This window comes from Oryza brachyantha, chromosome 10 (genome assembly GCF_000231095.2).
Source record: "Oryza brachyantha chromosome 10, ObraRS2, whole genome shotgun sequence".
In the NCBI taxonomy this organism is placed as follows: Eukaryota; Viridiplantae; Streptophyta; class Magnoliopsida; order Poales; family Poaceae; genus Oryza; species Oryza brachyantha.
In genome coordinates, this window is record NC_023172.2 from 7,449,674 (window position 1) to 7,521,762 (window position 72,089).

Below are 72,089 nucleotides of genomic sequence, written 5' to 3' on the forward strand. Positions count from 1 at the left end.
GTGGGGCCCACCTGTCAGCGGCCAAGCTTCGCTCGCTCGCCCGCGCCCGTGCCGCGCCGCGCCGGCCGAGTCCGCCTCCGCCCTGACTCCTCCGGACGCCGCGCCGCCACCGCAACCGCCGCCGCCGAGTTCGCCGCGTCGCCGACTCGGTCTCCACCGGCCGCTCCGCCCTAGCCGGCGCCGCCCCCTTTAAAATCCCCGTGCCTCTGCCCAGCCGCCACTTTCCCCCTCCGCCCGAAGCTTCCCTCCGTCGCCGTCAGCCGCCGATCTCCTCGTCGGCCGACGGACGTCGCCGCCCACCCGCGTCACCACCGCCGCCTCTACCTCGCTGACCTCCCGCCGGCCTCCGTCGCTGCCGGTGTGCACCCAAGCATCATCGCCGCCCCTTCGTCCCTCCCGCCGCCGTGCCCCGTCGTCTCGACGCCGTAGGCCGATCTCACCACCAAACGTCGCAAGCCGCCGCTCGTCCGCGTCCCTACCTCCGCCTCGCCCTCGCCGACGCGCCACCGTCTCCGTCGCCGCTGGTGAGCTCTCCTCTCCTCTCTCCCTCTTTCTTTCCCCTCTTCGCCGCCGCTGCCGACCTCCCCGTGCCATCGGTAAGTGCCGGTCGCCATCCGCCGCGCCGCCGCCGCCGGGTCGCCGCCCGACGTCGTCGCCGTCACGCCGTCGTTGCCGTGCCGTTCGCCGTCACCGCCATGCGCCACTGCTCCGGTTGCGCCGTCGTCGTGCGCCGCCGCTCCGAGCGCGTCCGCCGCTCGGCCGCCAAGCTGCGTCGCTGCTTGGCCGACGCCACTCACTCCTCCCTCGTGCTCCCGTCTAGCTCCTCTGGCCGCTCCCGCTCGCGCCGCCGCTCCACCGTCGCCCGACGCCGATCGATCTCGTCGCATCGGCCGTCGTCGCCACGCCACCCCGATGAGCCCGCTCTCCTCCCTTCCTCTGTTTCTTCGTGCCACCGCGAGTGTGCCCCGCCACTCGCCGTCGGCCGACGTCCTCCGCCGCCACCCGTTCCAGCGCGCCGTCGCTGGGTGTCGTGCGCTGCCGGCACTCGCCGTCGCATCTCCGCCCTTCGTCACCGTCGTCGCACGGTCGCCAAGCCCTCGTTGCCGGCGTCCGTCATCGTCTCTCCCTCCCGCCGCTCGTCGCCGCTCCGAGCTGCGCCACCCGTCGCTGTCTCCGCCTCCTCCACGCCGACTCGTCGTCGCCGTTCTCGTCGCCGTCCCTTCGCCGTCGCCATCTTCCCCTTCGCCTCGATCTCGCCGACTCGTCCGCACGGTCGCCGCCGCCGGTGAGCGTCTCCCTTCACCTCCCCACACTCTCTCCCTTTCCGGCCGACCGCCGCCGAGCCGCACGCCGTCGCCGGATAGGTGCGGAGCTCCTCCTCGCCGTCACCTGCTGCGGTCGTCGTCGCCCTCGCGAGGCTGTCGTCAAGCCGCCGCCATCCGCGCCCGTCCGCGTCCACTCTCACGCTCGGCCGTCGTCGTCGCGCCAGTCCGCTACCGCCGCCTTGCTCGGCTGCGCCGTGTGCGCCGCCGTCTCGGTTGTCCGCCGCGCGTCGCCGCAGGTCGCCGGTCGTCGCCGTCGCGCCATCGTCGCCGTGCCGTGCGCCGCCGTCGTGCGATGCCGCTCCCGCCGCCGCCCGCTCCCGCCGCCGGCCGCGCTCTCCCCTCCCTCTCTGTTTCCCTCTCACTGGCCAGCGGGTCCCACCCGCCAGCCCCTCCCTCTCGGTCGGGCCCGCGTGTCAGTCTCTCCCTCCCTCTCTCTCTCACCGACAGGTGGTCCCCACCTGTCAGCCGTCAGCCTCCTCTCTCCTCGCTGACGTCAGCAGCCCCATTAATTGCGCAATAAATCAATAAGGTTTTTCTGTTTAGTTTAAAAACCCAGAAAACTTCTAAAATTCATAAGTAATTCATCTAGTCTCCGTTTAGGTCCATTCAAATTTCATTAAATCCAGAAAATTGCCAAGAATCCATTAAAAATAGTTTCTTTCTCTGTTTCAGTAGTTTTTTAGCCTGCTTTTCTTGTTTTGCCTTGTTTGTCGTAGGTTTTGACCCCTGTCGCAGCGCCGTTCGTTCTCGAAGTCGTCGCCGAAGTTCCTCGTGGGTCTAAGCAAGGCAAGTGGCACCCTTCTTTGATCATATTGAACCTATGATTATAAAATCCCCCGCTTTTACATTCAAACATGCATTGCTTTATGCAAATCTATTTACTTTATTTATCTATTGGGCAATTACCTTTATACCCGTTGATCCCCATTTATTATTGTCAGCCCAGGGTTAATTTGACTAGATTTAGGGTTAGTCAATGCTTAGCCATGCTTAGTTCAACTAGCTCACCTATTCTTATTTGATTATTGATTAAACTTTGATAGACCTTTAATGGTTGTAATCATTATCCGATGTGGATTAATACAACTAAAATATTGCTTATGGTGGGCTGTGGATGCATGGTTTTGAGAGTCGCACCCATGGCAATTAAGGACCGGTTCTCAGGAAACCCTGAAGGTGTTACACGTACTAACCACAAGCCAGAATGGGCAACGGTGAGACTCGTAATCTAGCTTGTCCCAATTCGACGTACCGAGGAAAGGGTAGGCGTGATGGAGTATGGACGGGCAATCGTGGTGTAACGAAAGCCTCTGCTGCTTCCGGATCTACCAAGGCACAAGAGGGGACTGCCCGACTTGGTGTAAAGAAGGGGCGAAACCTGAAGTGTGGTGCGATTGTCTAGGGAGGGTTAGGTGAAAGGTCTTATCATGGTTTCCGTACTGAGGTATCGTGGTGATACGTTGGGGCATGGTAACATGCTTGGCAGCCATGTCTTGTGGGTAAAGTTGTACACCTCTGCAGAGTAAAACTATTCGAATAGCCGTGCCTGCGGTTATTGGGCGAACTGACAGACTCACTGGGATTAGTTGAACCCCTTTAATAATTTTATTAATCTTGGAACTCGTTTGACCCTGCGCAATGTGGTGTATAACGTTGGCAGACGTTTGGGTCTGTCGCAACGTGGTTTAACGTTGGGCAGAGGGTTGACCCTGTCGCTACGTGGTGTAACGTTCGACGGTGGTTTGGGCCTGTTGCAACGTGGGGTAACGTTGGACAGTGGATGATTATTTTAATTGTTACTTTACTTTTATTTCAGTCTATTTTATCTACTGTTTTGCTAAATTACTGCAGCTTTGTGCAATTTAACCTTAGACTATCCTTGTTACCCTATTGCATTCATTATTCTCCTCCCTTGGGTGTTACTTGTTGAGTACGGTGGTTTGTACTCAGCCTTGCTTAATTTTTCCCCCACCAGAGCAAGTGCCAGAGCCTGTGTCAGAAGAAGGTTGTTCCGAAGGTTGAAGGTTCAGTCCGCCGTCAAGAATGCCTGTGGTGTGGAGCCGTCTTCGCTAGCTGAAGCTAAAGATTAGATGGTCTAGTCTTGCTTTCCTTTTCCGCTGCATTTCGATAGATAATTGTTTTTATTTGTTTTTAAGTCGTGGAACTGTGTATTAATTTGTCATAGTGTGTACTTGGGCTGATTCCTAGACCGAGATTTAATGCATGCTATTGTTTAGAAATTTGGTGTAAATTTCTGGGCAGGACAAGTTGGTATCAGAGCCAATCTTGACCGTAGGATGAGACAAATGGAAACCCTAGGAGCCTTCTTTCATATGCATTGGGTTTTGCAAAATTTGAGTCGTTTCAAAAAAAAAGGTTTCGAGTCTTTTGTTTTGAAAATTTAGTGAGCATACTTGCTTCTCAAGCCTTGATCTCTCTATAGATGTGTATAGATGTGTGTCATCCCATTGACGAGCCCGTGCCTTCGTCGCAGCAGTCGTCAGCAACTTGAGCCGATCAAGTGTCAAGACCGAAGATTCAAGTGAGGAGTCAGGTCTGCGCTACCCCAAGCGTCGCTCTCAAGTTGAAGATGGAGTCGTTCATGAGTCAAGCGTTGCTTCTTCAGTCGTCGCAGCCGTTTCGAGCCGTAGACGTTACCCTAGCATCGTCTTTTAGTCGTTGCTTGGTAGTTTGTGTGTGTAGGTTTGTTTTGGGTTAGCGGTTCACCATGACAAGTGGGGGTGTTATGGTTGTACCACCAGGAGTTGAGTGTTCTTTTAAGTGTTTTAATCAAGATCAGAAAATTTCACTCGAATAATTCAACAAAAGCCATTTGCTTAGTTTTCTCCTCTGCCTTTGTTTTCTCCTTCTGCTCTGAAGATGGTGAACACAAGGAACGGTAACCGCAACAACATTGGAGCAACTGGAAGTCAAGAAAACCGTGAAGGTTCACGCAATGGATCACCACCGCCGCAACAAGGGGACCCGACGATTGCCCAAGTTCTAGCCAACCAGGCTCAGATGATGACCATGATGATGCAACAGATGCAACAACAACACCAACAGATGATGCAGCTTTTGATGAATCAGCAGCAGAATCAACACCAAGGACCACCGCCAGCACAGTCAAGGTTATCAAAGTTTCTTCGAGTTCGACCGCCGACGTTTGCAAGCACAACCAACCCGATGGAAGCAAATGACTGGCTACATGCAATCGAAAAGAAGCTGAATCTTTTGGAGTGCAGTGATCAAGAGAAGGTCGCTTTCGCGACTCACCAACTGATGGGACCCGCCTCCGTTTGGTGGGATAACCTTTTGGCTACTCGCACTGGCACTACAGATATCACTTGGGTCGAGTTCTGCAACAGTTTTCGGAAAGCCCATGTGCCGGATGGAATAGTGGCACAGAAGAAGCGTGAGTTTCATGATCTACAACAAGGGGACATGACAGTTACAGAGTATGTCCATGAGTTCAACCGCCTTGCACGTTATGCCTCGGAAGATGTGCGCACCGATGCTAAAAGACAAGAGAAGTTTCTTGAAGGATTGGATGATGACCTGACCAAGTAGCTGATCTCAAGGGATTTTGCGGACTTTGAGAAGTTAGTAGACAAATCAATCTGCCAGGAGGACCAGTGCAACCAGATGGATCGCAAGAGAAAAGCGGAACAAGTCAACACAGGAAAGAACCAGAAGCCACGTTTGCACTTTGGACAACAACAGGGGTCTTCGACACTGATTGTTCGTCTACACCGACCTTTCAACCCAAGCAACTACAACCCCCATGACAACGACAACAATGGAGGACAACTGCAGCCCTTATCAGCACTACCACCGCCGAGCCAGACAACACCAGCTCAGAAGCCAGGGGTTTGTTTCAACTGCAACAAACCGGGTCACTTCGCCAAGGAGTGTCCACAGCTAAGACGCAACAAACCAGGATTCATGCAAGCCCAAGTCAACAAAGTCTCAGCCAAGGAAATTCAAGCCGCACCCGAGTTTGTTCCACGTAAGTTCTGCCAACTCTAGGCTGCTTATCTGCACCTCTTTAACAGCTCCTCCGAATCTCGGGGACGAGATTCTGTTAAGGGGGGTGGATTTGTCACGCCCGGAGTTTTATCCCAAGCCTAAAATCGTAAAAAGAAATTCGTAAATAACAATTGGTTTAATTAACTCAGGAAAAATCCCTCTAAAAGGAATTAATTTAATTAAATCGAGGTTCCAAATCGACTAACTGGATTTAAATTCAAATTGCAGAAGTATAAAATTTGATCAAAAAAATTAATTTAAAACTCGACAAAAGTGGGGTTTTCCTTTTTCCCTCCTTTTTCCTCTCTTTTTCCCTTCCTTCTCAAATTGGGCCGAAGTCCAATTTTCCTCCCTCTTCCTTTTTCCTTTTTCTTTTTCTTCTTTTTTTTCCTTCCCGGGCCGGCCCACTCGAGCCGGCCCACCTTCCCTCGGCCGGCCCAGCCGACCGGCCGCTCCCTCCTCCCCGCGCGCGCCTCCGTCTGGGCCGCTGCTCCGGCCCAGCTCGCCGCGTCGCTCGCGCCCGCGAGTTTGCGCCGCCTCCCTCCTCCCTCGCGCCACTAACAGGTGGGGCCCACCTGTCAGCGGCCAAGCTTCGCCTGCTCGCCCGTGCCCGCGCCGCGCCGGCCGAGTCCGCCTCCGCCCCGACTCCTCCGGACGCTGCGCCGCCACCGCAACCGCCGCCGTCGTGTTCGCCGCGTCGCCGACTCGGTCTCCACCGGCCGCACCGCCCTAGCCGGCGCCGCCCCCTTTAAAATCCCCGTGCCTCTGCCCCGCCGCCACTTTCCCCCTCCGCCCGAAGCTTCCCTCCGTCGCCGTCAGCCGCCGATCTCCTCGTCGGCCGTCGGACGTCGCCGCCCACCCGCGTCACCAACGCCGCCTCTACCTCGCTGACCTCCCGCCGGCCTCCGTCGCTGCAGGTGTGCACCCGAGCATCGTCGCCGCCCCTTCGTCCCTCCCGCCGCCGTGCCCCGTCGTCTCGACGCCGTCGGCCGATCTCGCCACCAAACGTCGCAAGCCGCCGCTCGTCCGCATCCCCACCTCCGCCTCGCCCTCGCCGACGTGCCGCCATCTCCATCGCCGCTGGTGAGCTCTCCTCTCCTCTCTCCCTCTTTCTTTCCCCTCTTCGCCGCCGCTGCCGACCTTCCCGTGCCATCGGTAAGTGCCGGTCGCCGTTTGCCGCGCCGCCGCCGCCGGGTCGCCGCCCGACATCGTCGCCGTCGCGCCGTCGGTACCGTGCCGTTCGCCGTCACCGCCATGCGCCACTGCTCCGGTTGCGCCGTCGTCGTGCGCCGCCGTTCCGGTCGCGTCCGCCGCTCGGCCGCCAAGCTGCGTCGCTGGTTGGCCGACGCCACCTCACTCCTCCCTCGTGCTCCCGTCTAGCTCCTCTGGCCGCTCCCGCTCACGCCGCCGCTCCCGTTCGCGCCGCCGCTCCGTAGCGCCGCCGCGCCACAGTCGCCCGGCGCCGATCGATCTCGTCGCATCGGCCGTCGTCGCCGCGCCACCCCGATGAGCCCACTCTCCTCCCTTCCTCTGTTTCTTCGTACCACCGCGAGTGCGGCCCGCCGCTCGTCGTCGGCCGACGTCCTCCGCCTGCACCCGTTCCAGCGCGCCGTCGCTGGGTGTCGTGCGCTGCCGGCACTCGCCGTCGCATCTCTGCCCTTCGTCACAGTCGTCGCACGGTCGCCAAGCCCCCCTGCCGGCGTCCGTCATCGTCTCTCCCTCCCGCCGCTCCGAGCCATGCCACCCGTCGCTGTCTCCGCCTCCTCCACGCCGACTCGTCGTCGCCGTTCTCGTCGCCGTCCCTTCGCCGTCGCCATCTTCCCCTTCGCCTCGATCTCGCCGACTCGTCCGCACGGTCGCCGCCGCCGGTGAGCGTCTCCCTTCACCTCCCCTCACTCTCTCCCTTTCCGGCCGACCGCCGCCGAGCCGCACGCCGTCGCCGGATAGGTGCGGAGCTCCTCCTCGCCGTCACCTGCTGCGGTCGTCGTCGCCCTCGCGAGGCTGTCGTCAAGCCGCCGCCATCCGCGCCCGTCCGCGTCCACTCTCACGCTCGGCCGTCGTCGTCGCGCCAGTCCGCTACCGCCGCCTTGCTCGGCTGCGCCGTGTGCGCCGCCGTCTCGGTTGTCCGCCGCGCGTCGTCGCTGGTCGCCGGTCGTCGCCGTCGCGCCATCGTCACCGTGCCGTGCGCCGCCGTCGTGCGATGCCGCTCCCGCCGCCGCCCGCTCCCGCCGTCGGCCGCGCTCTCCCCTCCCTCTCTGTTTCCCTCTCACTGGCCAGCGGGTCCCACCCGCCAGCCCCTCCCTCTCGGTCGGGCCCGCGTGTCAGTCTCTCCCTCCCTCTCTCTCTCACCGACAGGTGGTCCCCACCTGTCAGCCGTCAGCCTCCTCTCTCCTCGCTGACGTCAGCAGCCCCATTAATTGCGCAATAAATCAATAAGGTTTTTCTGTTTAGTTTAAAAACCCAGAAAACTTCTAAAATTCATAAGTAATTCATCTAGTCTCCGTTTAGGTCCATTCAAATTTCATTAAATCCAGAAAATTGCCAAGAATCCATTAAAAATAGTTTCTTTCTCTGTTTCAGTAGTTTTTTAGCCTGCTTTTCTTGTTTTGCCTTGTTTGTCGTAGGTTTTGACCCCTGTCGCAGCGCCGTTCGTTCTCGAAGTCGTCGCCGAAGTTCCTCGTGGGTCTAAGCAAGGCAAGTGGCACCCTTCTTTGATCATATTGAACCTATGATTATAAAATCCCCCGCTTTTACATTCAAACATGCATTGCTTTATGCAAATCTATTTACTTTATTTATCTATTGGGCAATTACCTTTATACCCGTTGATCCCCATTTATTATTGTCAGCCCAGGGTTAATTTGACTAGATTTAGGGTTAGTCAATGCTTAGCCATGCTTAGTTCAACTAGCTCACCTATTCTAATTTGATTATTGATTAAACTTTGATAGACCTTTAATGGTTGTAATCATTATCCGATGTGGATTAATACAACTAAAATATTGCTTATGGTGGGCTGTGGATGCATGGTTTTGAGAGTCGCACCCATGGCAATTAAGGACCGGTTCTCAGGAAACCCTGAAGGTCTTACACGTACTAACCACAAGCCAGAATGGGTAACGGTGAGACTCGTAATCTAGTTTGTCCCTATTCGACGTATCGAGGCAAGGGTAGGCGTGATGGAGTATGGACGGGCAATCGTGGTGTAACGAAAGCCTCTGCTGCTTCTGGATCTACCAAGACACAAGAGGGGACTGCCCGACTTGGTGTAAAGGAGGGGGTGAAACCTGAAGTGTGGTACGATTGTCTAGGGAGGGTTAGGTGAATGGTCTTATCATGGTTTCCGTACTGAGGTATCGTGGTGATACGTTGGGGCATGGTAACATGCTTGGCAGCCATGTCTTGTGGGTAAAGTTGTACACCTCTGCAGAGTAAAACTATTCGAATAGCCGTGCCCGCGGTTATTAGGCGAACTGACAGACTCACTGGGATTAGTTGAACCCCTTTAATAATTTTATTAATCTTGGAACTGGTTTGACCCTGCGCAATGTGGTGTAACGTTGGCAGAGGTTTGGGTCTGTCGCAACGTGGTTTAACGTTGGGCAGAGGGTTGACCCTGTCGCTACGTGGTGTAACGTTCGACGGTGGTTTGGGCCTGTTGCAACGTGGGGTAACGTTGGACAGTGGATGATTATTTTAATTGTTACTTTACTTTTATTTCAGTCTATTTTATCTACTGTTTTGCTAAATTACTGCAGCTTTGTGCAATTTAACCTTAGCCCATCCTTGTTACCCTATTGCATTCATTATTCTCCTCCCACCAAGCAAGTGCCAGAGCCTGTGTCAGAAGAAGGTTGTTCCGAAGGTTGAAGTAAGGTTCAGTCCGCCGTCAAGAATGCCTGTGGTGTGGAGCCGTCTTCGCTAGCTGAAGCTGAAGTTTAGATGGTTTAGTCTTGCTTTCCTTTTCCGCTGCATTTCGATAGATAATTGTTTTTATTTGTTTTTAAGTCGTGGAACTGTGTATTAATTTGTCATAGTGTGTACTCGGGCTGATTCCTGGACCGAGATTTAATGCATGCTATTGTTCAAAAATTTGGTGTAAATTTCTGGACATGACAGTAGTGGTCTATGGGGTCAAATTAATTAAATAATTTCTTTTTCTTGATTAACTCTTGACTAAACAACATGATTTCTTTAGTTCCCTTTTGAATTTTTATTTCTTGGCTTAGAAAAAAGTCAGGATGTCACAGAGGTTGGCCATAACAAATTTGATTGGTGGTCAAAACATAAATTGGATGGGCCTCCATTGAGCTCTTGGATGGGCTCAAAAGGAAGCCCACGATATTAAATATATGTAACGTTCAGCAATTTGACTTACAATCTACTTAATTGATAGCTAGATAGAGAAGCCACCAGGTATATCTCAATACTATTTGACTTCGGCCGCGTTCGGCTGGCATGCCATGTTAACTTACCTTTCTCGTTTTTTCGCGCGCACGCTACCCGAGCTGTTAAACGATGTATTTTTTGCAAAAATTTTCTATAGAAAAGTTATTTTAAAAAATCATATTAATCTACTTTACATTTTTTAATAATTAATAATTAATTAATCATATAATAATGTATTATTATGTTTTCCGTACCAGGACATAAGTCACCAGCCCAACGCGGGCACGGGGCCTTCATGGATTGACCCTAAAAAGGCAAGGTATAGGCCTCGTACTACAAAACATGATAGCAACGCATGTTCACCTCTCACGTAGGTTTACAGCACAAGTTATTGAAGTTGAAAGAATGTGCCTGCCTTTAAATTTTAACCAAGGTTGTTAGCTCCATTTCCCCTAAAGTTAATCATCTATGATTTTTGATGGAAAGCCTTGATTCCGGATGCCGCACGTTCCTATGTAATTTTGCATTGTGGAGCTAATACTTTTGTTTAATGAAAGGAGTAGTGTTTGCATGCATACTATAGGTCACTTCAAAATACAAATGATCTTTGGTGACTCTCCCCCTCAGTATCTCTATAGGTGTCGAAGTAATATATATATATGATCAAAGGGTGATATTGTACATATATGTACATATATATATATGAAAATATATATGGTGCGCATATTATTACGTGTACATGAACATATATTCTAAAAATCTAGTGAGGGGGAAGCATATATACTACTACAAGTATATAAATATCCTCTCCACTTTTAAAGCGCAGAAACAACTGTATTTATGTTTCTGCTCTCATATAACAGACAACATAGAGATCATACACAATTGTATTATTCGTATGGAATTTAACTATATCTGTGTTTTCTGTTAGGTAAGATTAGGTAAGAAAAGAAATAAGTATGGAGGTATTTTTCCACCTTAGATATGAAGTGAGTAACTACACCTAGCTGTAGATCTAATTTTTCTATATATACACACAATAGTTAGTAATAAAACATAGTGGTGGTTGGGATAATAATTTTCTATTGAGTAGTCTCATATCGGTTATAGAAATGCAAAGGACCTAGTCTATGAATGTCCGAAACTCTCTCCTTTGTTGGTTTAAGCTTTTGGGGTGGAAAATATATTTTATGATCCTCCTTTTGAGGGTCTCTTTACGATCGTTTACTATGCACAGCGAGATATATTATTCTAACAAAAGCATGGAATGCTACTAAAATCATACAAATATAATTATATACAATCAAAAGCAATAACTCTTTGCAATATATCAAAAAAAACAGAAGTTGGAGATGACAAGGTACACTACAACAATTTTAATCGTAATATTAACCAAAGGTAAATAGGAAAGGGCATAGACATAGATCAAGTGGATATCACTGTAGTACAACTATGCATTTGTGACTAGAAATAATGGTTCGAAAATTCTAATCCCATTCGTGACGCATGTCGTCCTCATAAAAATACCTGAAACATCAAAACAATCTATTGACATGCTTATAAGGACGTTTCCTTCTCCTAAAATGAGCAAGGTGATACTAAACTTCCACACATGCCATCACAAGAGGTGGACTTTTATAATTTTTCAAAGTATTAATCTTCATATGTGTTGACGCTGAAAATAATAACGGTAACACACGTAGGCCTAGGAGTCAATCTTAGACGGCTCCAGTGCAGGACCTAAATTTTTAGAAGGTGCGCGGGCATGTCAGTCAGTTTGATCCTACAACTGACAAGATGAAGAATAAAAAACAAGCCGATCGGCTATCGAGCCAATAGGTAACTAACAAACCAGCCGCTCCGATATTGATGCTGCAACGGTTAGCCAATAGTATAAATGATCGGCTGTTAAAAACCCGGACTGACTAGAAACTCAATAGAAATAGACTGGAATTAAATATCAGACCAACGCAATCGGCCAAGTTACTTATTAATCTTTATCGATCGGACGTGCCTCTATAACCAAATCAAACCAGACATACATAGATCCTACATAACCAAGACAATATGCAGTCGAGCACGATATAATTATAGAAACATGAAGATCGATAAGGCTAAGAAATAAACCGATGAATTTTTTGAAATAAACAATGAATCATGTGTTACGATCGGCTAAACCCAACATGCATGTAATTCTCATAGGCCGATGCAACATAAATAACTGCCGATCTAAATAAATCAAGTCAATTGGTATAAAAGTAACATAGTAAGGCAATCAGCTAATCTATTGATGTAAACGACTGACAAACGACCAAGATCTATAAAATATTTAGCCTAGATTGCTAAGAATAATCATAGAAGATCGGAACCAACCGAGACAGTTCAAGATTACGCCTAGCAATGTCAAGCTATATACTAAACAGATCTAGATTGCTATCAAGCCAATGAGCCGATGACTGACAACTTATCGGCTGGTACTCCGGTAAAACAATGAATCAGATACATCAATCAAATATAAACTATCAGATAAACGCAAATTTACTAGATCGGACCAAACGAGACAATACTAGATTGAATATGTCAAACAGATCAACTCAAGATCTAAAAGTAACTCAAGCTGAAATTGATACGATAACTGGCAATCGCATAAACAAATTAGAAGATTGGACCGAACCGAGACAGTCCTAATGCGTTTACCATGCCCGACGGAATGTAGGACTTACCCTTCCGCCGGAGATCCAAGTTCCGTCTGAGTTAAAACCTCGGTGAAGAGGGTGGCGATGCGCCGAAGATAATTGATCTAATTAATGTGTAGATGATTTACAGTGACCCCGGGCATACATGTTTGTACCCTTGGGTGGAGGCTAGGCTGTGTTGGACATGACATACAACTCCTAATAGGTAAAAGAAATAACAAACTCCTATATAGATTCTATTCTATAACATACAAGTCTCGATCAGACTCTAACGCTCTTAGACATAAAAGAAAAATCGAAACTAACTCTAATTAACAGATAAGATAAAATTACACGAACTCTGATTATTCCCGAATCTATCTGCAACATTCTAGGCCCAATCGGACTCTATTTCTTATCCGATATAGACTCCATCGGCTGAATCCGAGTCGTATTTCATCTGGTTCTCTATCCGATTGTCCTATTTCCTATCCGATTCGATGTTTAATCATAGCTTAATCTATAACGGCAATTATCTAAATTCTGGCGTTAAGAATATGGGCCTAAGCTCATATATTAATTCTGCTCCAAAGTAGGCATTTGTTCATGAAAGATGGGCCTCCTTTCGTGACATTGATTCAGATAATACAAATGCATTTAACAATAAACATATAAAAACTATAGTTTTCGGTGAGGTAGTACGGATGGATGTCACGTTTCTCCTCGTAACCATGTACTGTTATACTATCCATCTACGTTTATTTTTTATACTGTTCGTGGATTAGCTCGTGCGTGAAGCCTTTCAGGCTCCGGTCATTGGTCATTGTAGAACCAACTTTTATGCCACGTGAAATGATAGGTACTACTTCACTGTAAAATCTTTTTTTGAACATGGTTCCCACAAGGAGAAAAAACATGATTTTTTTGGATAAAAATAGAACGTGGATTTTTTTTGGAGGATTAGATTTTTTTAATGTGGATTGGACAAGGAGAAAAAAACTTAAAAAACATGATTTTTTATTAAAAAAGAACATGATTTTTTGGATAAATGGATTTTTTTGGAAGGATTGAATTTTTTTTAATCTGGATCGGACAAGGAGAAAAAACTTGAAAAACGTGATTTTTTATTAAAAAAGTACGTGATCTTTTGGATAAAAAAGAACATGGATTTTTTTGGAAGGATTGGATTTTCTTTAACTAGAAAAAAATGCATGTGCGTTGTACCGGGTGAAGTTAATTTTAATTATACAAATTAAAATAATTTGAGAACAAATTGCGCGTCGGGAATAATAGTGTGGTCAAATATATAATTGTGCTATCACTTTACGGATTATAGATTTGCACCGGATAAAAAAGGCAAGAAAGAGAGTTGTGTTGACGCTGAAAATAACAACCAACGGTCACACACCTAGGCCTGGGAATCAATCTTAGACCAGTCCAGTGCATGACCTAATTCTTAGAAATACTGGGCGTGCCAGTCAGTTTGATCTTGTAACTGACAAGATATAACATGGAAAATAATTAAACCCGAAACCGCTATCGGCCGGATAACCGATATCGCTCCAGGACCCTAGCTGATAGACTAGACGATCGGCTTTACAGAAATTTTATGATAACAATTATAAAACATGCCCAATCAGCAGAATCAGAAGCAGGATAAACACTAAATAGGCCAAGCAACCGATTAATCTTAAAAGATCGGACCTAACCGAGACAATCTTAAGATTAATTGGCCGATCGGACCGCTTCGGCATTTATGGCACATGAATTCACCAGCCGATACGGAACTAAATGTGAAAATATACGTATACTTCAATGTTATACTAATAATCAACATAAAACAATAACAACCAATAACACGTATGCCTATACCAGATCTAGAAGATTGAACCTAATCGAGACAGTACAGATCTAAGCATAACCACGCATAGCATCAAGTGAATATTGTAGCATGCGAGTAACGAGATAGAAAAACAGCGTAACCCATCAACCGACCCGTTAAACCCAACCGATCGGATAGATTTCTATGGACAGATCACACCAGACATACATAGATCAGACCTAACCAAGACAGTATGTAGTCTAGCACGATATAACCATAGGAATATGAAGATCAATGAGGCTAACAAATCACTCAATAGACTTGAGAATGCCGGCTAGAACTCTCGCAGTAAGCCCTCGCAAGCCCCCAATCTAATCCCATAACCTGAACCTGGCAAACCCAATTGATCGGACCAAACCAAGACAGAATCGGGTCAGCAAGACTCATATAAGCAGATCAGACAGAAGAACTCGCGAGGACCTGATCGAGAACTACCACTACCTTAAGCTAAAACAAACCAAAGTAATAGTAGAACTCCGCCCGCCGATCACCCAGGCAGAAGATTGGTTTTAACCAAGACAATTCTATGTGAGTTGATCGACGGGTTTGACAAACTAGAACTTACATTGCGAAGCTGACAAACCCCGCGCCGAAAGCTCAAGCAAGTCGAAGATTTGTGTCGATGCGCCAAGTTGAATTGATCTAGAGATATTTTCCAAGGACCCCAAGCACCTATATTTATAGCCCCGAGAAGTAACTAACCGGATAAGAATCCATTACTACCTAACTTTACATTATTCGGACTCTAATTACATAACAGAATCCTAAACAAACTTAAAGATAAATCCTAATTAATTTACACAGACTCACAGTTAAACACCGAACATACTCCAAGTTTTGGGCTCAATCGGACACCCATCCTTGTCCGATTTTGACTATCGTCTACAATCCTTTTGCGTCCAGCTTCTTGTTTCTAGCCGATTCGGGTCTTCTTATCCAATTTGGCCTTGAACCGTGTTTCAAACAATAACGATTATTTGCTAATATCTGGCGTTAACAGATTTGAACCTAGCTCATGTAGGTCACCTTAACCATTGGGCTATAAAGCTCATCCAACAAAATGCAAAGCCTGTGCAGCATGCATGACATGGGCGATGCGGCCCGACCGGCCAGTTGGGTGAGGCGGGTGGGCAGGCGGACAAAGAACGACAGAAACGCTGTCAATTTATATAATAGTAGGGATTTTGACTATAAAACATATAGGAACAAATTAAATATTAATCGTCATGCTTTCCACCGGATTTAGTTAATTTAGTTACAAATTAAAATAAATTTTGAAATAAATTATTCGTGAGGTTGGAAATAGTAAATTATGGTCAACACACCGTTGAGGTGAGAAGCGTACACTGTTTCGAGAAGTTTATATTTGAGAGCACTGAATTCAATATCATAAACAAATTTAGGTAGGTATTATATAAATAAAATATGTATGCACAGGTTTCATAAAATTTAAACATAAATAAATATTTTCGTCCAGAAACTATATACATAAACAAAATATTTATATGCAGAAATATTTTTTGCTCGTCGACTTTGTACAACAATCAAAATAGTATACCCTAAAATCACAGTAATAATGATTTAATTTGAGAATGTATTTAGGTGACAAAACTTTGATATTAAATTTAAAATCTATTGTGTCAATATATTTGATAGTAGAAAATAATAACAAATAGCACTATATAAATTTAGGACTAAACAAATCTTTAATCGACAAAAGAGTACACCGGACGTGATGCGTTGAAAGTTAAAAAGAAAATTGTGACGCGATTCGTTCAAAGGGGAAAAAATTCTGCGACGGCGCTCCCGGCGTGATTCGTTGAAAGGAAAAAAACCGTGACGCGATCCGTTGAAAAGGAAAAGTAAATCTACAACAGCAGTCGCGGGGGATCTAACCCACAACCTTATGTCAATAGCATCGCCTGATATCCAACTTTCTTTGCCAGTGGCTTGCAAAAGGTTTTTAAAACAGCGTTCACAAGGCGGGTGACGGAACGGCTGGACTATTTACTGTTCGTCGGTTGTTGCTGACACGGGGCCCATGCCAGAGGAAAATTTGGCAGAATCCTTATAGTAGTATATTTTATAATAGTACGGATGTGGATCGGACAAAAAATACTTGAAGAACATGGTTTTTTTTAATCCGGATAGGATTAGTTTTTTTGTAATTTGGATTAGACAAGGAGTTTTTTTACGAGAGAAAAACATGATTTCTTTCGATAAAAAATGTGGATTTTTTAAATCTAGATTGGACAAGGATAAAAAAAATGATTTTTTCGATAAAAAACATGTTTATTGGATAAAAGAACATATATTTTTTTGGAATCTCGATGGGATTGAATTTTTTTGAATTTGAATCGGACAAGGAGTTTATTTAGGGAAAAACATGTTTTTTTGGATTTTTTAGAATAAAAAAATAAGATAATGGTTTTTTGATCGGACCAGGAAAGTAAAAATATCTGGGTTTTTTTATCAAGTCCTCGAAGCTATGTCAGCCTTTGGTTCAAGGATGTACTTGGTACAATCTACTATATATATAAACTAATAGATTCGCTCAAACGGGTTAGAAAATCCCACATTAATCGAGAGAAAATAAAAAAAAGAGAAGGATCAATTCCTTGCCACTATCCTGACACTGTTGCACTGTTCTTTTTTTTTTTCAGTTTAATAAGCCTGCACCTATTTTGGCCATACAGGGGAAGGAGACGCTACCTTCGTTTTATTCCGAAATCCGCTTCCCATAACTGGTCTCGAAGTCAATTGACTTCTCATTAGCCCTTAGTACCAAAACTAGTGAAAAAATTATAACTACTCAGTCCGGGGAGTTATGCTGAGACAAACTAATATCTATACAAAGAACTACAGAACAATGTATTATTTTTCAGCATTGCCTAAATTTATATGGATGCTAACAATTTAATCATATATAGAGACAATATACACTAATCAATAAATAGATCTAGATATAGCCAGAAAAATTTACAATACAAAACTAACGGAGTAATAGTAAAAAATAATGTAGGAAGGTTGGTAGTTTTTTCGCTGGGCAGAAGGTTGGTAGTTAATGTTTCTCTTTTTTTTAAGCCCCATAGTTAATGTTTCTTACCAAATGTTGCCTAAGTAATCGGTATTGTATTCGCATAAACACAAGGGCTACATATACCTTGGAATATGTAGCATATTCTAAGGTATATGTAGCAAATATGTAGCATATTCCAAGGTATATGTAGCTCTTGTGTTTATGCGAATACAATAACGATTGCTTGGGCAACATTTGGGCACATAATACATACCATATTTTTATTCCTTCAAATATCACACAGATTACTTGTATGCCCATGAAATTAAACACAATTAAAACATCCTATTAATGATTAAAAATAATTTCTAGGTAAAATTTTTATATAGATATTGTTAGCCATCTTAAATCAAATTCTGAAAAAAAAATTACTATGAAAAACTTCTAACATTAACATTAAATTTAAGTTTCAAAATTTTAATTTTAACTTATAAATATAAGAAAAACCCAAGAATTGAGAGCCGTGTGACAATTGACAAGAGATAAAAAAAATTACTATCTCCTTCTCAATATAACTATATATCTAGATTTCTATATGTAATGTTTGAGTGTTCATTTTATTTAAAAAAATTATGATTTTTTAAAATAGTCACATATAAAGTAATATTTATGTTTTATTATTTAATAACATTAAAAATACTAATCATTATTTTTAAAAAATAAGACAGATGATCAACGGTGAATATAAACAGTATGAAAATACAATTGTTACTAGAAAGACCATGCGGCTTTGCCGCGTTGCAACGTAGATGAACCAGTCCATTATATATACCATTGTAATAATTGAAATATTATATTTCTAACAAAACACTTATGCTTCTTTATCGAACTTACGTCTTAACTGATCATTCTTTATTTGTTACAATAATATATCTCCTATAGTTTTCTAAATTTTAATTATCCAACTATTAAAATTGCTCAGTAATCTATATGCGACATTTCATATGGTATTGTTCCATTTATAATTGATTGTCATTTTTTACTTTCATAATAAAATTTAATGCATCCAGCGTGAATAAAATTTAATTCTGATAGATACGGTCCATTTATAATGGATTATATTTTTAGTTTCCTAATTAAATTTAATGCATATATAACTAGATAATATTGTTTATATCAATAGTGGCAACTAAAAAACATCGACTTTCTAAAAGAGAAAAAAATTAGGGGTGTTGGCTTTCATGCAAGAACTAACTTTATACATGATTAAGAATTCATGCGTCAAATACATACGTGAGAGAAAAAGATATAAGAAAAGTAGTGTAGCCAAGTTAATGGTTAATATTATACCTGTTAGCTATAAGTAAGCTATGGCTAGGGGTTGGTTGTACTATTAGATTGCTTAAGTTGATTCCATCTTGTTTTGAAGTGAATTAATAAAGGTACCCGAACATCTGACATCTATACAAACATGCCACGAATCCATTATTAATATAATTATTGTGCTCTCTTTAGTACGTGTATTTCTTATTTATTTATATTTATATATATACACGCATACTGGATAGTCCTTGTGTTCACCTCAACTTTTTTTTAACTATTTATGGATTATTTTTTTCTATTTCTGTTTTAGCTTATTTTGTGTTGTATAATGAGTATTAATTTAAGACATAGACGTTAAACAGTTATCATGGTAAGTTGGTAATAATTTTAGAGCGAAATATGTAACTATCAAACATCGAATAAAATAAATTACTGGCATACACATGCTTTCCGACTTAATCAAAGCAGTAAGAAATAATACTTTAGGGTGCGTTTGGATATTGGTCAAGATGGGATAAGATATAACCATCTATATTCAAGGATATGTTAATTCAGTTTTACGTTAGACTTGATGGATGTGATAATCTAATCTTTTTTATTTGGTGAGATGATAAGATGAGCCTATTGAATTACTAATAAATAATAATATAAATTAATCATCATAGATATTTTCATAATTAGTACAAGTTAACAACAAAATAATCTATGATCACTAATTAGCACTAATTTAAACTTAATAATGGCTAATTAATGACAAAATATGCTAATTAAGACTAAGCAATCACTAATGTTCGTAGATTGTTAACGTGATGTTTTAAAAGTACTGTTTGTTCAAAACTTTCTGCATTACTGTTGCTTAGACCATTTATTTGAAGCTATTTGTTACATTTATAATGTAAATGGTATGTTTCTTTTACGTGAAACTCAACCATAACAAATTAATTAGCAGTAAAAAAAATTGGCAGCCGTGGGGTTTGGACTTTGGAGCCATGAAAACTGACACTGCCAAAATACTTGACATAGATGAGAAGCTGCACCTTTTTTTTTTGAGAAAATTCGATCATAGCACACAAAAGAAAGCAGTACCAAAAATACCACACAACTTTTCTGATTTCGGCCAAAAGCACAGACCACCATTTTCCCTTCATCTCATAGCACTTCCATCGCATTCATCCATCTAGTGAAGTGTTTTTTGTTAGTCAAGAGATACAAAGACCAAATTGCCCTTATTCTATTTGTATAGCACTGGTTGGGCTCAACCCACTCATTTTCTCTTGTGTTGATTTTGCTGCATGAGCCAAACAGAAAGGGGGAACGGCGACGGCGGCGGCGGCGGTGGGGGTGGCAATGACGGCGACGGCGGCGGCGACAACGACAGCGGCGGCAACGGCGCAGCGGCGACGGCAGCGGCGACGGCAGCGGCGGCGGCGACGAGCAGAGGGAAGACGACGATTGTTGGCATAAGATGGTTGCTCCAGATGATATCCCTATTTGGTAAGATTGTTGTATAGCAAATCACATTGTTCTTTGAAATATGGGCTAGGAATGTGTGCTAACTATAGGAATCAATCTTGCTGTGGCAGGGTTGATCCCTTTTCGGCATATCGGCTATGCATTTCTATGCAATCCTATACTCGAAAGGGTGATGTCGAAGTGGTTTGCGATGGGAAGGAATGGGACATAGTTGTTGATGGAGATAAATTCAATTTGATTGCGCTTATTGATGAGATTAAAGAACATAATGTATGGGGAACCAATCAGAAAGCTAGCATGTTATATCTTGATAGTACAGGACAATACGTTCAACTAACTAGTGATGATGCATTGAGAAGTCTAATAGATTCAAATTATCTATTACGCGAAATTAGTGTTTTTGTTAGGGTGGAGGATATTGTTGAGGTTGCTGATGCCGATGGCAATGTCAATGGCAATGGTGGTGATGGCCCTGGTGCTGATGGCAATGGTGCTAATGGGGATGGCAATGTAGTTGCAGGTGAGAAGGGGATGCAACAAAAAGGATGTAGTAAATGGCAAGCTATGTTTTGGGATGATACTCCTATGAGTAATCCTGAAGGTCCTGAAGATGAATCAATTGGGGTGAATGAAGAACACTTGTATGGAGTCGTAGATCTTGAATCTCAAAAGGAGGGGACTGGTGGAAAAAAGAGAGATAAAGAGGGGTCAATTGGGAATGAGATAGCTACTCAGGATGTTCCAAATAATTTTAACCCACAGCATGTCCCTGAAGAGGAAGTACCTATTGATGAGGTTGGCAATGTTGTGCCCTTATTTGTGCACAATAGGGAGAATCCTACATTTGTTGTAGGTGCAACATTTCCAAATGGAGAGGCTTTTAAACTTGCAATGAGACAATATGCAATAAAAGAAGAATTTGAGGTTGATGTTAGCCATAGTAATAGGTCTAGGTATATTGCAAAGTGTGCTAAAATAAAAGACTGCAAATGGAGAATATATGCAAGAAAAGAGACCAAATCTAGTGTTTGGAAGGTTATTTAACTCTTTTTCTTTGTTACTGCATATCAATTTTTGATCTTTTTATTATAATATTAGAATCTCATCCTACTTTTGTTATTCACTGCAGATTAGTTGCTTAAGTGGGGTTCATACTTGTGCTACTACAAGCAAGCTGAGTGGAAAGATGGCATCCTCAGGATGGATTGCAGATAGGGCTAAGGATATAATGCTCACAGAGCCTAATATTGGCCCCAAGGCACTTCAAGATAGGTTGGAGAAGAAGTATAACGTAACTCTCAGGTATGGCAGAACTTGGGAAGGCCTCCAAAAGGCAAAGGATGACATTCATGGATCATGGGAGGCTAGCTTTCAGCTTCTGTGGAGTTTTAAGGCTGAGGTAAAAAGATCAATGCCAGGTAGCATTGTTGACATTGATGTCAATGCAATGGGAGAAAAAAATTTTTTAGGAGATTATTTGTTGCTTTAAAATCCTACATCGATGGATTTCTACTAGGATGTAGACCATATCTAGGTTGTGGTTCTAGTTTTCTGACTGGAAAATATACTGGGCAAATAGCAGCAGCGGTTGGAGTTGATGGTCACAATTGGCTTTTCCCAGTTGCATATGCAATTTTTGACAAGGAAAACTATGATAATTGGGAATGGTTCATGCAAAGGTTGAAACAAGCAGTTGGTACTCCAAATGGATTGGTCATACATACTGATGCATGCAAGGGATTGCAAACAACAATTAGTGATGTTTTTGGACAAACAGTGGAATATAGGGAATGTTTTCGACATCTCATGTTGAACTTCAGTAAAAAATTCAGAGGTGAAGTATTTGATTCCAACATGTGGCCTGCCGCATGGACCTTTTCACTGTACAAATACCAAGAGTACATGGATCAGATTAAAGAAGCATGCCCTGCTGCTTATGAGTACCTAGAAGTCCACCACCACATGCATGGACAAGAAGTAAATTCTCAGAAGCATGCAAGATTGAGTATGTGTGTAATAATCTTGCAGAATCATTCAATGCATGGATAAGTGATATAAAAGGTTTACCTATTATTGACCTAGTAAATAAGCTCAAACAAATGATAATGAAGCAGATGTCAAGGAGAAAAAGAGTTGCAGAAGGCTTAACAGGTAAAATTCTTCCTAGTGTTGTTAGAGCTCTCAATGCCAGGAGTAGAGGACTGAACTATGATATTGCAAGAAGTGGTCTCACTGATGCAGAGGTGATAGTTTTTGATATGAAAACCGAAAAACACAACACTTATGGTGTTTTTTTAGAAAAGTGGGAATGCACTTGTCGACGGTGGCAAATTTCTGGCAAACCATGCACACATGCAATTGCTTTCATTTGTTCCATTAGAGGAGCTAGCTTGGAAGATTATGTTGGGGAATTCTTTTCTGTTGATAGGTTCAAGTTAGCATATGCAAGTTCCATTGTACGAGCCAATGGCCAAGAGTTGACATAGGGTTCAAAATGTTGCCACCAAAGCTTGGAAGATCAGCAGGAAGACCTCAGAAAAATCGTGTGCCAAATAGTGCTGAAAGAAAAGGAAAAGGCAAGCAGAAAAGATGCTCAAGATGTAAAGGATTTGGCCATCAAGCTAGAACTTGCAAGGAACCTGAGTGGGTAGACCCATCTGATCCTGCTTCTGCTCCAGCACCCCCAAAAGAAAGAAAAGGTCTACTTTTTCTGCTTTTGATCATGCTTCTGCTCTGCATTTTTTTTGTATTTGTAACAATTTTTTTTGTTCTCTTTCAGGAAGACCAAACCTGCAGTGGTAGTTGTCTCCAAGCCCCAAACAAGGTCTAACTCCAAGTGTGCTGCCTCATCTTCTTCCCAGCCACTGCCTACATCCACTTCACATCCTGCTGGAGTAATTTCTACATCTCAGCCACCTATAAGGACAACTCCTCCCAGGCTAGCAAAGACAAAGGCAAGGGCAACTGGTGTTTAGCCTAGATGAACCAAAATGGACATGTAATATGTATCTCTCTAGATAAATGTGTAAACTCCTTAACTTCTATGTCCTGTGTCTGAAATATTCTTCTGTGAACTCTATGAACCGCTATGTCCTTGTTTCTAAGAAAAATCTTATATATCCTTATGTGTGTGGACCTGTTATGTCCTGTTTTAGTGACAATTCAAGATATTGTGGCCAAATTCTTATAAAAATTCATACTTCTAACAAAAGTGAAGATATCATGACAAAATTCTAAGATCATTACAATAATTATCATGACATAATCTCTGTTACTTCAATTTCATAAATATACAAAAGTACTAACTTGTCACATACATCAAAGCTCACAACTAACTTCCAGTTACTTAACTACCACATACAACAGAGCTCACACAAAGCCCTTTGCCACCACAACAGCAATCATACCTAAAAGTATAGCACCAGAAAGAACAATGCCAAATGTTGCGATCTTCAAATAGATTGTTTGTCGCTTCACTTCAGACCTATCATCAGTATAACCTCTAATAGCTTCTTCTTTGAACCTAGGTCTCCATCTTCATCCTCTTCAGAACTATCTCCCTTGATTTCATCCCTACCAACATCTCCATTGAGCAATCCATGGTCAATAATGTACTTCTGGTAGCATTCTTCCCAATACCAAAAATCACATGGGGCATTTCTCTACAAATTTGACCCATTCATCACCTTATTAGGAACAATACAGATGCAAACAACAAAAAATCACACATCTTTAGCTTACCTTTGTGCGGTTTGAGCACTTGTAGTACACTCGATTTGGGTTCTTCTTGCTACGGGACACATACCGAACAATTTTCTCTCCACAATCTGAACAGTGCACTAGTGGCAATAATGAGGAGGGGGTAAAACGAATCTGACCAGCGGAAGAGAATGATGCATGACGAGGCCGGCGGAGCATGGATCCATCAACATGTGATTCACGAAGAGTTGAGCCAGCCGAAGCCGCCATGGGCAACAAGAACTAGGGTTAGGGTTTGGTGAAGAGAAAGTGAAGAGAATGAACGGGAGAGAGAGACAGGAAATGGGGAATAAGGGAGAAGAGATACAGGAAAGAGATGAAGGGTAAATGAGTCCTATGACATTTTTCTCCACTCTCATCTAATGATGTTACCTCATAATGCGACAGAAGTGCTACGGAATGAAGGGAAAATGGTGGTCTGTGCTTCTCGTCAAAATCAGAAAAGTTGTGTGCTATTTTTTGGTACTGCTTTCTTTTGTGTGCTATGGATCGAACTTTCTCTTTTTTTTTGGAGAAGGCGGTGTGATTTTTTAATTAAAGAAGTTAAAGACAGAGAGACTGGAGCCAACCCACAAGCGAATGAAGGATCTGGAAGCTGCGCCACGTGGCCGTGCTAGTTGCCCGAGAAATTGCAGTGAATTCGGTATTAGAGATGGGACGGAGGAAGGAGTCCATTCCACCGAACATATTCGTGTAGAGAGGAGCATCGAGCGGTCGAGCATTGAGACAAGTGTATAGCATGTACGTAGGTAGGGAGGTGTAGAGGAAGAGACACGAGAAGAAGGCACTGAAGTAGCATAAAAGAGCGGTCCCCACAAAACGAGGTGGACCCACTCATTCGCCCTATCGAAAGAAAAGCCTCTAAAACCCGAGGCGAGATTCAGCCGCGGCCACAGATTCGCAAACTCCTCCTCCTCCTCCTCGCCGCTGATCTCCTCTTCTCTCCTCTCCTCTGTCCCCTCCCACCACCGCGCGCGACGGCGGGAGCAGGTTCTCATGGCGGAAGCCACTCCCAACGGCATCCCCGCTGTCGGGTATCCTCCTTACCTTTCTCTCCTACTATTGTTCTGTTTCTCCGTTTTCGGATGAGATGAGGTGAGGTGAGGTGAGGTGAGATTCGTGTGCCAATGTTCCGCGGTTTGGTTTGGTTTGTTTTGGCGTATGGGGTGGAGTGGAGGCGATGGCACCGCGCGTGATCAGAATTCAGGAATGGATGGATGGATGGATGGATGGATGGATCGGACGATCGTGAGTCATAAACTCATATACATGTGTGGTGTGTGGGTTTGGACTGTGATAGCTGGTAGTGACGATGAAGAAACAAAGAATGAAAGAAAGCTTTATTTAGAACGCAATTGCGAATTATGTGTTTGGTTGCTCTTGCTCCTCGCAGGAAATTGCATCGTGGCTGCTTGAAATGTTCTGGATGCACTTTGAAAATGTTTAACATAAGAAAAGATTACAGCTTTTGCTGTTGTAGTTTGCTACCTTCTTGTCCACCCTTTTTGGTTGAACTAGCAGTCTGTCAGGCTTGGCCTGATCTGCTTGTTCTTTTTGGTACAAACACCACCAAAATTCTTTAGATGGACAAGACATTAAAGCGATGACCTCTGATTCCAATTTTTGTGGAAGCGAGGTGATGTTTGTCGAAAAAACCAAATGGCATATTTATAAACAAAAAATAATTTGAGAATAAAACTTTTATATACGTATTCTTTGCGATTTAAAAGCCAATGATGGAAATAAACTTCAGTGAAAACACCTCAAAATCAACCCCAAATTTAAGGTTGAAAATTCATTTTTTAGCTTACAAGGATAAACAGAAGCGAAAAGGTGGGTTGTGGGAAGAGTAACATTGTTCAATGAGTAGATAGATTCACTATTTAGAGGTTTAGACAATTTGTGCCTCGTGAATGATCATTAGTACTAATCCTTTCAGATCTCTGGCGTCGTCAGTTCCAATTGAGACAGTTCTATTCGACATTGATGGGACCTTGTGTGACTCAGATCCACTTCATCACGCGGCTTTCCAAGAAATGCTTCTTGAGGTACGGAATTCTTATTCTTTGTGCTTCTCATTAACTTTTCTCAAAAGCTAATTGAGAAGATACCTTTATACAGATTGGGTATAACAATGGTGTGCCAATCGATGATGAATTTTTCATATATAAACAACATTGCTGGAAGGAGCGATGTTGAAGCTGCTCAGAATTTGTTCCCAAATTGGCCCCTTGAGAAGGGGTTGCAATTCCTAGAAGACAAGGAAGCTAAATACAGAAGGTACATTACAATTCACGGTAACATCAATTGTGTCTAGTTTCAACATACTCCACTGTCCACAACGGTATTAAGGTTTTCTTTTTTGTTTGTGGTGAGAAACATTAACTATGGGGCTTAAAAAAAAGAGAAACATTAACTACCAACCTTCCACCCAGCGAAGAAACTACCAACCTTCCTACATTACTTTTTACTATTGCTCCATCAGTTTCGTATTGTAACACTATCTGATCTATTTATTGATTAGTGTATATTGTATATATATAAATTCCTTAGCATCCATATAAATTTAGGTATTGCTGAAAAACCATACATTGTTCTGAAGTACTTTGTATAGCAATTAGTCTGTATCAGCATAACTCCCCGGACTGAGTATTTATAATTTTTTTCACTTGTTTCAGTTTGGCAAAAGAGCGTTTGGAACCTGTAAAGAGCCTTGCTAAAGTGGTTCAGTGGGTCAAAGATCATGGATATAAGCGTGCAGCTGTAACCAATGCCCTCAGGATCAATTCCGAGCTCATGATCTCCCTTCTTGGCCTCACAGACTTCTTCCAGGCCGTCATTGTTGGAGGCGAATGTGAGAAGCCAAAACCTGCCCCATTCCCCTACTTGAAGGCTCTCAAGGAGCTTCAAGTGTGTGCCAAGCACACTTTTATCTTTGAAGTAAATCACTACTACTCTCTCCTTTCTTGTAAGTCTTTCTAGCATTTGCTTAGATTCATTTAGATGCTAATAAATCTAGACACATATATAAAGTACATACATTCACCCATCAATAAATTTAGGTAAAGATGGAAAGACTTACAATATAAAATGGAGGTAGTATTTCATTTGCATCTGTTGCAACATGTCATATGGTTGGATTTGGCAGGTGCCAATCAATGTGTGCTTTTGTTTCAAGATTCTGCTTTAGACACACGTGCAGGTGTTGCTGCTGGGATCCCTGTTGTTGCCGTAGCAACAAGGAACCCAGAGAAGTCGCTACTGGATGCAGGAGCCACCTTGATCATCAAGGATTATGAAGACCCCAAGCTTTGGAGCGTACTTGAAGAGATAGATGCATGAGATGGGAATGATGCATGAGATGGGAATGATGGTTCTCCTTTAGATATATGGCAGATTTAGCCTTCTTTTGCATGCGGAGAAATATTGTAGCCAAAGTGATGGCATGCAAAGGTCATCTTTGCATTTTGAACTTCTGGTTTTATTATTCTTTGCTGCTACTTAGCCTATTGAGTTGGGACCAGGGTTCCACTTTCCGTTTCTACGGTCCCATGGGTTGGATTGTCTCCCATGACCCTACACCTTAAAATTTCGGGGCCCTGACCCCAGTGCCCCGCAAGTGAGAAATTGGCTCTCACCGGGATATATTGCCAAGCCTATACACCATTTGTCCTTTTCCAAGCATGAAGTCAAGAGAATGCAGAGGGATGCTCTTGCTGTTTTGTCGGTGAAGACAAGGCAATATCTGGCGGCGACAAACATTTTTATGCATCAGGAAGTTCAATGCTTTCTCTCAGCAGAGACGGAGCTATAGGTTATGCTGGGTACACCCTGGCATAGACTACAGATTTGGGAAGTTAACAGGTATACATACATATTTCCAAAAAAAAAAAGAGAGAGAAAAAACTCACCTGAATATATAAAAACGAACAGCACCAGGCAGCATAAAATGTATTACCGAATTATACACAATAATTTTAAGGCAGACATATCCTTAGCTAAAATTCTAGATTCGCCATTATCAATCCTCGTTGAGATTGGCTGCAACATCCTTCATACACTAGATTTAGAACTGTTATGCTTAAACAGCAATTTTTTCAGTTTAACCTTTTTGTCAATTTTAAAAATAATTCATTCAGTAACTAGTTGTGAAAATAAACTCTTCGACCACAAACTAGCAGAATATATACAACATAATTTATGGTTGATGGGAAGCAACACAGCCGCAAATCTTATTTGTAGCAATAAATAACTATTATATTATATATGTAGGATTGTTCGTATGGTTCTTCTAAGAAACCGAAATTGATCTATAAAAAAAAGTGAAACTGCTCATAGTTGAAAATAATAAAGAAGAGAATAATGGCATCAGATGATCTGTGTGTTTTGCGTTGGAATATGATCAGTCTCCGCTCTCATCTTACTAGAGGGTGATTGTTTGTCTTTTTCATAAAACAAGTCAAACGATATATTTACAAACGAAAATATTATTTATTAATGAAAATTTTATATACATATTCTTAGGAATCTAAAAGTCAAAGCTAGAAAATAATTTTCAATGAAAAACCGCAAAATCAACTCTAAATTTAAGGTTGAAAATTTAAATTTTGGCTTGTAAGCATAAATATAAGTGAAAGAGAAGGTGGTGCTAAGGTCATGCGAATTCTAAAATACTAGTTGTCAACCAGTAAATTGCACAGGCAAGTATTATAAATTTTATAATTTTAATTATATGGAAATATGTTATTTATTTGTTGAATTGTTTTATTATACTAAAAAACAATCCAATTCTTTAGATATACTTCTTGAATTTGAAATTGAATATTACTGTTTCCAATTTTTCTTTAGCAGAGGTAGTCAATTGTAGAAAAGCACTAAAATAAAAAAATTGCACTATTTTTCAATTGCATGTCTTTTTAATATGAATTCACAATTTGATAGCACGGGCTATTGATGTATATAAAAAAGAATTGGATAGCATAATACTTGTATGAAAATGTACTTTTCACATGACAACATTGCCAATATATATTAGTTTTAATGGTTGTGCCAAGGATACAGCACATGGGACTGTATGTATTGCCATAAATATTAAACGATAAATGAAATTTCATTTGAAATCTAAAAATGTCATTTGATATTTTAACTGTAAACTATGTATAGAACACAACAATCTAATTCATATTTCTACTTTACAAATTTCTTAGTTTAGATAGATTCCTAGTTTTAGTTCGATCTGAACAGTTATGTACATCCATCGTAGACCAGATGAATGATGGACAGACTATTTTATTTTTCTCCGTGCAGCACTAAAGGCACATATATAACTGCAAAATAAAATAAAATAAGGAGATGGCAATATAGAGATATTGATATACCTAGAACTAGTTCTGTTGCAAAATATAAGACGAAACTATCACTAATAAAACAATAGAAAACAAAAAAGAATTATAACTACCTACTCATTTAGATTCTCTTATGCATTTATGCATATATATATATATAACATGGGCAATTTTAGAAATATATCTCTTTATACCAAAATTTACACTAAAAAATTTTGGTACCTTCAGCTACAAACTAAACTAGCTAATTAAAGAGACCAAATTTTACACTAGACCAAATTTTACACTAGAAAATATTTGTGACTTTCGATACTTTCTCAAGTATGGTAAAATATCTCATATAATATGATGGAGTGCTGTGATGGTGAAGAATTTAAAATAAAGCAAATCTCGATGAGAGATATGTGTTAGATAATGCATACATGCCTTATATTACATTATATTACTAGGACATATGAGAAAATACAATTATGCTTTATATTCTAGAAATATATAATAAAATTAAATTGAGAAGTATACAAATAAAGCATGTTACGCGTGGTACTGTACCTGTATGCATCAGGGTTGTTTGCTGGATCTCGATGGGATGCTAATGACGCTCTAGCTAGCTAACTTTTGCAGCCATAGAAAATTGCTTTGCATGCAGTAAATTTTGCTGTTTTGTGGCTCGGATCCGCGCACAGTTGCTGAACGCCAACTAGCAGATAGATGTGCATTGCGATTTATATGAGTCACTTGGCCGCTCACTGTAGCATTTTATAGCCCTAGTACTGGAAGATTATGGCAGGGGCGGATCTACAATGTGACGAGCCTCGAGTCCTATCTACCCCAGTATGATCATGGGAGCTGCCATCAAGCCCCTCTAAAATTTTATGTCTAAAGTCAATCGAAATAGAGGCTGGATCTCTATCTAGCTTCTTCAGATACCATAGTATCATCTGCTAAATCAACACTAGATTATGACATTATATGCAGAGGTTATACTACTGCCAACACAACTAAACCGGTTCGCTCAATCTAACCTTTAGGGATAAAAAGTTCCTCGGTCAATTATATTGTGTTCATCGACAGAGACAATGAATTTAGAGATGTCATTTAGAGCCGAATTTTGAACTAACTCCAATGGCTAGAGTTTTCTGTTTAATATGGGGGAGGTTCTATAAAATGCGGATTAATGTAATTATAGATTAGGACTGATCTTACATGACTTGCCCTCTTGCCCTCAGGCTTTCCAAGTCTTGATATGTCACTCCTTCAATTCTTATATTTTCTAAGTATGCAAAAATGTCAGCATTTATTTGCATGCGTGCTGTGCTGATATATATATGCACTGTCACTTTGTCAGCCTCTATGACGTACACGATGGCTCTTGACTTCTTGCGACGCTAGCTGCTTTGGAGCTTGATTTCTCAATAAAATCGTAGTGTATCACAGCTAAGCTGCCAGGTGTTTTGTGATTCAGTAATTTTGATACAAACAAATACTCTCTCCGCAGTTTCTTTTATTAGACGCCATTAAATTTTGTACATGTTTAACCTTTTTATCTTATTTAATTTTTTAAATATATAATTATAAGTCATGTATAAAGTTTCTTTAATAATTAATCAAATCATAAAAATAATAAATAACAATTTATATAGATTTTTAACGTTGACTCATTAGTCAACTGCCTCGAATAAAAAAAGGATATTGTATTTTTTTTATTTTGCTTGCAACTAATTAATTAATTAGATTGATTTCTGAGCTGATGAATTGTAAGATGAGCTGTATGATGATGCATGACACCAAAAAACAGACGGCTAGCGTCAAATCTGCTGAATTTAATGAGGGATTAAATGTTTTCTCGTATTGTTTTTTTCTCAAGGAGTCTATAAGATGGCACAATGTGTCCTCTACGTTGACCACTTGACGTAGTATTGTGTCCTACACAAACACGAAAATACAGAGAAACGAGGTATTCTTGGAGAGAGGAGGTATTGTATTGTACCATGGATGGGAGATCTGCTTGCTTCTTGGTGCTTCTCGTGTTACTTGGAACTCCTACTTCTGCAGGTGACCCCCTCCCTCTCTCTTCCAGAAAGAAATTTTCTTTGAGAAGTTGTTTCGGCGAAAGGAAATTTTCGTGGTTGTTTTCTAGAGAAGATTTTTCATGTATGCGCAAGTTATTTGGATCCAGAATATATCAAAACATTCCGCAAGAACAAACGATACCTTCCCAGCGATTTCAATTTGTTTAGTTGGATCCTCCTCCTTCCGATTTGTATATTTCATAAAAGTCGCAAATGCGTGCTCCCTTTTGTCTCGCAACGAATTAACTTGTTGGTGTCAATCTGGATACACCGTTGTCCAGATTCGTTACACGAGTAGTTTTTTCTCCGAACGTGCTTCTTATGAACTTTGAGGGGCATAATTAGATTTTTTTTATGAGAATCTCGATAGAATAAAAATTTTAGTTACTTTCTACACATATTAACTATAGCAACTGTCTAATACACGTTTGATCTGGATATGCTTGTGGCAGACGAATGCAGGGATATCAGCACAAAGGACCTGTTCTGCCTGAAATATTTGTGCAAATCTTTCTGCTTGGACGAGGTCAGGAACTGGGGAGGGACGGCAGGCTATGTTGACCACTACTGGTGCAAGGGCCCCAGGTGTCACTGCAGGCTCTGTCGATTGACTTGATGATTGGATCGACATGATTCGTCCAAACCATATATATGCATTGCTGGATACATGCATATATATGTGGTTACTATGTATGGACCGGCCAAGGGATCAGGTTAATTACAGCATATTAAGGGAATAATTAATAATGTAACAATCAGCCATATATGATATATTCTTCTTTACATTTGTGTTGTTTTTCCTAACTTGTGCAACTAATTGTTCCTGCTTGAATTTTTTTTCCAAATATACAGTATAGGAAGCAAAGCAAAAGTCAAAACAAGCCAAACGAGGTGATCTCACCCAACTAAGTGGTTAGCTAGCTAAAGACAATTTGGATGCATGAGGAAAGAACAGATGCTGCCGAAAGGGGTGATGTTTGGTTTCAAAAAGCCGAACAACATATTTGAAAATAAAAATTAATTTATGAATAAAACTTGTATACACATATTTTTAGCGATCAAGAAGCCAAGACAGAAAAATAAACTATGATAAAAACCCTAAAATCTACAGTTAAACGTTTGAATTTTCGCTTCATTTTCCATTTGTAAGTACTTCTGGTAAAATTGTTCAAAAAAGGGCAACTGAAATTTGAAGCAAAATTTCTGTACTTATACATATGAAGAGAATCATTTACCTTAGTAGCATAGGAGAAAGCTCTAGGATATTTATGAGATCTAATATTGTTATTCCAAACATCCTCCCTCAAAAAGACAAGTTTTTCCATCCCCAACAATGCAATGTGCAATTCCTCTATAAATTTCCAAAAATTGAAACACATCCTTCCATCAGAAAGAACAATTAGGCCTACAAATCTGTGGTAATTGGCAGAATAATACTTACTCCAAATCAATTTTACACATGGCAAAGGATGCCTATTAAAGAACTTATGCAAAGTCTTCATTAATAGTGCATTGTTTTGCATCCTGAGATTGATTACCCCAAAGTCATTTTTGGTTGACATACTCGATCCCGTAAAACCAAGGATTCTTATTAGAGTTAATATCAGATCCTCTCCACAAACAATGTCGTCTTGCCTTATCAATATCCTCTATCACTGAAATGGGTATAGACAGAGTACACATATAATAGGTCGACTCGACAGGATTACGAGGAGATAGTTTGAGTCTGGCTTGGTGTCGTGCATCCAATTACTGCCATTATTGCAAGTTGCAAGGCACGATTATGTTCATGCAGACTTAAAAAAACGGATTTGCTAAATGTCATGTGACAGATTTGGGACTATATTTTCAGCGACCTTCGGATATACTTTAAGATTAGTGATGGATTTTGTTTTGGCTCGCAGCCCATATATCTATCCATTGCGGGTTATGCAAGAATAATAGAATTGATCAACAAATAAATAATTCACACGATGTGTAATTACATAAATTTTATTAGAAATATACAACAATTTTATGTATGTAATTATAACTACTATAAAGTTGCATTGTAATTGCGGAATTGCTATCAATCATGTGATTGATTTTCGAGTAGGTTTTCTTTCAAATTCATAACCTTTGGATATGCTTCAAGATTTATGCTAAAAGTTATTTGGGCTCCCCCAGCCCGTGTAGTTATCCATAGTGGGTTATTATTTGGGCTTGGCACAGTTAAGAACTTTATAATAAATTATTGTAGTTTTTTTTCCTAAAAATGGGGATAAAAGGCTATTACAAACCATAATATTTTAAAGAAACCTATCCATACCACTCTTAAAAATCAGGAGAAAAAGCAAGTGAAACAACATAAATTGCATTCCAGTCTTAAACATAATGAAACTTATCCATACATGTCATATATCAGACTCATCGGACCAAATATTTTAAATTCTAATGATAGATAATTTCAGTGTAAAACAAAAGAGATGCTATACTTGTATCTGCCTAAAAAACAGCCATAATATGATTATCTTAAACTTATTACATTTAATAAAATATGTTCTAATATAGAATTTATTCTTGGAATATTAAACTATCTTGGAGATGATGATTCTTAAAAAAATCATGGTACGATCGACCTGCCTCAAACCTTTAAAATTACTGCCTCAAATCTTGGAATATTAAACTATCGGGTTTGTCTACCTCTGTGGAATAGTAATTATATCATAATAATAGGGTGCTTTAGAGTAGAATCTACTGGAATATGATTGGTATTGTTTGAGTCCTAAGAGCAATTAATTGGAATGATTCTACTATATACCTTTGTTGTTTTTCTTCTGATCAATGATATTTTACCTGCGAATCACCAAGATGAACTGTCTCTTGCAATGCTAGAATTAAATTGTTCATAATTTGGCAGCATTGATTTAATTCTAAATGCTTGATCACCTAAAGATATGTGATAGTTGAATATTCTTTGATGTCTAAATGATGTCATTCCTCAAGATTGGTCTATTTTAATTGCATCGTGGTGTCGGATACAGTTTTAGGGATGACTAAAACAATAACAAAAACACATTTTTTACAATTCTTATAATAAGTTTATTGCCATTTTACTTGGTCATTGCAAAGCATGGGCACGTTGCTTGCAAGAAAATATGTAATTTCATAAATTCAAAAAACATGATTCGATAGGTCTTACCAGAATATTGGCCCTCCTGCAATTAGATCAGGTGTAGAACTTGATCCATGCAACAGGAGTCCACCGCTTGGTCCGGAAAAGCTGTGGTTGTTTCACTAATTAGAGAAAAATGTGCTTCATCACTTGGTTAAATGTTTTAATTCACTTTACGGTTTTTTTTTCAATAATATGCAACTTTACTACATGAAACATTGAGTCCTAACAAGTGAAACATAAAAACTCATTAGATGAAATATAAAATAATCTGTGAATGCTTGATTTTGTTCAACATTTTTAACAGGCATAAAGAGTTTTAATTGTTGAAACATCACTAAGTACTTGGTGAAACATCCTGACAACATCATGTATCCGTGTGCAACATTTACAAATGAACTAGTGAAATATTAGGGAAGGAATATTTAATAAAACGCCAAATAAGCACCGTTAGTAACATTCTATTCTCACATATGAAAAACATCCAATTGTGATGGTTGACATATATATAAGAGCAATTTTACCATTCTTGAAAAGTTACCAAGAGGTACCATGGTTTTCTATGTAAAATTTGGTACCTTCTACTACTATGTACCAAATTTTACGTAGAAAAGAGTGATACCTCGTGATACTTCCTGAAGGATGGAAAAAAAGCTCTGTATATAAAAAATATACTGTGAGATCACATTGTAAAGATTTAATAATTACAATGGATACGTACAACGGTGTGATTAAATTATAGATCATATAGGTATTTTTGAAAAATCGTTCAAAGTTTACCAATGAAGTTGTTGTTCCTGGTCTCCGTACATGCAACATGCCTTCTATCCATGCCACACACTATTACATATCGAGAATTATCCTAAAAGATCATGCAAGACATGCAACATAGAAAGAAAAGAAAATGCATGCAGGTGGACTCCCGATCTTTAGGATTGGATCGAACACCCGGAACAAAGCATTCTCCGAACATACCTAGTCATTCGTAATTAACCTATTGATCCGGTAATCATGGCAACTAAATAGAGGCAACAGTTAGATCGATCATGATATGAAGTGTATGATGATCCATATCCCTATATAAATAGACCTCATGATCCATGTACTCCGAGCCATAGTAGCATATATACATCACTCTTTCTTTTCAACACAAACAATTTTAGAAGGAGCAAAAGAGAGAGTTTTTAATCAGTTGTTAGAGCGTGGTGACTGATTCTGCCATCGATGGAAGCAAGAGCCACCTTTTGTCTCTTCCTAGTGCTTGTTCTACTAGGAACTCCTGCATATGCAGGTGCGTTTCCCCGTCCATTTAATTCATTTTAATTTTGCTTTCACACACAAATAAAGATCTTGTAAATTACATGTACAAATCAACACCTATACATACATACGTTCAACTAGTACATTAATTTCATAACTAATATTATACTAAATCAGGCTAACTAACTAATGCATGGATGATTGATTAACCATATATATATATGTGTGTGTGTTTCTGGTAATTAATCCAATGCAGATGTATGCGAGCATATTAGCACCAAGGATTTGTTCTGCATCAAATACCTGTGCAGAAGCTTTTGCCACGACGAAGCGGTGAACCTCCGGGGCAAGAACGCACGGGTCACGCGCGCTTGGTGCAAAGGTCGCAGGTGCAACTGCAATGTTTGCCACTGATCACTATTAGATGTGTCATGGCAGCATGTATGCAATAAGGATGTTGAGTCGTCTGGGTGGTGTTTTAAGTTAGATCAGTTATTTACAACTTGTTAATTATCTATTCAGATTAATTCGTTAGCAATTTTTGTTTTTAGGGAATTAGTGGCGATATTCTATAAGCTTTTTGGTTGTTTGCTTTTTGGTTTGGGAGGTATAATAATTAATTAAAATAGCTAGTTTAATTTATTTCGTAGTGGTTGTTTGCTTTCATGGTTTGGGAGGTTTTCCTCTGGACCTCTCATCTCGAACAGTTATTGTGCCAGGATATTCTCTCGGTCTTACTTGCCAAGCAGCTTCGGATCTGAGTAATCTGATTTTATTATCCTCCATCGGTAGAAGTGTGGTACAAATTTTATAGAGTAAAACTGAAACAAAAATATATAGTATTGCGATAAATTTGTGTGTCATATATCATGTTAAAATAAATAAATTAGTAAATATATATTACCAAAGTTTCAAATAAAATATTTAATATACTCATTAAAAATATATATTTAGATTTAAATATACTAACATCACCCTAAAGATAATGTAAAATATAGACCTCTTTATTAAGGAAAGATCTAAAAGTGTTTCTTGATGGAATGTTTTCCATATTAGAACAGAGAAAATTACACATCCAATGAGCGATAAATCATAAAAATCAAATACCCAACCTTTTCCCAAGTAGTTATATTGCAACAACCTCTCTCTCGCGCGCTCTCTCTCTTCTCTCTTTCGGATGGAGACTTACCATATTGTCTCATGGTATATATGCATGTCTTCTCCATCTAACTATCCTTGCATTAACCCACCATTTAGCAATCTTTAAAACATTAGATAACTTATTCAATCTAAAATTATATTATACTATTGTATTCATTTTAATTCCATCTTTATAATCATATCTCGCGTGCTTAAAATCTGATAAAAATGTATATGTTTCAACCTTTAAGATTGTCTGTTTTTCATGTGAGAATTGAATGTTTCAATTGAATTCAGAGATGTTGCATAATTTGAGATATTCCTTAAGATGTTGCAGATGATGTTATTTGAATGTTTCGATAAGTATTTTATAATGTTTCTCTTATTTAATTTCAAATGTTATACATGGTATTTCTGGGATGTTTAAGTATTTTACGATGTTTCAACACTTATTTATTTTTGGTGCTACGTTACACATTACTAGTGTTTTAATAATTCAATTTTGAAAATACTAATCTACATATATTATATCAACAGATAAGGACACTAACAAGAATTTGAGGATCCCACTACCTCCTCTTGTTCCCTTGCTCAGAGCAGCAGCACAGAATGTAGCAGTAGCAGGTAGTAGCAATGAACGTTAGACAACAAAATCACAGTAGGGGAAAGGAGTAGATGGCTAGAGGAAGAAGAATCAGATCGGCAAATTAAACTAGGGAAACAAACCGGCAGGGTGAGCAGCAACCGATGTCTGTGAGCAGCTTCATCGCTGAAGCAGCGGGCCGAACGTAGGCATGTCGACTCCAACATCTCCTTCTTTTCTTTTTCTACGTTTATTTCTATTTGAAGGGGAAGAAAGATTACAGAGAAAATAAAAAAAACAAATACATCGACCCACGTTGATTTGATCACTGCACAATCATCCAAACCTTGATCATCACAAATTTAAATTTATAGTCTATTTCGACGACCTCTACGCAACCATATTTTCTGATTGTCCATTTGAACAATTATTAAAAATTTAATGTTTTTCTTACCTCTCTTCTAGTTGTTCCCCAAAATTCTACTATTGAACGGCTATTCGTATCAAAGATGCATCATTTTTTTTAATTAATCCACCTTCAATAAAGCATCGACCTTTTTTTAATTAATCCACCTTCAATAAAGCATCGACCTTCCAATAAAGCATCCCAATCCATAGTTTGAGCTTGCTACAACTGCAGCCCTATGAGCCTACATTGCCGTAATGCATAACTGTCGTGCATATGTGTGAACAATTGATGATAGTTCTATGCTTGTATGAGGACATGATTGCATCGATCTGCTTCTTCTCGATCATTAGCAGTTCAAAAACCGAGATTTTCTAAAACCGTTGCAACTATTTCTTTTGAATTAGTTCATTCGCATTTTTTGTTTCATGTATTTTCTAAAACTGTTGCAACTATTTCTTTTGAATTAGTTCATTCGCATTTTTTGTTTCATGTATTTTCTAAAACCGTTGCAACTATTTCTTTTGAATGTTACGACAATTTTCCTTGATAGTTGGAGTGTTTATCATATGTTTAATGACATTTTTTATAGTGTTCTAGTTCTTTCCATTGAATGTTGCAACTATTTTTTTTCTGCTGGAGCAACTATTCTACTTTTATGTTTCACGACATTTTCAAAAATTGTTCTAGCTTTTTTCTCTCAAATGTTGAAATTGATCTTTGTGTTTCCCATACCTGGCGTTGATGTTTGGTATCAGTAATAATATATGGGGCAGTGCAAATGACCTAAAGCCTGATGGACGACGTTGGGACCAACCAATTTGCCTAAAAACACAGAAATAGTACAATCAACTATATTATTAATAGGAAAGAATGAAATCATGTGAGAACTTATAAAGATCATCAACTGCACCCAATTAACAATTAACATAAATATATAAATTATCGAGTATATCTTATTAAAGATAATCTTGATAGATTATGATTAGTAAGAATAGATCAACACTTTAGTATATAAAATTTAACCATGAATATGTTGAGCCGATGGCCATTGGTTACGACCAAATGGCGACAAGTATAGATTTGCCAAAATAATTTATATAGCTTATTAATAATAATCTTGATAGATCAGGCATAACTGAGGTTGTATAAGACTATACTTAATAAGGATTTAATTAAACAATTAGCAAACCCACACCAGCTATCAATCTAACGAGCTTGTGGCATATATTTTTATATGATAGCAGGTAACTAGTTGACTGAAACTCTAATAAAACAATGAGCAACATAAATTAACTTTTTGATAAACGTAATATAATAGAACAAAACTAACAAGACAATACAAGATGGAGGATAATGAATAATAATTATTAAGCTGATATAAAATGAACAAAGTGATTAATCAAAACAATTCAAAGGAATAAAGTAATTTAAATTGAGATGATACGATAACTAGCAATTATAAAAACTTGATCAGAATACTGGACTGAATTAAGGAAGTATTATCTAGTCGAGACGATTAACGCGTGACGAGAATTCACTTAGGTGCCAGTGATCGAAGCCGATGCAGCCCAACCAAGAGCTTGCTCTGTGGAAAACTACTAAGGGTGGTGACTCGTCAAAAGTTGTGTTGAACTTTTTTTATAAGGCCACAAGGCAAACATATATATACCATCGAGACTTGTTAGAGTTTGATTCGATTATAGTGCAGTTACAGCAGTTATTCCTCAAAGGAAAAGAAAAATATCTAATTCATCGAAAGAAACTAAACTAGATCGATCTATTTGTAAAATGACTTGACTTGCCTTAATCGTTTGTGAAAACTTTTATGAGATCAGCTTCTATCGGCTTTCACGAGATAATCTTTCTATGATGCTATGCTTTACCTGAATCGTGTTCGTTTTATCGCATAAAAAATTTCTAATGGCAAGTCAAATCTCGTCATTAACGGGTATCAATATCCTCCTAAAAATTACCTTGGGTATTTAATATTTATTAATATCCAGAATGAAATAGATTTATGTATGAAAATATGTAAGCACTTCTACGTCTGCGACTCTGCGTTATGGGGAGCTCTAGGATAGATTTCCTTTTCTATTTTTAATATGTAATAAGAGGATTTTCCTTATAGAGATATAATTAACACAATCTAAATCGCTGCTGCTCGCCCCACCGCTGCTCACTGTTTCGGCCTCCCAGGACCATTTGGCTTTTCTAATTGGATATGCAAATGAAAAATAATTTGAAAATAAAGTTTTATGTACGTATTATCTGCTATCTAAAGCTATTATAAAAAATTAAGTATAAAATATACTAAAACTGTAAAAATTAATTCGTTAGAATTAAAAATTTAACATTTTATTATAAACCTAAGCGAAAAAATAACGCTGTTATATAACTACGCCAGGACGCCTCCATCTTTTTGCTGTTGGCCGGGCCGTCGATCGCTGCCGGCGCAGCCACATACACCAGCTGCCGCACGCGCTGTTGCTCCCCGTCCTGTAGCTGCTGACACGTGGTACCCAACTCCACCTAAATCGCAGCAAAAAAAATGAGTTAAAACTTTCCGCTTCGCTGTAAAACACGTTAACTAGTGAAACTAATTTTGTTAGAATCACAAAAGTATGCACTTCATTTCCTGACAATTAAATCTTGGTATAAATGGTATATAAAATTTATCTAGCTTTAATGTCTTAGGTTAAAAGTTTAATTTGTATACAAAGTAGGTATGAACATCTAAAATCTATAGAACATCCATTTTGGCACCATTTGATAGTAGCCAAATTCTAGTGAGTTCACTAATTTTTATCTTTAATCGAACACACAATACTAAAAATGGCTCTAATATTTTTTTTTGGATTTAAATGTCGTAATATAGAGCATAACTTGCAAAACTCATAGAAAATGTACCCTAGCCCCATATAAGATGAACTAAATTTCAGTAGATTCACAAAATTATCCAATTTAATCTTGTAAACTAAGATTATGCTGAGGGTACACGACGGACAACATCCCGTGGTGGAGAAAGGCGATAGGGTGAATACCAGCAACAACAGTCGATACTTGACATAGATAGCACAAGGCACCGGTGCCAGATGCCACGGGGCCACCATGGTGACATCCTGGCACAAGGACGGTGTAGCGGAGGAGGGGTTAGGCGCAGACGGAGAGATCCTTGGTCACTCGGCGTGAAGCCCACCGGAGGAAGAGGATTGGCGACAGAGACAGTATACCGTACAATGGCCAACAGGAAGAGAGGATGTGATCATGGGCAGACGGGCTATACAGTGACAAGAGGAGGCCACACAATTGTGGGTAAGAAATTGGGAAGTGGGAGCACGATGCGGACAGTCTTGGTCGTTGGATATACAATAGATGATTTACTTACAATGGATTTGAAGATCGAGGATCAGACGAGCGAAGACTCGATGTTTGTGAACTATAGGATGGATAGATAGATAACTATAGATAGAAACCATAGATGTCATATGTCCAAGGATGACCACAAGTTATTACTAATAAAGTGTCAATAAAAGCATATTAATGAGAAGGATTCTACTTTCCTCATGTCCATATATGCACTTTCTTGATTTACATGCATGTTTTAGTACTTTCCCTCTGGGTCTTCTCCCTACAAATCTATTTAAGATGGCAACCTGTGTCTATCGTCTTCAACGTAACATTTTTTTTTTTTGGTTCAAGTCTTCAAGACCAAAAAAAAAAAAAAAGAATCCGGTGTGGAAAGACCAAGAGTTTGAGTGTAGCAATCTGAAATGGACGGAAGATGTGTGTGTATATGTTTTCTCCTAGCCCTTCTTGTGCTAGGAAATCCAACTTGTGCTGGTAAGTACTACTGTTCCCTACCTCTCAAACTATTTTTCTCGAATACGCCGGAGAGATACAACACCACAAATAACGAGATTTGATTTTACGATCTATCATATATCATATAGGTTGATTTTAACATCTCATAGTATGTTTGTTTTTTCCTGCACACATCCGGCGTCGAGATGTAAAAATCCAGCCACGGTACTCTCTTTAATTTATGTATTTGACGTCATTGACTTTTGGGTCTATATTTAACTATTTATTTTATTTTAAAAAATTATATAATTATTAATTACTTGTTATGATTTGATTTATCACCAAGGTAACATTTAGCGCGACTTATAATTTTATATATTTATACAAAGTTTTAAATAAAACGAAGGGTGTCAACGGCGTTAAAAAACATATGAATGTTGTTAAATATGCCGCGTTTTGTAGAGCAGATGAGCTTGATCCTGGGACCTGCACCACGGAGATAGATCGGTTGGACCCCTGCAGCAAGACACTATGCAAGTGGAACTGCAAGCTGGTGGCGATGAGACGGGGTGGTCACCTCGCGTCTTACGAATGCGGAGATCGAGAATGCAGGTGTGACATTTGCGCCACTAGTGTCGGTGCCTAAACGGAAGGCGTGGTTGTAGCTCTTCATTGCCACTTGTTCTCTTTAGGATAAAAAATATCTGTCATCACGCCGTTCCAACGGAGAAGAACCGGTTGATAATAATATTGGGTGCATTTGTGGTTTAACTTAATTAGCCTTTTGTTTTCTTTGTTTGGTCTCTATGGAGGTAGCGTTCTAATTAAGCGTTGTGGTTGCCTCTGCATGGCGCAAAAGAGATTGATCTAAAATTTGGTATGAGAACCAAGATTTCTTTTGGAACATATATGCATTTTTGTGCATACTAGCTATGTATCGGTGTGTTGCATCGGAAATATGAAGACATCAACAAACTGCATATACACATCATAAAAAAATAATTGAAATAGTACCGGTACATTTTCAAGAACAGTATAATGAAGCGTTTTTAATTTGTCCAAGTTATTGATAATTTCGCAGACGAGCTAGAAACTTTTATTTTGACTACAAATTTTAGTTCGTATACACTACCAAAGTAGAAGAAGGAAATTCACTTTAAAGGGGTGCCGGAGGCAAATTGTTTAATAAACAGTACGACAGTCACTGCTACATCTTATACTGTATTATTATGTCTTATTTCCAATGCACACTGAATAGCTCAAATGACTTTACTTCAAATTATGTCAAAAAATAAAAAAAGAAATATAAACAGACCACCAGCATTTTGAATCTATCAAGCTTGTTTCTATTTCAGGTGGCTCACTATATATATAATTCAAATACAATCGGAACTAAGTTTGTGACGAAAAAAGTATGAAGAAGACCATGTTTTTGGTATACTCGTGAGTTGGAAAAATAAATGTCAATCCATATTGACCACATGGAAATGCGCTTCTGACTACCAACCCGAGTACTGATATATATGGTTGAAGTTTTGATTATGTTGCTTGTCTTCACGAGACTAGGTCGGGCAGAAAGGTTCTCACACCTGGATAGTGGTAAAAGTTCTGAGTACACCACAAGTCCTCATGAGATTGGGTCAGGCGGAAAGTTTTTCCCACCTAGATAGTGGTCGAAGATGTGAATACGTCGTAGGTCTTCATGAAACCAGTCCAGGTAGAAAGGTTTTTTCACCATACGGTGGTTAAAAATCTGAATACACCATAGGTTTTTGCAGAACCAATAGGGTCTTAGCGGTCCAACCACAAAAAAATAAAAAAACATGGTTAGGTCCCGCGCCACTAGCTTTCAAAACTAGTTTTGTCATAGCGGTCCTACCCATATTACACATTGACAGGACTATGCCATTGTTCTTGGTAATGCCAGGAGAGTTCTAGTGGTCGTATCACCTGTATGTTAGTGATGAAATTAATTATTTCTTCAGCACAAGAGGCAACTCTTCAGACAAATCAAAACTCTTTATATCACTTCCCTACTTAGACTATCAACACATTAACTATGTTTATGAGAAGACAATGGAGGCTAGGGAAATGATTTCTTAACTTATAGACTAAAAATGGTTTTAAATTTCAGTTTGTATTTTACTCCCAAAAGTTCTCTAGGCATCATTATCAAACTATTTGTTATGGATAATTGGTTTGATTTTGAGCAAGGCAAACACTACTTGGAGGATTTATATTGCTTGACATTTGTCAGGGGATCACTCCTCGAGCAAGGATGTTGGCAGACCTCTTTTTTGTGTTCGACTCAGGGAGTGCAGGGGAAGGTTGGGGACTGCGGATGTAATGTGTAGAGATGAGGGAGGATGAGGATACATGAAAGAAATCCGCAAACAAATGGATTTATACATGTTCGAGTCACGTGGAGACGCAATACCTGTGGGGGTGCACTTGAAATAAACAGGAATCCCACAAACCACAACTGCCCAGGATGCAGTTGCACACAGAAAAGGTATAAAAGCACAAGCTCGACGAATTATACTTACTTAGCAGCAAAAATATGGCACGTCGGACTAGCTTTTCAGAAAGACAACCAGGCAGCAAGCAGAAGACCCAACAACACCACAGGCAAGCTCGAGTGAAGGAAGCGACCCTAACACGAGCAATCTTAATGAAGACCTGCTTTTCTAAATCACATTTTATGCTAGGAGTAAGTACAAAAGTACCCAGCAAGCCATAACCATAACTAAACAAGTATAAAACATGCAAGGAGTACAAAGGAATAGGGTTCATCAAAGGGGTTTTGATAACAATCCTACCATTAATAGTTTTGCCCTACTTTCATAAACATTTTATTCATAAAAAGGTATAAAATGATATTTTAAAATAGTAGTAGTAATATTACATCACCACTATTCTTAACATCATCAAATCTTCATTTTAATTATAAAAAATTACTTATACCATGAGAATAGGAATCACCCAATGACGTATCTCCGTTAACCGGGAGTACGGTGTATTCGAATACTGTATGACTCTGCAGTGTCTGGCCAGCTTTACCCGTATGATATCCACAGTTTGTAAAGCTGTAAATAACATAACATAACATAATACTACCCCAAGCTCATCTAAGATCCACCTAGCGGGTTAAAGGATTTTGTGGCTGTTGGCCCCGTCCCGAACGCAGAGGGGGTGTGTTCCAACCCGCCACAACTTCCACCCACTATTGAGCGTCTCAGAGGCACATCAGCTCCTCCTAACCTCTTTTGGGTATACATAGTACCCTGGGTACACGCAGCACCCTCACTCATACAATTCTCACCAACACTCAGTGGCCAGTACACACCTAAGGCCGATATTGCCATATACACAGATAGGCTGCAGATCATCAATTCACTGGAGCAGTATACGCTAAGTTCAAATATCTCGATCATGCGGATGGGCGTAATTACATCACTTCACATGGCATGAGAAAATTATTCAAAACATCATCTTTACTCAAAATTAACCTCCATATCGCTCCAGTTTGGAGTGATTCATATCAAAACATATTTTATACGGGGTTTTGGTGGTATTACCCACTATAATATTAATCTAATGAAATATACAACCTATACCTAGGTTATCAGGGAAAAGATATGGTAGTTTATGGTATTGGCAATAATAATGAATTAAGTATAGGGCAATAACTAATGTAGCATGATTATTTGAAAATAGTAATACACCAAAATAACTTTGCAAGTAAATAATACATAAAATAACTAAGTGGTTCTTTACTTAGGTTCTCAAGTTGATCAAGGATAGATTAATGGCTTGCCTTGCAATATGTGATTTTCTGGGAGCTTCAACGTAGCCATCTAGGTCCACATCAGCTCCTGCAGTGACTTGATAAACTTTTTTCCATATTATCTAGCGCACGCACACAAGAACCAACAATAAACAAAACTGTAAAACTAAAAGCTATAAATAAACAATAAAATAACAACTCTAGTTGGAGCTAAAAAAGATAATAGCTGGATAGGAAATGGGAGGGATTCGGAAGACTTTTAAACTGATCGAGGGCTAGGAGGTATACCTAGATGGTTATGATTTGAGTTGGAATGATGTATAATATGGATTAGAAGTAAGAGAAACCACGATATTATGCTATGATTTTATGTGGCTCCGCGTAATGCGAGATTGATTTAAATACTACATGATAAAGATCGAGTATAACTTGAGGCAAGGGTTGATTCAGATGAAAGGTAATATGAATAGACAATGGCTGGTTGAAGGTTAAAACTTTCTAAGCCGTTGGATAGGAATGATAGCTTAAACTATATATGAGAAAGATAAAGATTGTGTTGTATCGTGTCAAAAAAGAAAACAATAGGTCAGATGAGGTTATTTTGTGGTAAACAACACAAACTTGGATTCATGAAAATGTCAATAACCGGGTTACTGTATGAGTCTGTGATACCATGATCATATGCCAGCTTGAAGTGATGATTTGAAGGGATATTATGGAAAATTGAAGGATGGGTAGATTTGAATAGGCTTTAGTTGTTTCGAAGAATAAGGTTAGGGTTGGAAGTTCGAACAGATATCGTTTAGGGCTTATAATAGCGATTGAGCGATTGATAATAGTGGAAGCTAGAATTATGTGGTGGGATGGTTATGTTATGTTCATATGTGGCGCGATAGAATAAGTGGGTGATTAGGTTAGAAACAATAGATCAGGTATATTTGACTCGAATCAAATGAATGGTTAAATAATGTTTGTAAGCTACTAAACTATTGAATTAAATCAATAGTTCAAATTGTGGAAGGCTTAACTTATAGGAATAAAAGAATTTAGAAATTAACTAAAGTCAAATCGAAAAAAATGATGTAGGAGATTGATGCTTCAAACATCGTCGACATGTTAGGACAAACTCCGGATTTGACTGCATAATTATTCAGTGTAACAAAGTGGCTAACCAAATAATAATACATCGAGTCAAAGGTCAAATTGATTTCGAGTGGTTTCGCCGGTATTAATGAATAGTAAACAGGAGACCAAAATTAAGGTTACGATTTCGGAGTCTCGAATGGTGATGAAAACGGTTTCATTGGACTCGAAATAATTCAAGGAGTCCTAGAATAGGTCTCGAATTTGAAATCGAAGATCAAACGGATGGTCAAATTGATTTAAAGGGAAAAGGAGAATTTTGGAATTATTTCCGAGTAGAAAAATCTTTATTTTCTCTCTCTTCTCTTTCTTCTTCCTTTCACTGTCGTTCTTTTCTTTCTCTCTCTCGTTCTTTTCTTTCTCTTCACAGGGAGCGGTGGCCATGGAGGACGCCGGCGGTGAGGATGGCCGGCTCCGGCCAGGGAGGCGAGCTCCGGCAGCGGAAGGCCGAGGGGAAATCTGGCAGCGGAGACGGCCACGGCGGTGGCGCTCCGGCGAACTTCGGCGAGGGCACGGCGGCCTGGGAGGTTTAGTGGAGGGCGGCGGCGGTATAGAGGCCATTGGCCGGGCGCGGGAAGACGCAGACCGTTGGGGCGCCGTGCAGCCCGACGGCAACGAACAGGGGAACGTCGGCAGTAGCTCCGGCGATGGTGACGGCATGATTCCGGCGACGATTTCACCGGGTAAAGGGAGGGGAAACACACAAGAAGGGACAAGGATTTCATTTTTACCTTCAACTTCCAGGATGGAGCAAAGGAAATGACGAATTTTGCAGACAAGTGCGGGTGACCAAAACTCGAGCTTCGGCAAAATTAAGTCTCGCTGCAACGACTCCGGCCATGGGAGGCAGTGCAGCTTCGGGAAGACGAAGGAGAAGATCACGGCAATCTTCTTTGCTGTTGGTGGCAGCCGCCGAGATGAACCAGATAGAGATGGATGGAGGATGGATGGCGGTGGTGAGTAAAATAAGAGCAGCGAGCCGTGATCGGCTTTGGTTTGCTTATGCTTTGTTTGTGCGATGCAGTGGCTGGATGATATGGATGACGACGATGTCGGTTGCTACTCCGATAGAGGCAAAACTCTGCTTTGCTGGCAGCAGAGGCGGTGGAGAGAGAGAGACGGAGGCAGACAGCCGGCTTGGCTTCGATCTGCTGCTGATAACGACGCTTGCGATGACAACGCGTGGGTGCTGGCGTGGCGACGGAGCAGCTGCGTGGCGGCGGCAACGGCGTACACAGACAAACAAAGAAACGGTAGATGGGACGGGTGAACTGGCTGGCTCGGACCGACTCGGTTCCGACTGGTCTGCGCCGGTTTAGGCTGAAAGGAAAAATATTAAAATCTATATTGATTTAGCTGATTCGAGAAAAACGGGTCGGTAATAAGGGGAAAAAAATAGACTGTATAGGTTTCGGGTCAAGATACAAAAGATATATAATTTTAGAAATTTATGGAAGGAATTCGGATAAGCGAATGCAACAGCGATTCGCTAGGATTCGGTAGAACCCTGGGTAACAAATTTTAATAATTGGAATAAATTTAGATTATTTGGGACAGTTTTAGATAGTAAATAAATTAATATAAGGACTTTGGAATTTGAATGGGTGAAATTTAAATAAAGATTTGATGTGGAGACTTTGGATATAAATCGAATGATACAAAATTAAATAAACAAGTCTAGTATTTTTGGATATCGGTATGACTTTAAATAAAATTTATATGAACACCGGAATTTTGTGGTATGAACTTAATAAGCAGATATTGGCTAAAGGAAATAAATTGACATTGATCTCTGGGATAAATGGTGGGAATCGGGTAATTGTTAATTACAGATGAAGATGAATTTGAATTGATGACGGAGATTTAGGTGGATTGCGACGAAAGGAAAAGATAAAAGAAATGGAATGAGTTTTAAGAGCTCCAACTTGACAAAAACAAAGAACAACAACTTAAAATATTTTCACAAAAATTTTACCCTAAAATTTCGAGGATGTTACAATACCTTAATCCTATTGTATGGATGAATGGATATGATGTTTAGTAGAATAGAGATAGGAGGGACCTCAAGCTAGAGCCCTCATCATACTCTCTCACACACACTCTCTCTTGGCATAGGCATGTTTTTTACCTGGCTCTCTGGAATCCTCGCTCTGTTTGACCTCATCTTCTTTAGAGGTATGAAGGACAATTGTAAATTTATCACTGGTTTAAAACGTTATTGCAAAATCGTCACTAGAAAATTGCAAAAATACACTTGAACTGTCATTCAAGTGGCATCAATTTAGAAAAAACCAATGGCAAATTTGCAAAAGCCCCTATTTTATAATATGGAGTAGATACCATAGTGCCACTAATAGGATAGCTACAGTACCCTAGTTAACATGAGCAGAAGGTCTTCTTGATGGAATTCATCGGACTGGACAGAGGTGTCGCCTTTACCATGGAGATATTAGAAGATGTCTCATCTTCTTCAATGCATGGTAAGGAGAAAAATATGTCAAACACCATGTATGTCTGACATAAATAATATGTGACATTAATACGGTAGGTACATTATTAATTTTGGTTGGTGGAGAATGCCGAGGGTTGTCCAGACGTCCCTACTGGTGCCTCCGCTAGGTGTCGAGTTGGCCCGATACCTCCATCCACGGAGTATATTTGAACGTGTCATTTGGCGTCAAGAGTCACTGGTGTGGAGACTCTAGTTCTCATAGCACCAACAACATCATCTAGCGACTAAATAAATCTAAGATCGACAACTTCATAACTTAACTTCAAAAACATGTACCAGTTCAAAGGTGCCCATGAGTCGAAAGCCTACTCCAATTGCTCATGCGACATGTCAACGAAAGTCTAATAATCAATAAATAAGAAAAGAATGAAAAAATGGTCTGATGAAGTAGTGGCTATGTCTGATGTTTTGTATAACACTAAACGTCAAGCTCTTCGTTGTTGTAACAATTTTTGGTAAAATATTCTGATAAGGTGGTCTGAGTACCCCCAGCTAGATGCATACATGATAATGGACAAAGAAGGATGACATACATATAAGTTTTTACATATATGCATTTAAATTGCATACCTTGCTACTTTCTACATTGACAGATGTCTTGTCTCCATATTTGCACCTTTTTACTACTCACATCTTTGGGTAGTCAGGACAAATAAAAGAGTTTCCATATTATCAAATTATATGATACGTATACCTTGTCTGACTACTATGCAAGCTTGAATTTTTTTGTTCTTCAATCGACAAAGGGCATAGTCTCTATGATGAATTAACCATGACAAAAAATCCAGTCAGAACTTGAAAAAGTAAAAAAAAAGGTTTATAAGTATGGACAAATTACATATGAGTACACAAAATTTATTAGGTATTTCATAATCGCAAATTACTTGCTTATATTGAAATACATATATTAAAGCTAACTGGCATTGATCAGGGGCTTTAACATTTGCTAATAAGTTTATTTGAGTATTTCAGGTGGAAAAAGAAATAGATAAAAAAGGGGTATATCTCTATTTGAGTAGAGCTCCAATGCTACTATCGGTGTAACAGAGATATTATAATCCAATACGAAAAGAAAGCATATACATATTTTATAGAGTACTAGCCAAATAAGTAAGAGTCCCTGGTAAGGAAACAAATACAAAGTCATACCTAATCCGTATCTCTATTCGTATCAGGGTGTAAATACAATGCCCGAAGGGGAGTGATGACAAACCAAGGTAGCCAACACAATGCTAACTACGTGTTCTATCGTATTAAGTCAAAGTTGGAGACTAGGCTATCAACCTATCTTTTCGCTTCTGCTTATACTTATAAAGCAAAATTTAAATTTTCAACCTTAAATTTGGAGTATATTTTGAGATTATTTTCATTTTAGTTTATTTTCTAACCTTGGTTTTTAGATCACGAAGAATATATATATATATATATATATTCATAAATTATTTTTTATTTGTAAAAACTTTTCCATTAAAATGCCAAACAATCACCCCTATATTTTTTTCTTCTTATATGTTCTATATAATAACAGCACTGTCTCTACTCAATAGGAATATAACTATTACATATCATCAGAAGAGCATAGATACCATCTCGTGGTTACCTTATGTCCACAGGACAAATATAAGATCACGACGGTTGCTATGACAACTAGTCCAAAACCAGATTTCCCCCTATAATCTCATATAGTGTAAATTGCTTTTTTTGAGAAATATTATTATTTTTTATGGAAAATCGTAAAATTGGAGGCCGTCCGTACAAAGTCGCCAAATTAGTAGCCTGTCGAACAGTCACTGATCGATAGGAGACAAATTGAATGCCAAACAGCGACTGGTTACCCGATCGAACGACTGCTTGGTCGATAGGTCCTGTCGAACGAAGGCAGTTCGACAGGGGTGCTGTCATCCTCCCAAAGGTTGACAGGCCATGCACAATACCCTGTCGAACTTCCTGGACTGCGGCCTGTCGAACACCATAAGTTTGATTGCCCGGTTTTTTTGTTATAGATCTATAGAATATTCATTTGTTGGATTTTTTAGTAATATGTAAAATATTATTGTAGTATTATTTATTTGTTTATATATTTGTATTATTTGAATATTTTTAAAATATTAATGTAGATTTGTAGTATTATTTATTTGTGGCATTTTTTTAATAATATGTAAAATATTATTGTAGGTATGTAGTATTATTTATTTGTTGCATTTTTTAATACTATGTGAAATATTATTGTAATATTATTTATTTGTTGGTATATTTGAATTATTTAGTTTCGTTGTTTGTATATATTTTTGGTTTTATGGCTTTATCGTAATTTATTTAGTAAGGACGTATAAGTAAGACGAAAGTCTCGAAAGCATTGTAACGGATGAAGAAATGAGCATAATAGAAGAAACAGATTATGAAATAGCACTTTAGGGACTTAGTTAATAATAATGTGTTTCATATATGTCTCAAAATTGAATAGAAATAGATAAGTCAAGGACAATTAGTGCCCTTCGCACACTTGCTAGGTCTGCCTTCTTTCTATGCCTAATCTTCTCAGTAGGATATGTCAAATTATCGGGGGTGCCTATCTCTTGCTGCGTGCTGGGGTGTCGCCTCATGTGACCGAATGACCTTTGTCTCCTGTATTAGCTGTGTGACCGAAGGTGATGCATGCCAGTCATCCAACCCTGGGTCCCCTTGAGGAGGCTCAGTGAAAAAGAAGTCTTCAATGAATGCAGTGTGAGGGGAGTAAGCAGGCATTCCGTGATGTGTCGACACCGAATCGTACTCATCCTCTGTTTGTATAAGAGGGAGAAACCAAAAAAATGCGTACTTAGTAATGATACATATAATTAGACCTAAAGTGTATTATTGTTTAAAATGACTTACATGTATATTGTGTGTGCCCTTACTCTTGCGCACACGGAGTGATATGAAGTCCCTATGTCGGTGTGTTGAGCATGTTGTCCCCTGTTGACATGTAAGGGAAGTGCCCCGACCCAGATGCTCCCTGGGTAGAGCGAACAGATGTCGGATTTTGTAGTACCTACGGGCGTGGATGTGTTGTGCTCGACGTGGGTACCCCTAATCTAGCTGACCCCTTGGTGTACTCCGATGCTGGGGTGTGCTAAATGGAAGGACGACTATGAGATGTGCGGGGCGCTTCATACCCACGACGTGATGTGGATGGACCACTGGTATCCACGCTAGAACGTCGGGTAGTGGTGGTGATCCCCTATGGGCCGACGGCTGCACCACATCTCCCGTGCTCCGATAGGAGACGCGACGTAGCAGTGCAGCAGCACGGGCACGGAAGCTGCGTAGGACGCCCACCACGTCGTCAGGCCTGACGACTGTAGGTCGCGTCTCTAGTCTTTGCAACATGACATCGGACTCCGCATGAACTTGCTCAACAAATTCAGCATGTTGCACAAGTAAGAAAGACAATTAAAATTATTGAAGTAGTTGCATATTTATTAATAATACTAGGAGTGGTGAGCTAGTTGAACATTTATTAAACACGTACCATTGAGTTATAAGCTGAGCGAGGTTGAGGGGCAAACGTGTCAGTAATCGCCGCCATCTGTGTTTAACAAACAGGTATGTTGCTCAACCCTCGAAGTTACCCATAAAGTATCATGTTGTGGCTTGTAACCATTCACTCTTCAAGGACATCGAGCCTGTGTGCACTTCACATCGTATGTCGTCCTAGTTGAAACCTTCACTCTAAACTCACGTTTCAGGTCAAATGCCCACCTCTTCACCACAGCTTGTAGGTGGCCTTTTTCATGAAATATCTGTTTAACTTGCACCTGCTTATTGTCATAACGCTAGTGGGCATCTAAACCATCATTAACCTTCATATGACTCATTGATATGGTCATCCAATCATCGGGTATGTCGGTTTGGTTGTCCCACAGTGTTGTATCTTCTCCTTCCACTACAAGCACAATGTATTCCTCGTTTTGCACTTCCATCTGATCCACTACCGCCTCATTCCACCCAGGGAGCATCTGGGTCGGCACACTTCCCTTACATGTCAACACGCATAGGCGAATCTGGTTCTTCGTCATCCGAGCCGTCGGCCTCACGATTATTATCACGAACAATGACCTCTGCTTGTGTACTACCTTCTACTGCTTCTTCCTCTCGACCGTGCTCAGCTCAGTCCATCAAACATTTTCTGCTTGTGGACCTTCCAACGGAGTTTCTTCCACCACGACATGACTTGGCTCCCCCGATCGATCAGCACATGTCGTCTTCTGCACCAATATTGCCAGGCTATACCTTTTCTCCTTTACTTTACTAACAAACTTTCTCCAACTTCCAATTGACGCAACCTGCACTACTCTCCATTGCCATCCACGTTGACCCCTCACTAGCCACACAATGTTTATCACAAATTTATCGAGCACTGGATCTACCCCAACATATTATACAACCACCCTAACAGGTCGTTGAAACCCATATGCTCCAGTGCATTCAGACTAATATCATGGAAGGCATATACAGTCAAATCCACCCCGCTATCATATAGTTGAATAGGAGCATCGCTATAATACAAATGAATGGACATATCACCTGACATCCTGATAAAACATGACAAATTGTCTAGCATTTAACTGTTTAATTCGATAATTATTACAACTTATACTACATTGCCATGTACTAACTTACATCTATCATTAACCAACAACTGGTTTCATAATCCAAATAAAATATAGTACCTTGCGATTAATAACATGTACTAACTAATAACTAATTTAACCTTGCCATTACTTAAATACATCTACTACCATTTAGCAATAACAAATGCTAACCAACCATACCAACTAACACTGAAAACTAAGAAAATTAACAAATTGTCTAACGTTTAACCATTTAATTATTTGATAATTACCCTATTACAACTTATACTACATTGTCATGTACTAACTTACAACTATTGTTAACAAACAACTGGTTTCATAATCCAAATAGAATATAATACCTTCTACCTAATTTAACACATTACTAAATAATAACATGTACTAACTAACAACTAATTTAAACTTGTGATTACTTAAATACATCTAAGCAATAACATATGCTAACCAACCATACCTACTAACACTAAAAAAATGCAAAACAATTAACAAATCATAAACCATTTTTTAATAAACTTTAGTTAGGGATTTACTTAGGGATTAGTAATGTATACCTTAACTTCACTGGTGGAGGTTGTCGCCACCTCTTTCCTCCTGGCTAACATCTCCTCGGCCTCCTCTCTGGTGTGCTAGCCCCTCCCGTCACTCCTTCTGGCGCCTACAACGACTCTCCGCGGCTGTTGGCGATGTGGTCCGTCATTCTTGGCAATGTGGTCCAGCAAATGACCAAGGGAAGCGCTGCTCGGTTTATAAACAAACCTGTCAAACAGCCGGACGCCGACAGGGGTCACAGGCGCGGTCCGTCGAATAACCACAGGTTGATAGGGTCGGGTAATGCGGGGACTTGTCGAACGTCCCCGATCCGACGGTCCGACAGGGCGCGCGGTGGCCGGTGGTGGGCCCAATCGCCCTTCCGTCGTTCGATAGGCTGCCCTGTCGAATAGCAAAACATCGACAGGTAGCTATCGACCTCCCCCGTTTGACATGTTTCTATTTTTGCGATTTCCCTGCAACGGCCTCCGATTTTACGATTTTCCATAAAAAGAATAATATTTCTCAAAAAAAATTCGTGTAAATTAATTCTGTAGTGACTTTCACAATATATGACGAGTAGCTATGTCAGTGAAGATCCGTACCTTCCCTGCTGGAAAACCTTCGGACCGAAATATAGCATCAACACGTCAGCAGGTGAGCCTCGACCATCGGATACAAATCCGAGAGCCACGATCGCTCCCAATCCCAGCCACGTTACGTTACTCACGACCGAGAAGAAAACTAACCGAGAAGACCAAACGCCGAAAAGGAAAAAAAAAAAAAACACTTCCCATTTCTTTCGTCTGCCTCCCCCACGCGACGCGAGATCTGCCGCGCGCTCTCCCCCTGACCGGATCCGATCCGATCCGCCCCGCCTCGACTCCCTCCCCCGGGCCGGACGCGGCGGCGGCGGGCCGCCGCGATGGTCGTCTGCAAATGCCGCAAGGTAAACCCACACCCCACCCCACCGCCGGTCTCCGGCTCCGGTGCCGCGTCGCTCTGGCGCGGCGGGTTCGGGATCTGGGGGGCGTGGCACAGGATCTGACCGGGGTTCGGCAAGCGCGTTGGTTTGGGGATTTTGGTCGGGGGATGGGGCGGGGGGGGGGGGGAGTGCGTGTGGGTTGTTCGTAGCTGGGGGAACGGGCATGTTCGCTGCGCGAGCGTTTCGTCGAGCACCTTGTGAGCTTGTTGCTGGCGGCATAGCGCGATGTTGCTTACCTTGTTAGTCTGATGGTGTTTGGAGATTTCCGGTTAATGGTCGATATCGTGAGTGACAGCTGACATTTCGTGCTTATGGATCTCTTTGTTTGCTTGCCTTTGCTTTGGTTTGCAGGCGACGAGGGTTTATTGCTTCGTGCACAAGGTCCCTGTCTGCGGTGAATGCATCTGCTTTCCCGAGCATCAGTTATGCGTGGTGAGCATCACTTGGAGTCAAACTAGTCTGTTGGTTACTGTTGGTTGAACAAGTTAAGCCATTAGGAGACTATTCAATTATTTGCATATTGTGTTTCATGCTTGCAGTGTTCCACAGTTTCACCTGTCCTTTAGGTAGTTTCTACTTGTTGGTTAATGAGATATTTAGCTTGCTGACACTTAATCTTAAAACAGAGCAAATTTTGCACCTACACTGCTGTAATCAAAGTTATCACGAAACCGCACCTTGCCTACTGTTGCACGAAGCTGTGAATATGGTGGCGAGTTCTATGAATTTTGATACCAATATACAGCATCATGTATGCATAAGCAGGACAGTTCTGTATGAAGATATTCCCTTACAGATATGGATAACTTAACATGTTTAATGTTTTATATGACATGGATGAAATCTGCAAGAATTAACATTGAGCTAGTGATGAGTTCTTGATATGTATAGTGCCTAAACTAGAATATTAGCACTGAGATATGCTAGTTCTCCATAAAGCATTCATTTTTCTTTTGTACTCATTTCTATTGGCGCCAGCTGTTTTTTGGGTAAACTATTTATTTTCCCCAGGAAATATTTGGAGAGGTTAGGCTATAGTTTTTTTGCAACACAAGCACAATATATGGTTTCTGTTGATATTTTCACCTGTTTTAAATGGCTATCATCTTGGGTAATGCCTATTGGTCAACTAAGGACATTAAAGCATGCCTTTTTAATTGTACTTAAGTATCGTTTAGTATGCATAAAAAAATGAACAACAGTGGTGCACTATATGATCATTTCTGTTCTTTTTACTTTCCATCAAGAGTCTAGGTTCTCCTGCAACTTCTTTATGCATGTTACATGCAACTGAGAATCTTTACAAGTTTGTTCAGAAAACAAGTTATTTTGCTTTGGTTTTAGAACTGACATCTTCCAACTCTTTATTCTTTAGGTTAAAAATTATGCTGAATGGGTTGTTAATCCTGAATACGACTGGCCACAACACTGTTCATCTTGCAATTCTGTTCTGGAAGCTGGGAATGAAGATACTACACGATTGGGTTGCTTGCGTATGTGAACATTCCAACAGCATTTTTGAGTTCACTCATTTCATGAAACCATCTTTGTAACAAGATATTTTCCTCTTCACTGTTTTCAGATGTCATGCACACAAGATGTTTGATATCGCACATACAAAGTTATTCAACCCAAACAGCTCCAGCTGGATATGTTTGTCCTTCTTGTTCTACACCTGTAAGTTTGTTTCAACATCTCACCATTCCCTCCTTTCACCCTCTAACCCAAAAGAGACTGCAGGGATGGCTGGCTGATTTGACCTATTATAGTTCTGATGATGTGACAGTTCCATGACCTTGAGCTATGATATCTCTTTGCAGATATGGCCTCCTTCAACTATTAAAGATACTGGTTCATGCCTTCACTCTAAACTAAAGGAAGCAATAGCCCAGGTTAGATCATTCAATATATTCCTTGCTTGCAAAATCCAAACCGTTGGTTTTACTTCTTTCCTGTAATGATGCCCATGGCTATGTTCTACTCATGCGAGTAAACTCATTAACTTGTTAAGTTAATTGTCACTTGTCTTTTCACCATGAGAGAATCCAATTGGCTTGTTCTTTGCAGTTCCCAGTACTTTTTGTGATGAACAATTATGCATGAGAAATATACTTGTGTGACGTGACATGAAATTTAACTTGCAGAATCTTGAATTAATTTCAAGGTATATTAGTCGTCTTGAACCTTGATTCCATATATTACTTCTGAGAATCTCAGTCACAAGATTGTTCTGCTTCCCCAATTTATTGTCATGTATATTTACTGCAAGACATAATTGTCTCATATCACAGTTTGATAAAGCCTGTACTTTTCCAATGTACTGCAGACTGGATTGGAGAAGAACATATTTGGAAATCATTTTGTGACAATGCCTAAAGCTGATACTCGCACCCCTCCTGCTTTTGCTTCAGATCCTCTTAAACGTGTATCTATTTCTGGTGATAGAGAATCAAATGGTGCGAACATAATCAATTCTGGTATGGATGCAAATTTACCATCTGCTGGAATGTATTCTGCTACTGTGGGATCTGGGACACCTAGTCATATGGAACCAGAAATAGTTGAAATAGATGGTCCTAGTCCAATAACAACTCAGTTCCCAGATCAGGAATCCAACTTCATCAGAAGTCCTAGCCCACATGGGGTGAGTCATGTAGTTTTGTATGTGGTTAATATCCACCAACTTTTGACATTCTGTTTTAGCTTAGCCATAGTGATCCTATACCTTTATTATGCAGCCAAGTGCCATGACAAGAAAAGGTGCTAACTACGTTGAGAGACAAAATTCAGAGATCTCTTATTACGCTGATGATGAGGATGCCAACCGCAAAAAGTATACCAAAAGGGGTAAGCATGCAATTTGCAGGATATTTTGTACTTACATCTACTGTTATTTGAAGTACTTTTAGCTTTATCGATATGATGATCTAAATCAAATTTTTACTAGCAGAGCTCTTACTGCTCCACATTTTAATTATCATTCTACAGTCATGATGTCGCTTTCCCAGAAATAATCATGTTCATTTTTTGTTTGCAGTTTGATGTGCTTAGTTGCTAACATTGCTGTGATACTGTCATATATCACTTGGCTTTCATTTTTTCTAAGCATGAATGCCTTTCACTAACAAACAGCTTAATTGCATTGACCAAGTCATTGTCCATAGTTCTGGCAGCCGTACAAACATATAAGAATGGTAGTCCTTTGAAATTGCAGGCAACTTTTTAAAATTTCACACGCCACCCACTTGGCAATGCATATAAAGGATGCTGCAGATGATTGCCGAGTTGCCCCCTAGTAATTGCTTCAGCTAACGCACTGATTCTTTTAAGTTTTATGTCATGTCTTAGATCTTGCAAATTGATTGCTCATTGGTTTGTCCAAGTTAACTTCTTATGGCATCCTCTCCTGATGTGCAAATTCTTTTTCCTTTTTGGCATCAGACAACAACCCAGCAACAAAGCAACATTCATCTATGTCCAAATCCCAAAATTACATCAGGAACTCGAAAATATTGTCACTTACAGGTTGCAAAGCAAAAGGATAGCAGCAAGGCTGAATGCCCCTGCTGAAAACTCCCCAATTAGTGCAGCGGTCTCCTTGCAGCTTGAATAAACTCCAACAGGATTGGAACCAGGCATAGCTTTGGCAGGTGTTTGGGAGTAGCAAAACTCAGGTGATCAGTGAGGCACAGCACACCAGCTAGCTGCAAAAATTGTTGTGAATCAGGGCAGCTGGCAGGAATAGCCTCCCGAGGAAGCTGGCAGTTGCTGTTGGTGCACTTTGGGGATTATCGTGGGAATGATTTCTTTTAGTTTACATAGGATTTATTTTGTTTTAAGATAATGTCCTAAATCCTCTACTTGAAGAAATGATTGATTCTAAATATTGGCACAATTATTGTATTAGTGTACTCAAGTTGCTGGATGGCACATTTGATGTCACTAAACCAATTTCTCTTAAAATCTCGGTAGCATTTTAGTACAGCAAATAACCAAGCATGATTTGTTAGATGAATCAGGGTAATATGGAATGAAGTTTACTTTGGATTGCAGATGCCATTGACGTTCAAATCTGTTCTGATCCTCCCAGTTTCATAATTCTCAATCATTTTTGCTTACAATTTTTCATCTAAAACTGGTTTAGGAAAGATCTGGTTGATATGTATTTCACATTGAGCTGAAAATTTACTTCAAAGAATAGTATATCATTGTTGTGCTTACATGGTTTCCAACTACAGGTACATTCCGTCACAAATTTCTAAGGATGCTGCTACCTTTCTGGTCCAGTGCACTGCCTACACTGCCAGTTACGGCACCCCCTAGAAAAGATAGTGATGCCCCAGAAGGCCGTTCACGACATCAAAAATCATCAAGAATGGATCCTACAAAGATCTTACTTGCGATGGCGATCATGTAAGCTTTCTGACATGCTTTTGCATGCTTCTGGTGTTAGTATGCTATATTAAAGTAAAGTTGCATTAATCTTTAGTGATCTAGAAATTTAACAGTTGTCTCAGATGTATCGGTGAATTAGGTCATCGAATGTTTCTTATCTTCCCAAACATTAAGTCAAGACAATAATAATCCTTGGCCCAACAATGTTGTATGTTGATCTTTATGCCACAGTTCCACCACATGAGTCTGTCTCAAATCAATAGCAGGGCTTGGAAAAACTAACAGCAGCTTGCCACAGAAATGCTCGGAGTAATTTTTTGTACACTTCAAGAATAGAAGAATACATACATAGAACCCTCATGTTACCCTCTGTTAGAACTTAGAAGAAATCTACCAGTGGTTTGTAATTGCAGGAGAATTCATTGGAACTTGGTATGATAATGGCTTTCTGATAGAAATTCTACCATAGTGTTTTCTTTTCTGTAGAGGGTTTGCACCTTTTGGGTTTACGATAACTACAAGAGGTAGTGCATATTTTCTTTTTGGAAACACAACTGTTTTACTATTGCTAATAAGTATATCTGTATATGCGTACAATACTGTGTCACATCATAACCATGCGAAGCTAATAGACTTTGGTACTTGACAGAATTACACCCTTTATGCTGATTATCATCCAAAGTTTGTAGTTGACTTTCTGTGCTATTCTTTGAAATTAATCTGACTTGCTTACATTTTTCAAATGTTTTATATTTTGTTTCTTTAACTGGTTTGCTTGCTTATGTTGAATTCATACTCAGGGTTAATAATGTACACTAATGTAGAGTTCTATGTTATTACAGGGCATGTATAGCAACGATGGGAATTCTTTATTATCGTTTGTCACAACGCAGTCTTTCTGAGAACTTCATTGAGGATGAACCTCAATAGTATCCTGATATGTCCAATCATGGAGTTCATTCCTGGTGCTATCCTTCTGATTACAAGGGTTTTTTACCCTCCATGTATTTCTTTTCTCCTCCCTTTTTGTGGAGCTTTCTTGGTGGCTGAGGTGGGGTAGTTGTTAGTTACATAAGAGTTATAGTAGACTGCTTCCATATGATGATTGATGATGTGCATGTTTATGTAACTACAATCGTATAAAATATCCTTTTTGTTGTTTACACCTGATGAGAAATCACAGAAATGCCACCATTTGTTTATTTACCTCATGATATTTTGTATATCTGCCGTATGATGGCACCTACTGTACTGTTAGATAATAGAGATGTTATTAAGATGGTGATCAAGTAGTCATTTGCCAGTGTACTTGTGAGGTAGGACAAGACGTTTGTGGACTTGGTATCAAAAACAGGGTGTAATTTCGTGGCTCATGAATTCACTCATTCTGCTGGACACTGTGGCCATTGATTTATGGATTTTAAGGCCCAACTTGTATTCATATTTCATAGCCTAGTTGCAAACGATTGTAAGCATCTTATTATTAATTAATAAAACACCGTTCTTCCAAAAATATAAACTTTTTATATTTATATAAGAATGCAGGTATTCTTGTAATTTTTTCTTCCATAGGCAGCAATGCAGATAAGATATTTTCTTTTAGTCTATGTGCAAACCTCGATCATTTATTCACTCTTTTCTTTTCGATATACCTCACAACAATAAGCTTCCATCGAGTAATCATGTTTGCAAAATCAAGCATTGAAATTATGCATGCATGTTAAAATTGAATTAAGTAGGCTTAGAGAGAAGTACTGTCAATAGACAACAAGTGAGCAATCAGACCGAGCAATCAGATCAACTAGTACAAGGTTAGTTGACGGACCAACAACCTGTAGAAGCCCCAAAAAGCCCCAAAAGGCCAAACCATCAAGTGCTGGCCTTGATTCATGGAACCAATCAACAGGTACTTCGCTGATGTTAAGTGCTCAGGCTGATCCCATGTTAAGTGCCCAGAGTTCCAAAGAGCTCATCGCAGCTGATGATAGCTTCAACGATGGCTATCAGCCACCATCATGTGAAGCCCTGATGCACTTTGCTCCCTACCATCGCTGCCTTGAGTTTCTTGCCGGCGACTTAAAAGAAGTACACGAGAAACACAAGAAAAAAATAGTTATGGACGTATTACATGAATCATATAAACACAGTGCATGAATTTTTCATGATGTTAACTAGGGCAAATGAAGATGAACATGCACACATTTTACCCGTACCCAACATGGAGAAAAGAAATGCATTGGTGAAACAGTAGAATATATAACTGGACTGGCGCATATGATTTGCTTACAAGTTGATGCAATAGCGCAGTTCTTAGTTTCTGATGCTTTCCAAGCTTAGCACATGCACATGTATGCGGCCAGGGCAGCCAATATAGCCTCTTCTAACATTTTTATCGCCCAACATGAATCTATAACTCCATATGCCCACATATATATCTTCACTTGGCTTTTGGACTGATTGATCCAAACTTTATACTCCATTCTAAGCTACACCTATGTAGCTATTAATAACAACTCCAACAATCCCAAATAATGAGGCTTCCTCACGTCAGAGGAGCATGTTCTGCTGTCATATGAGCCACTATATCAATTGGTCATGTCCCTCTGAATTTACATTAAAGTGATATCTTCCAACCGCAAGACCATTTATGAATATATCCAATGCAGCAAATACCAAATCACACATTTGTTTATAAGCATGATTATTTTTGCTAATTACAAAGGTATCGATCGTTACAAGTAATAGAGGCTAGTAACATTCAAGGGTAGATCCTAGACTCCTAGTATAGCACTACTCCCTTTCCTGTTATGTTTGCTTCATTTTAGTTACTGATTTGTATATAGCCTCTTGGAACTTTTTTATCACTACCTATACTAGTATTAATCAGTAACAAATTACACTATGACAGACCCTGCGCCATATGCCCATATCTATTTTTTTTTGTGAGTATTTTTTTTATCTTTGAGAAAGTATCAAGAGGTACTAAATTCTACATAAAAAATAGTGGTACCTCCTGGTACCTTATTAAGGATGATAAAATTGCTCTTTTTTTGTCTAGATTGTTTGCCAATGCATACAAGTAGATCGATTGAACAAAGTTTTACATATATATAAAGGAAAATGTACATCTCCAGTCCCCAACTATAAGACCATCTTCGGAATATCTTAAAGCTCATTGTATGTAGTTCAGTATTGTATTCTTTCAAAATAATGAACCTAGTGTGCACTTAGTTAACTTGTTTTGAGAAGATATAACAACCAACTGGAGCGTGGACATGGCCAGTTTGTCACATAGGCAGGCACATCTAACAACTGCTACAACCACCACAGATCTATGTCGATGTGACATGTCTTGTTCACCACTCTTCCAGTATTCCTGTCCATGCAGATATGGATTGCAAGTTGCAACGCCCGAGGGCGCGTTCTGTTTCAGTGGAAGATGGTCAAAAAGTTGACTTGTAGTCATTGTCCTATTCACTGGTGAGGCATGAAAAAACAAACTCTATGCTTTTTCTAAAATGCATAGAAAGAATAACCAAATGCATTTTAACCTGCATAGTAACACATGGAACAAAATGCGACTGTAGTAGAAAAATGACTAGATAGTGTTGTTTGTTTACTGCATGATACAGATATCTAGTTTCATTATCCAGACACTTCTCATTGAAAAAAAAGGTACATCTCTAAGAACCATGGAGAGCAATTTGTTGAAACCTAACCAAACATGTAAAAATGTACACCATGAACTTGATTACTAATTACCAAAGTAATGGTATTGATTCATACTAGTTATGTCTATATGCATGAAACCAATATCGATATATAAACTTATATACATGTGTAATGAGTTATGTTAACACTAGTACAAGGGGCTTTTCTAGACACATACTACTTTAAAAACAGTAGTACAATACATCGACTCCTTTTGAATTTGATACTACTTTGAAAATATGAAACAGAGCAAAAAAAAGCCCTAACAAGAAATATGTGTACATACACCTTGGTTGCGTTTACAATGAATCAACAATTGGAGCCACTTATAAAGAATCCCCTCTTACTGTATAGTTCACCACAAATACTGATTTTTACAAGGCCACGTTACCGTTAAATCATAGCCGTCCGGTCCCAGTCTAGATTTTCGCCACGTGTCCATCCCTAGCCGAAACGATGCCTCGCTATCTCAAAAAAATAAAGAAACACGCCGAAATGACGCCCGCTATCCTGACCATGCCGCACGCCCAGCCGATCTCCTCTCCCCGCTGCCCACCTATCTCCTTCCCCCAACCCCCGAGAATTTTCAGAATTTAACACTGAATTCGCAGCAGTTTCAGAATTTAACACTTAATTCGTATGACTTTCAAAATTTATTACTGGGAGTGCATATTTTTCTATTTGGCACCCTTTTCTCCTCTTTTTCTTATTTTAAATTTTTTCCCCTGAATTTTCCTTTTCGTATAACAGGAAGGAACAATGAAAAAAACAACTCCAGCAGCAGCAGCTTCATTTTCATGACTATATGCATACATGTGCCATGCACTCGAGCAACAACAATTTCATCTTCACAAGAACATACAGAGCAACGTTTTTTTATGGTGGTGGGCAACCGGACATAGCTCCTACAGCTCTGAGGTCGCATGGTGTAGCCCGTCGTAGAGACGCCGGCGGCGGCGAGGTTCGTACCAGTCTAACCCCAAATCTTGAGCCAACCTTGAGCGGGTGGGCAGGGTGCGACAGGTGGTGGTGGTCCGGCGCAGCGTGTCGGTTGGAGATCACCGCGGAATGACGACGGGGATGGACGGCGCGCTGCCGTGAGGAGCGAGCCAGGAGGGAAGGGGAGGGGCGGATTGAATCTCTGTATACCAAAGCAAAGGGCAAAACGGTAATAGCATGTGTGCAGTAAAGGGAAAATTAGAGAAAAAGAATTAAAATAAGAAAAAGAAGAGAAAAGGGTACCAAAAAGAAAAATATGCACTCTCAGTGATAAATTTATAAGTCATGCGAATTAAGTGTCAAATTCTAAAACTGGTGCGAATTCAGGAAAATTCTCCACCCCCACCCTGTGCCGTGGGCCCGGCGCCGTCGCAGCACCTGCCGGTGGTGAGGGAGGAACCGCCGTCGACGGCAGCCGATCTCCTTTCCCTGCCTCCCGCCGATCTCCTCCCCCCACCCCCTCGCCCTGCGCCTGCTCGAGTCGCAGCTTCGCGTCGGCCCCGCTCCGCTTCCTCTCCCCACCTCGTCACGCCATGCGTCATCAGCTTCATTCGATCGCTGCTTTTGCTACGCACCACCACTCATCCACTTGGTGGTTACCGCAGGACAACGGAAGCTCGCACGGTCATCGATCCTGGTCGTCGGAGCCGGAGTTTTGGGCTCGCCCGTGTCAATGTATCTGGCTGCTTGTGGTGTCGGTAAAAACAATTGTCGTTCATCACCCATCACTGTTAGTTTCTCTCTTTTTGGTTTGATTTAGAAATCAGTGACTACTATTTCTTTTACAACAAAAGGTGCTCATCAGGTATATCAATTATCATACCGGTTCATTTGGAAGGGAGTTCATTACTGATGAGGAACGTTGGAACAACTATTTTGACTCTGTGCTCGATGATGCCTTTTTTTTCCTTAATTAACTGGCCATGAATTGATTTGCGGCTTGGTGTACTTTGTTAGTTTGCTTAGGTATTGTTGATGGCGATCAAGTTGAAAAAAATAAGATTATCATTTAGTGTACTTCTATTAGGTGCTTCAAAACTCAATGCCGTATCATACAGTGTATACAAAAGTGTGAATCGAGTAGCAGGAACCTTTTGTGGATTTTTTGCTGAAACTCATATATGTGATATTTTAGAATTTAGAATTTACAGTCTCCTGACAAAGAGGACGGCTCATCTTCACCTGATATGCCTGTTCCCGAAGTTTTGAATGTATGGATTCTATTCCCAAATCAAGTCAAAATTGGACTGCTTTCGCAAAATTCATGTTGAATGAATTACATAATAAATGGCAGTCCATCATGCGAGTGGTGTTGTGCTGCGACCCATCCTCCTCTTCGATTTCCGCTGAAACCCCTCCTCGACGGTGAGATCGCTCATTCTTCTTCTTCTTTATTTGTGTGCCATATGTGTTCTTTTTTCTTGCTTCCTGTTCATAAACAAACTAAATATATAGTACTATGACATTTTCCTTATAAGACCCTTATACTAGTATATACTACATACTAATGTATACTACCTATGTTACACAGGGAATTTTATTCACATAGAGTGGATTTGAGCCATTAGATCACTAGTATGATCTAATAGCATAGGATAGCTGGGTGTACAATAAAGGAACTCCTTTTTAAAATTACAATTTAGAAGTGGACAAATTCTTGGCAAGTAACAATTCCTTGAGAGTGGAGCGATGTCTTGTTGATAGATCAATTACTTATAGTTCATTTGATTAATTATTCAAAGCAGGAATGCTAACCGGAAGGGTTTGTCATGCCTAGAAGTTGGCCAAGAATTCGATATCAACCCTTTACAGCTAATAACAGATCAATCACCAGCAAAAAGGCAACTCGGCACTAGCTAACAGATCAGTCAGTAGGGATGCATGTTCACCACTCCATTCCCGAGTAATAACGTTGTGAAGATCGATCAGTTGCTATCGCGTGATCTGTCAGGTTTAGAGGCCCAGCCCAACTTGAGAGGCTTCGCTGAAACATGTTGAAACCAACCTGAGAATGCAGTATGCACGACATGGCAAGATGGAGATCGACTGAGGCAGAGGCGCCTAGCATCATTTCTCTTTAATGGACCCTTCCATCGGCCATATGTTGTCAACTCTAGTAGTCCTCCTTTGGGAGCAAAGCTATGTTGGTAGCTGCTAAAAACAAGACATCATCAGTTGACGTGTATTCATGATCTCACCAATTACTAAACCAAGGCCGCGGTCGTTTCGAGCCTGCTAAGTTAATTAACTTACCCCGGCGTGGAAAGTGTAGTGATAAATTAGTACATGATTAATTATTATTAAAAAATATATTAATATGATTAAAAAACTTTCCTATAGAAAATTTTTGCAAAAAATACACCGTTTAGTAGTTCGGGAAGCTTGTGCGTAGAAAACGAGAGAGGTAAGTTTACTTACCATGCTAGCCGAACATGGCCCAACAGAAAAAAAAAAACTACTAGATTAGTTCCCAAAATGCAAGTTGTTCCGAGTTTATTTTGCAAGGATGAAGGTCAAGAAGAAATAACTACGATGCCCCTTAATAAATATGAATATATGAGGATGTAAGAGTAGGTGAGAGTAAAATAGAAAGAGTTTTGAATATGAATTGATTGATGTGATAAGTAATACAATGAATAGTATCATAGCTTCTTTTTTTTTTGCAAGATTTAAATGCTAGAAATACTTACATTTTGGAACATATAGATTATTTACTTTTTGAAATTTAGAAATTAAAGCTAAAAATCATTTTTCACCTTGCTAATAGTAGAAAAGGATTAGGAAAGTGTGGTCTTCTTACCGCACGACTAAGATCATTCGCTAGTTTAATATTCCAGATGCTTCCCAAGCATATGATACAATGTATACATGCATAACATGAGTAAGATTAAAAGGGGATTATCTTTAACAAGCAAAAAATGGCAATTTGTTGAATTCTTGCCAAACATTGCTGTATATAAATAGAGATACACCTTTAGTTTGTTTACTTGCCAAAGTAGCTAGTGGTATGGCCTCATCTCATGCAGGCTATATATACATGCATCAAACTGGCACAGATAGACTTATGTACAGATGTAATAATACTTATCGTGCCTGCAGCAATTGATTTGTCATAAAGTTGACCAATGGTATTAATTTCTGAGTTAGGAGGGGTGGCCGGGTGGGTATACTGTTTGGTGAGTTATAAAATGGAAGTGCCAGGCATTTAGGATTTTGTAGAAAATTTAGTCATGGAACCTTAGTGTTTTTTCTCCAATCAGGATGGTCTATAATATAGAAAAACATTAGTTCACAAATTCAGGTGAAGTTACTACAGAAATTTACCAAGGGTTAATGACAACCTTAAAAGCAACAACAAAAAGCCCTAACAAGAAATATGTGTACACACACCTTGATTGCATTTACAATGAATCAACAATTGGAGCCACTTATAAAGAATTTATGTAATAGTTCCATACAGATCGTGGAAGGATAAACAACCTTGTTTAAAAGTTTGAGACCCCTCAGTTTTCAGGCTAGTTTTTGGGGTGAGACTTATCATTTACTATCATAATTTTGGTATAGGAGAGCAGCCTGAAATGGATACCTAGATGTGAAGGCCTGATAAATTAGGTACCTATGGAGCCTATGAGCCTAAGGGATCATCGGTGTACGATGAAGGGAAGAGAAATGATCAGATTGATCTATGTGTTTAGAGGAGAGATTGTGAATAGTTGATGAAGAAGTGATGAATGTCTGAGAGAAACCAATGTCTGAAAGAGAATTTTTTTTAATTGACACATATTAGTTGTAGAAGAAAATGAAGTGGTCAAGCCATTTACCTCTTAGCCTATCTTTGAAAATGACAAAACCCTTAGAATCATATATAGACTTCCATTGCAATCAGATCATGATTCAAACTACAATTTGTAACCACTGTATTTGTTGTGCGAGGCTTGGATGCTAAGACAGGGATTTTTTTGGTATGCCTTGGAATATATGTAAGCCATACACCATAATAGATCCAATGGACCAGATAGGTTGCTACTGCACCTATTAAATCACGTAGCAGTGTACTAAAAAGGTAATATTGGAAATAAACTTATGGTATTGTTGTAAATAACTACTCGATAAAGAGTTTTTTAGTTGAATAATCTGCCTAGGAAATGTAAACAAATCGAGCGGCATGGCTTGGGTATCTTGAGCTACCCTACTGGGCCTACTCGAGGACCGCTACCGCCGACGACCACCCCTGCCTTCTTCCGACTCTCTAGGTCTCGCCACTAGACACACAAATGGTTCACTTGCCATATCAGGTGGCGTCTGCGAGATCATTGGACACGAAGTAAGACAGGCTGCATCGGCAAGTAGGTCACGGAGAAGATGTTGGAGAACAAATTCAGCGTGATAACCGGTACGATAGGAGTGGTTAGGTGCTACAGTGGCCTGCCACATGACCCAAGTCTTGCCTCCACATATTTGGGGGAGCCTTCATTGACCAGCATGAGGAGGCCGACGAATATGGTGCCAATGGCAGGGATGACAAAGCGAAGCTTTTTTTTTTGTTATCGCTTGAAAGCATAGATGCAAAATCTGTAGACTGATCGTGGAAGTTTTTACGATATGATTTTGTAAGTTATCATGATGCAAAGTCTGTAGTAGATTGATATTATTAGGCACTAGGAGTAAGTGGACGTACGTGTATATTGTTTTGATATTTCTCTGTGAGTTCAGATTTGTGCTGTAATGTTTCTGGTTATGCTCTTGTTTTTATTAAAGCTGATTACCTCAGTTATAAATCCTTTTCTACCCCATATCTTCCTTTCAATATAAGACATCGATTTCTCCATTGTACAAGCATGTGGTACAATCGAAAAACGGTGGTACGATGCAAACTTAGACATATAGAGAGAGAGATACGGTTAACACAATAGTGACTCCAAACATCGCTTTCTTGTCGTGCCTTCTCCAAACGAGTTAAATGCATCGGAGCTGGCTCATACTGATGCATGATTGTTCAAGTCTAGCAAGCGATGCGTCGTCGGCAGTTGGAGCCCAAGGATGAATGGGCGACACCGATGGTTGGAAGCTCGGCGGTTGCACTGCCATGCCCATGTCTTGAGTCTGTCGCAATGGGAGAGCGATGTAAGACGCAGGGAGGCAAGAACGTAGAGCAAGTATAATAGCAGGCTATAAGTCAGTTAAATGCTGATGTGAAAGAGAGAAGGGAGGAGAGAGAAGCTGGCTATAGAGCAAGTATAATAGCTGGCTATAAGCCAGCTAACTGCTGATGTGGAAGAGAGAAGGGAGGAGAGAGAGGAGAAGCTGGCTATAAGCTTATAGCCAGCTCAGGCACAAGAACCAAGACACCATGTGAAAGAGACATGTGGGTCCTTTATTAAAGATGAAGAGCTAACCATTATATGAGTGGACTATAAGAAGACTACAAGGAGTCTTATAGCCAGCTTGTTGGCTATATTATTAGCCTTGCTTTAAGCTTATAGCCAGCTCAGACACAAGAACCAAGACACCATGTGAGAGAGATATGTGGGTTCTACATTAAAGATGAAGAGTTAACCATTATATGAGTGGGTTATAAGAAGACTACAAGTTGGCTATATTATTAGCCTTGCTCTTAGTGGCGACGACCTCCTGCTACAGCCATTCATGGTGGGAACCAGTATTGGGCCTGTGGTCTGCTGAGCAGACTCAACCTATTTAATCTAAATGGCTCAATTGACCTCGACATTACTTAACCAGATGACAAAAATATCCATCAAAATCAACATTTAGAATTGTTCCTACTACACTACTACCACCTGCAGTGGGAGGTATTGTAGTGTTCCTACTACACTACTGCCACCATGACAAAATGAACATAAGAATGGTGTTTTAATCCTCTTGTAAATTGCATTGTTCATGTTAGTCTCAACCCTGAAGTATCAATCATCTCTGGATGATCAAAATGCGGGTCCAACGTTGCACATGGATAACCCAAAAAAAAAAAAGAGGAACATATGGCTGCAGCGGCAACTAGGGCGCGGACCTGTTTGACAGAGCAGCTTAACAAACGACATAAGATAAGAAAAAAATAACATATGTCAGTGGCATATTGGTAAAATAAGTAAAAAAACATGCATGCACGAATTTTGTCATGTTAACTGTACATGAACATAAAACAAACTACTAAGAAGATACTTCTTGCCCTATCACTGTGTCCAATGCTTACCAAAACTACTAAGGTATGCCACTGATTGGTCTTTGCAGTGAGAAATATTTTCTTGCTATCTAGTTTACTATGAGAATCGTAATATATAAATACTCCATGTGTTGCACATATTATTGAAGATAGCAAAATTAAGTCTCATTGAAAAATATTTTTAATTGCTCGAAACAAGATCACATTAGTTTATACCATGATTAAAAAGTAGAGGGCTGACACTTGGGGGTTGGGCGGTGCAGCCGCTCTAGGCTCCAAAATCGAGGATCCCCTCCCCAAATTTCGGAGGTAACAAGTACAATGTTAGATATTAGTGAAACATAATTTAAATATTTATGATAATAATTTATTTATATATATATATATATATGTATATATTGATTATTATTATATAATATAATAAGGGCCTCTATGTTTAGTTTTGCACCGGGGCCCTGAAAGTCAGTACCAGCCCTAAAAAAGTTTAAAAAGACTCTTTCATCTAAAATGGAAAGAAAAATACTGTGCTTAAAAAATTAAGAAGTTATGGAGCTACGCAGATACAAATAGTAAGTAGAGCATTCATATTTATTATGCTGATTAATAATCCACATGTTAGTGACCGTCGTCGACTCACCGCCAGCACAACTAATTTCTTTAAGAATTCAACAATTTGTGAAGGTGTAAGCACTACTACTTACGGCCATTCCTGTAAATATTATTAGTGTATTAATGTTTGAATCCTGTAATTTTTGAATCGGAAAATTAAAATAGTGAATAATTTAATAAATAAAATTCAAAATTCAAAAAATTCGTCTTTCTTGGCCATGTGGTTCAGCGGATGGGCCTACTATCTTGGCCCAGTTAGCAAATAAAAGAAAAAGATTAATTTATCCCTCTCTCTACTTAAGCAAATGACGAAAATACCCATTAAAATCAATGGTAGTGGATGTACCTACTACACTATTACGTCTTTAAGTAAGTGGTACCATATAAGCGCCCGCTACGATTTTAGGACAGTTTTGGTTGAATCCGGTCATTTACCTATCCTGAAGTAGATCAACTAAAACATGCCAGAGAGGCTTAATTAATTGTTTTGATTTATCTGCTACTACCTTTATTGATTTCTATAGGTCATATTTTATTTTAAAAAGTTTTGAATTCATTTATAATTAAATATATTACTAACAGCTATATATACAACCGAGATTTTGGAAGCAATTTGAAATATAAATTTGTTGTTGTAATTTCATACACTAAATTTACTTGGAGTCTAACTGACTGTTGGTCAGAATCTATAAAAGTTTGACCGTTGAATTCAAAATACGCCTTTTAATAATCAAAGAATGTAATATTCACTAATTTCAAAAGCACACTAGATTTTAGTTAACCAAGCAAGCTGTGGACACCATAGTTAACCAAAAAAAGCTTCTGCTGTCATTTTTGTGCCATTTATGGTGGAAACATCACATATCCTAGAGCCCAGGGCATCCTATTCTTCTTTCTGACCTGCGCCACCAAGTGCTTATAAATTGAGAACCACAAAAGGGTTGCCAAGCAGGCCAAAAAAAAAGAGAGAGAG

At 40.0% G+C, this 72,089-nt stretch overlaps 3 protein-coding genes, 1 long non-coding RNA gene and 1 pseudogene across 7 annotated transcripts in view; 4 read left to right on the plus strand and 1 right to left on the minus strand.

Moving 5' to 3' along the window:
* Positions 1-23,326: 23,326 nt before the first annotated feature.
* On the minus strand, positions 23,327-24,338 carry LOC102708470. Of its 2 annotated transcripts, XR_001551260.1 has the most exons (3): positions 24,247-24,338; positions 23,857-23,988; positions 23,330-23,777 (listed from the first exon to the last, which is right to left on the minus strand). XR_001551260.1 is itself a non-coding variant. In XM_015841818.1 (2 exons), the coding sequence occupies exons 1-2, from the start codon at positions 24,082-24,084 to the stop codon at positions 23,589-23,591; spliced, it is 417 nt and encodes a 138-aa protein (XP_015697304.1). In that variant the 5' UTR covers positions 24,085-24,212; the 3' UTR covers positions 23,327-23,588. The 2 variants fall into 2 exon arrangements, 1 of the variants encoding a protein (XP_015697304.1); XM_015841818.1 differs by lacking the exon at positions 24,247-24,338 and having other exon boundaries at positions 23,327-23,777; positions 23,857-24,212.
* Positions 24,339-24,727: 389 nt separating this feature from the next.
* Positions 24,728-27,521, plus strand: LOC102708747 (annotated as a pseudogene).
* A 27,496-nt stretch (positions 27,522-55,017) lies between these two features.
* Positions 55,018-60,825, plus strand: LOC102709031 (zinc finger protein-like 1 homolog). Of its 2 annotated transcripts, XM_040528318.1 has the most exons (9): positions 55,018-55,188; positions 55,576-55,656; positions 56,600-56,717; positions 56,807-56,901; positions 57,045-57,116; positions 57,551-57,868; positions 57,963-58,071; positions 59,463-59,637; positions 60,462-60,825. In XM_040528318.1, the coding sequence occupies exons 1-9, from the start codon at positions 55,165-55,167 to the stop codon at positions 60,547-60,549; spliced, it is 1,080 nt and encodes a 359-aa protein (XP_040384252.1). In that variant the 5' UTR covers positions 55,018-55,164; the 3' UTR covers positions 60,550-60,825. The 2 variants fall into 2 exon arrangements, with proteins under 2 accessions (XP_040384252.1, XP_040384253.1); XM_040528319.1 differs by lacking the exons at positions 59,463-59,637; positions 60,462-60,825 and adding an exon at positions 58,666-59,437.
* Positions 60,826-64,912: 4,087 nt separating this feature from the next.
* Positions 64,913-66,558, plus strand: LOC107305121. Of its 2 annotated transcripts, none has more exons than XR_001551217.2 (3): positions 64,913-65,540; positions 65,624-65,694; positions 66,075-66,558. It is a non-coding gene; the product is annotated as an uncharacterized LOC107305121 (long non-coding RNA). The 2 variants fall into 2 exon arrangements; XR_001551218.2 differs by lacking the exon at positions 66,075-66,558 and adding an exon at positions 65,861-66,012.
* A 5,526-nt stretch (positions 66,559-72,084) lies between these two features.
* Positions 72,085-72,089, plus strand: part of LOC102709314 (receptor-like protein EIX2) — a 3,318-nt gene continuing 3,313 nt past the window's right edge. The window contains exon 1 of the mRNA XM_040528288.1: positions 72,085-72,089. This exon is cut by the window's right edge and continues 311 nt beyond it. The gene's annotated coding sequence lies outside the window, so the exon portion shown is untranslated.

Bases quoted from the DNA above. Each gene is read 5' to 3' on its own strand.
- LOC102708470 (XM_015841818.1), bottom strand. From the start codon at position 24,084: ATGGCGGCTTCGGCTGGCTCAACTCTTCGTGAATCACATGTTGATGGA. The intron at 23,778-23,856 runs GTAAGCTAAAGA...TCAAATTTGTAG, and splicing joins AGTGCTCAAACCGCACAAAG to AGAAATGCCCCATGTGATTT.
- LOC102709031 (XM_040528318.1), top strand. From the start codon at position 55,165: ATGGTCGTCTGCAAATGCCGCAAG. The intron at 55,657-56,599 runs GTGAGCATCACT...TTTATTCTTTAG, and splicing joins CCGAGCATCAGTTATGCGTG to GTTAAAAATTATGCTGAATG. The intron at 59,638-60,461 runs GTAAGCTTTCTG...ATGTTATTACAG, and splicing joins TTACTTGCGATGGCGATCAT to GGCATGTATAGCAACGATGG.